General features: G+C 36.1%; 5 protein-coding genes across 10 annotated transcripts in view; all 5 read left to right on the top strand.

Moving 5' to 3' along the window:
* Positions 1-10231, top strand: part of LOC127876487 (methylcrotonoyl-CoA carboxylase beta chain, mitochondrial-like) — a 42505-nt gene extending 32274 nt beyond the window's left edge. Inside the window, exons 13-17 of the mRNA XM_052421800.1 lie at positions 741-807; positions 1233-1389; positions 4632-4746; positions 8189-8274; positions 9009-10231. Of these exons, the coding sequence (XP_052277760.1) occupies positions 741-807; positions 1233-1389; positions 4632-4746; positions 8189-8274; positions 9009-9126 (543 nt within the window). The 3' untranslated portion in view covers positions 9127-10231. The remainder of the gene's footprint in view (positions 1-740; positions 808-1232; positions 1390-4631; positions 4747-8188; positions 8275-9008) is intronic.
* Positions 10232-25632: 15401 nt separating this feature from the next.
* On the top strand, positions 25633-33578 carry LOC127877013 (uncharacterized). Of its 6 annotated transcripts, XM_052422590.1 has the most exons (4): positions 26332-26475; positions 26675-26894; positions 28282-28987; positions 33563-33578. In XM_052422590.1, exons 1-3 carry the CDS (start codon positions 26440-26442, stop codon positions 28977-28979), a joined length of 954 nt encoding a protein of 317 aa, XP_052278550.1. In that variant the 5' UTR covers positions 26332-26439; the 3' UTR covers positions 28980-28987; positions 33563-33578. The 6 variants fall into 6 exon arrangements, with proteins under 6 accessions (XP_052278553.1, XP_052278554.1, XP_052278550.1 ...); XM_052422593.1 differs by lacking the exons at positions 26332-26475; positions 33563-33578 and adding an exon at positions 25633-25723 and having other exon boundaries at positions 28282-30869; XM_052422594.1 differs by lacking the exon at positions 33563-33578 and having other exon boundaries at positions 26329-26475; positions 26688-26894; positions 28282-30869.
* Positions 31983-37773, top strand: LOC127877011 (N-methyl-L-tryptophan oxidase-like). The gene is made up of 6 exons (XM_052422586.1): positions 31983-32341; positions 33558-33699; positions 34160-34658; positions 35666-35784; positions 36426-36569; positions 37182-37773. Exons 1-6 carry the CDS (start codon positions 32231-32233, stop codon positions 37439-37441), a joined length of 1275 nt encoding a protein of 424 aa, XP_052278546.1. The 5' UTR covers positions 31983-32230; the 3' UTR covers positions 37442-37773.
* Positions 37774-41846: 4073 nt separating this feature from the next.
* LOC127877015 (uncharacterized) lies at positions 41847-48181 on the top strand. Its single transcript, XM_052422595.1, has 4 exons — positions 41847-41984; positions 42696-43173; positions 44184-44302; positions 45919-48181. The coding sequence occupies exons 2-4, from the start codon at positions 42995-42997 to the stop codon at positions 46182-46184; spliced, it is 564 nt and encodes a 187-aa protein (XP_052278555.1). The 5' UTR covers positions 41847-41984; positions 42696-42994; the 3' UTR covers positions 46185-48181.
* A 424-nt stretch (positions 48182-48605) lies between these two features.
* On the top strand, positions 48606-53068 carry LOC127877012 (uncharacterized). Its single transcript, XM_052422588.1, is given in 7 exon segments — positions 48606-49285; positions 49628-49769; positions 50449-50947; positions 51391-51509; positions 52101-52244; positions 52556-52617; positions 52619-53068. Coding segments are annotated over 7 exon segments (1272 nt in total). The 5' UTR covers positions 48606-49174; the 3' UTR covers positions 52814-53068.
* Positions 53069-72089: the final 19021 nt, after the last annotated feature.

Raw genomic sequence — 72089 nt, 5'->3', positions numbered from 1 at the left:
TGCCATTGAATATTTGTAAAAAAAATATTAAATTTCAACAGATTTTTAATTGTTTGCTTTTTACCTAAAGGCACTAGAGGTGGAAACCAAAGAGGAACAGAGACCAATGTTTTTTTGCTCTATTATTTTCCCTTGTTGCGTTTTGTTCAATATAAATTATAACTGTTAACTAGCCATATAGTTGTGTTCAAAGACTAAGCATTTTAGTTTTTTAAGAGCTTTTTAGTAAGTTTTTTTATGCTGACTGAATGGGTAATTTCAGTATTAAAATTATTTTATCTGTTGTTATTTTTATGCCCCCGGTAGGGTGGCATATAGCAGTTGAACTGTCCGTCAGTCAGTATGTCAGTATGTGTGTATGTCAGTCTGTCCATCCGTCCGAAAAAAAAACTTTAACGTTTGCCATACCTTTTGCATTATTGAGGATAGAAACTTGATATTTGGCATGCATGTGTATCTCATGAAGCTGCACATTTTGAGTGGTGGAAGTTCAAGGTCAAGGTCATCCTTCAAGGCTAAAGGTCAACAAAAAAAAACAAAAAAACATTCAAAGCGGCGTTCTCATGAAGCTGCACATTTTGAGTGGTGGAAGTTCAAGGTTAAAGTCATCCTTCAAGGTCAAAGGTCCAAAAAAAAAAATTATTTCAAAGTGGCAAAATAGGGGGCATTGTGTTTCTGACGAACACATCTCTAGTTTGTCATATTTTTTACAACTGCTGTCGGGATCTTGTATTTTACAGGCAACCCATTTTATAGAGTTATGTTGTCAAAGGAACATTCCACTGCTGTTCCTGCAAAATATAACAGGTTTGTGTGTGCAGTATCTTGCTGTAATCTTGTGAAAGGAAATGATTAAGATTTACAATAAATAGTAAAGTGAAAAATGACAGATCTTTTTTTGATACTCTGAATTATTACTTATAAATTAAGACTAAGCCTTGCATTCATTAAATCCATATTGTGAACTAAATTATTTTCCTTATTTTAAAAATTTAAATAAAAATGTTCTTACTTTTTTCTGTGTACTTAACATAACATTGCTATTAAGCCTGTGGGGTATGTCTAAGTTTATTATCTCCTTCTACACCTGAGACATCATTTAACGAGGACCTGAACTGTGTCCCTTTACCTTATATGAGGACCTTTCAGAATAGAAATTCATGGATTGGAGTCACAAATCTGAAAGACAGCATCTATATTTTTCACATATGGACATTCTTTTTCTCTCCCAGGGTTCATGGTAGGCCGTGAGGCAGAGGCAGGTGGAATTGCGAAGCATGGGGCCAAGATGGTTACGGCGGTGGCATGTGCCAAGGTTCCAAAGCTGACTGTGATCATTGGGGGCTCGTATGGGGCTGGCAACTATGGGATGTGTGGCAGAGCTTACAGGTCTGTATGTGGCAGGGCTTACAGGTCTGTATGGGGTAGGCAACTATCGGGATGTGTGGCAGGGCTTACAGATTAGTGGTTTAACCCTTTCACACAAGAAAGTGAAAACGGCTATATACAACCAGCATAAAACCAGAGCAGTCTTCGAATAACTTACAGTCTGTAAGGGTTTTATGCTATTTGTTGCTCATCAGTAATTTAGGGTTGAAAATTTGGAAATATAGGCTTTAAAATTTGAATATAGTATAGTTGAATAAAGTAAGAAAGCTCTTCAATTAAATTTGATTTTCAAAGGGACTACCAACAAGTCATAATATGTATCTAAGCGGTCAAGGTTTAAGAGGAAAAATGGTTGCTTTAAAAAAAATATTTAAAAAAAATAGGTAAGAAAAGTTGGAAAATTTTGTGTATGGCTTCTAAGCAAATCTTGCTTTATAGGTTAAATTGTCTTGGCATATTTATGTCAATGCCTTTTGTTAATTTAAGTGATGTTTTAAGTAGTAAATGAATCAATATCAATCATAAAGGTTGATACATGTGTGGATTATACTGATTATTATAATTATATAACAAATTATATAAAATAATAATGTTTTGAGCCATAAGTAAAATGTAATGTTTGTTCAATTATCTGGAGGCTTGTATTCTAATAATATAACAAGATAAGTATTGATGCAAAGCATCAAAGGGCATCAGGAATTTCAGTGTTAAAGGCACTCAATGAAGTTACATGAAATGATTTTTTTTCTAATGTAAATATTAATATATTGGCCGAGTATTTTAAACAAAATAGAAAAAGATACTGGTATAACCATTATCTATAATTTTGTGTTATAACCCCCAAATAACCATTATTTATTATGTTGTGTTATAACCCCAAATAACCATTATCTATGATTTTGTGTTGTAACCCCCATATACGTCATAGTTCATTTTATTTACATTGGTTTCCTTTTTTTACTGGCATCCGTGTGCAGTTTTCATTAATGGAACAGAACTGTGTAGGTTTTAAAAAATCTGCTTCATCTTGTAAGCGTAATTTCATATTTTTCTCAACTTCAAGGGGAGATGATTCTGAACTTATTCTTACATTGCTCATTTACGATAGGGGTTGAGTACACATTGATATGAAAACACTGTAAAAGTTTGAAAAAAAAATGAATGAAAACTGTAAATTGCATAAAGAAGCTGCATTTCACAATACTTTGAAATTCAGTAAAAGATCAAAATAGATTTATTGCTTTGATATTCATCATTTTCAATACGGTTCGAGTAATACTGATATAAAAACACTTAACAAGTTTGAAAAGATTCAGACGAAAGTTGTGAAATCTTTTAAACAAGTGGAAATTGTTTATTTTGTAAAATATAATAGAAATAAATTCTGGACTTATTGTCCCGATGTTTCTCATTTAAAATGAGGGTAAAAATGCTCATTGATATGAAGACACTGTAAGTTGGAAAGAATCTGATGAAAAATGTTGACATAATCACCTAACCAAGCAGTTTTTCACTTTTATTTTTAAATTCAAAGAGACATAATTCTGGACTTATGGTCCAATATTGCTCATATAGAGTTTGGGTTGGGTCCTCATTGATAAAAAAAAAAATGTGCAAGTTTGGGAACAATCGGATGAAAATTTTGGACTTCGAACAAAGATTTCAACATTTCTCAAATTCTAAGGAAGATAACTATTGATGTAATGGTCGGATAATGCTAAAGGGCCCATACCACCTGGATAGTGATACATGTCGCGCTTCGCGCTCTATATGTGGTTCTTTTAAAAAAACAACTCCGAGGAGTGCTTGACTCTAGGGAAACGGGTTGCTGGGACACAGCTCCTCCTTGATAAGCGGCTTCTTCCTTTATCGCAACTCATTGTTACAATCAATAATACGTGTCGCGCTTCGCGCTGTATATGTGGTAGGGATAGTACTTAGGGCCTATGATAGACAACCATAAAAATACATGGATAATAGATGTGTTGTTTGCATTTATTTGTTAATATAAAAACACATGTATTTTTATTACAATTTATGCATTTCTGGAACATGTACAAGATATTTAAGTGATGTAAGAAATTTTAATTAACGTTGTCACCACGCGGCATCCATTAATTTTATTAAAAATTTCCAATTGTAGTTAAATGGATTTTAAAATGTCTTCATAAAATAAAGCTTTATTATATCTATTAACCTGACATAAAAAACAATTGTCAGCCGCCAAACTGTTCCGTTCGTGCCGGAATCCAGGATTGAACCGGGGGCCTTTAGATGATTGTTGCATAAATAAATTCAGTCTAACGCTCTCCCAACTGAAATATTCCGGCTGACATCATTTATGTACTGCTATTTGGTGAAGTTGTGTATAGCGATCTTTTTTATATGTCTATTAATAAACTAATACATTGTACGTTTTCGTACCACTACGCCTTCCAATAAACTTGCTTGTGGGATAGGTCGTCAAATATCATATTACATTGATTCTCCACTAAATAAGCAAATTAGAAAAAACACAAAATAAATATATTTTGATTATGTTTTGTTTTTATACAAAACCAGAAAGTTTCGCGTATTTGCCCAGCCCCTGTGATCTTTCCCCTGTGATCAGTTGTGGATCAGTTATTAATTACAACAATTAGCTTTGCATTCTTGGCAATAAATATTGTCATAAATGTAATTGGCACAAATGCAGTACTAATTTACACTTATTTACAAAAAAAATCACCACTATGCAAGATATTCTTAAAACAAAAATATACATTGATCTGTAAAATAACTTCTCCTCCCATAAGCGAAAAAAAATTGCATTACATACTAGTCGCCGCTCTCTAAAGCGACGCCAATAAATATATATTAACATCTTTTAATAACAAATTTGTCTGATGTTTTGTTTAACCAGAACCATTACTAACTGAAAATATGCACAGAACATTCTAGTCTCTATAGTCTTAAACGTTGTTGTTTGAATGACTCCATGAGCCTTTATCTGGGAATATTGGGCTATATGCATATTGTAAATTGTCGTCCCAGATTGGCCTGTGCAGTCATCACAGGCTAATCAGGGATAACTCATTGCGCCTAAACTAGAATCTTGTTTATAAGAGACTTCCTTAAAACTTAAAATTTCATAAAAGCAGAAAGTTTGTCCCTGATTCTGAACAGGCCAATTTGGGGCGACACTTTACGCATAAGAATTAAATCGGTTTTCCCAGAAAGCGGCTCAATTCTTCTTCTTTCAGTCCCCGGTTCCTGTACATGTGGCCCAATGCACGCATCTCTGTGATGGGTGGGGAGCAGGCTGCCAATGTGCTGGCACAGATAACCCGTGAACAGCGAACCAGGGAGGGCAAGGAGGTAGGAAATGGCTCTCCCATGTAGTACATTTTAGCCACGCTCTGGCAAAACGGGTGCATGAACAAAAGTGTGGTCCCAGATTAGCCTGTGTAATCAGCACAGGTTTATCAGTGAAAACCCTTTCTACACTTATGGGGGGGGGGTTTGTTTAAAAAAAGTCTTTTCTTAGCAATTATCCAGTTAAGGCCTAAATTCGTGTTCATGATTAGCATGCACAGGCAAATCTTTGGCAACACTTTATGCGCATGCATTAAGTCCCAATTTTACATTTATAATGGTTAAATATTGACTTATTTTCCGGAATAATTAAAAAAAATCCCATGGAGTGCAGCCACTTATCTAAATATTGACTTTTTATGATAACGGGTGAATAAAAAAGATCACTTGTATTCTACTTAAACAGACATCTTTTCTCATGTGTTTTTTTTTTTGCTTAAAAATGTGTTAATTGGTAGATTTAATGATTTGCAAACTTTTCTAATATGGAAGCTGTAAATTTATTAGTCCTAAACCAGTATCACTGAACTGAGGCAAATATCTAGAATCACAAAGGTGCATGGTTGCTGCCCAAAAGGGGCCTAGTGGCAAGCAAAACTATTCCAGTGGCATTATCTTAGTATGCAATAAATCTAGGGAATTGCTTAGTTAAATGCTTGTATTTTATGTTTTCCACAGATTTTCACAGCCTTTGTGTTTAACAACCTAAGAGGGCAGGAGTGGATAACCAAAACAGAGCACGGAACAGCTCCCTCCTATTTTTTGCATTTTTATTTGTTGTACAGTACAGCTCACGCAAAACAAACATATTCCGCGATCCGCGGAGTCAGACGCTAGCTTGTGTTCGCGGAGTCGACTCGGAATCGACTATCTGGTCGCCGAGTGGCCGCGTCTGTCCGCCGAGGCACTCCGCATCTCGTCTCCGCGACTCGCCTCGGCATGATGCCGAGTACTTTGTTGATGATGTCGAGTCATTCGGCGGACAATCGTATTCATTATAATTTACAATGTACATGTACCTCGGATAGAAATGGACTCCGAGTTTCGCATCATAAAATTTATTACATGGAGCGTTACTACGTTGCGAAACAATTCACTACATAATATATTGACAATAAGGTTTTGCATCATCTGTCCAAATTTTCTCTATTAACTGTTTCTTAACCATTTCCCTGATAAATGCGTTTAATCCCGAGCCTATCTTTTACCACATACATTGAATTTTCCCGTCTCTATCCATTACCCGCTAGTCTCGTGTATTCCACTTTCAAATGCAAATTCTGATTAATACTGACGAGAAAAGTGCTCAAGAAAACTCATTAACACAGACATCCAACATTTTTCTAAAATATCAAATGAATTTCGGCATATGTTTCTAATAAAGATTTGATGAAATAGGTGTCCAATCGGGACAAGGGTAACACAAATAAATACATGTATATGCCCATGATATTTTCATGTCCAGTGTTTATCTTAAACAAAAAGCGCGCGAAAATAGGCGTGGGTGAATTTATTGATACACAAAACTACGTAGCGTAGACAACATTGTAAAACTTCGTAGTGAATTTCCATTTGAGTACCGGGGTATCTCGCAAATGATTTTGACATTTTCCTGAATAAAATTGAAGTCAAAAACGCTGTATCATTTTCATATTTAAGTTCGTTCAATATTGCAACAATTACTTATTGTATCTGATTGCACACAAAGTGCCGTGTAAAGTTAATATTCTTTTACAACAACCAATAAACAGCGTCATTTATATTTAGATTTTATGCAACATGTATAAGTCATTTTCTGAAAATTGGGAGAAAGGAAAAGCGATTTTTCGAAAATAAACCAACGTTTTTTTTTCATTTAATTTGTCATAATTATTTATATTTTGTTTTGTCTGTGTATGTTTGATTGGTTCTCATTTGTTTTAAGCAAATCTTATGGAAAAAATATCGTAATGGTAACTGCCCCGTTTCCGAGATTATATACGAGAATTACTTCGATATGTTTACTGATAAATTATGGTTTTGACAGACGACACGTGCTTATCTAAAGTGTGTGTTTTTGTAATACACGGGATATTGGATTATCGGTGCTTGATTGAGCAATAAAACAGACGCAGTCGGCGGTTTTCAGAAGGCCTTTTGTACTGACCAACATAATAATAAATAGTGCACGTGCTTATCTAACATTAAGGGATAAAACACACGGGGGACTAGACACTTTGTGCTTGTTTGGGCCATAACCGGTGGTTATTTTCAGTAGCACACGTGTCCAGAAACTAATGAGTTCGGGTTATAAAGCACTGAGATTATGATCTGAAAACTGCATGGAGTCTGAAATGAAACAAAATGCCGACAAATCAAATGATTAACCGCCTAATGTTTCAGTATAAAAAAAATGCCGACAAATCAAAAGATTAACCGCCTAATGTTTCAGTATAAAATTCGATATTTTAAGGCGGGGTTCTCACTGCATTTCCTTTTGCATTCGCATACGCTTGTATTACTTGTTATATCCTCGTATTATTTACACAGATTTATTAAAATAACCATGAAAATGCTCACGCTTTTCAGGCAGATAACGTGATATTACACAAGTCATCTTTATTTTTGCGCAATTTCTATGAGAACAGCAGATTTTCAAGTGTATTTAATTGTCACAATAATGATACTGTTTTGCGTCGCAATATTATTTTGGTAGTTTTATTTATGCCGAGTTTAATGTTTCTATATATTGCCCGATAATTTCGATTATTAAATTTATATAAAGATGCAACATGTACTTGGCCATTTCTGAAAATCGGGACGAAGTGAAAGTAATCATTTTTAAATATAAACGAATATAAGTTTTTATCAAAATTGTCAACATTATTTATATTTGTTTTCTATGTGTATAGTTGTTTGGTTCTCATATGTATTTTCGCAAAACTTATGATACTCAATATGTTATTTTCGATGTTTAAAGCAAATCTTGTTTCCGAGATCACGTTCGGGATTAAACTGTGTAAGGTTCATTGATATGGTTATAATGGCCTACAAAATCATTATGTATGAAGTTCCGTATGCAGAGAAGCTGACCAAAGGTTTACACAATCACGCAGAAGTAAATATATCAACGTATTATTTGTATCTGTTTCTAATAATCGTTTATGTAAAAAATATTTAACATGTGTTATAGTATATAATAAATATTTGTATTTTTTTGGCGAACCGCCGCGTGTAAAGACGCGGCGTGATGCCGCGGATCGATGCCGAGGCAGGAACAGACGCGGCGTAACTCCGCGAATTATCGCGGAGTGCCTCGGCATGATGCCGAGGGAATACTCGTTCTGGATGCGGAGTAATTTCGAAAACAAAAGAGTGTGTCCGCGGCGTAGCCGCTGATTTTGTTGGTTTTGCGTGAGCTGTACTGTATTTATTTTAACAATATTCATGGTTGCCATGGTTTCAGTGGACAGATGAGGAAGAGAAAGCGCTTAAAGATCCAGTGATCCGTAGATTTGAGGCGGAGGGGAGTCCGTACTTCTCTAGTGCAAGGTTAGCATGCTGTAATCAAAGTTAATTCCTGATGAAAGTGATAGGATTATATTGGAATGGGACTAGAATCTGAGGGAGGGGGGGGGATTATAAAAAATTGTGGTATGCTCATGTCGGTTTGTTGTCTGTTGGTTTTATGATGGATTATATTGGTCTATTTATCCAACATTTTCATCAGATCTCCACCAAATGAAATAAAAATATTTAGGCTAGGTTAAATTGTCAGCTAATAAACCTTGTATGTTGTCCATTAAAGGGCTCAAGATTCTGTTTCACATTCTTCATGCCAGTTTTCATCAAGTGCAAATATGTTTGTTATAATGCACGCATGTCCAAGTAGTAGTAGTAGTAGTTGAAGTAGTAAGTAATAACTGGCATGCAGCAATAGTTCAGACGTTACTTGGTTAAATAAAGGTATTGTTGGAAGTTGTGTTGATTATGGTAGCAGCAGCAAACTCAAAATTGATAACTTGTATTATGAAAGACATAAATATTCTGACCCTGCTCTGAGAAAATGTGGCTTAATTTATATGTGCGTAAATTCCCATCCAAGATAAGCCTGTGACAGGCTCATCAGGGCCAACACTTTCTGCTTTTATGATATTTTTTATTTAAAGCCAGTCTCATCATACACAGGCTAATCTGAGATGAGACTTAACGCACATACATTAAACCCTGTTTTCCCAGAGCACGGCTTAGTTGCTTTAAACCAATACCATTTGCTGTCTTTTCAGACTCTGGGATGACGGTGTTATAGACCCAGCAGACACCAGAAATATTCTCGGACTATCATTGTCGGCAGCCCTTAACCCAGAGAAACAGAAGACGCAGTTTGGTGTGTTCCGAATGTGATATATTGGTTGACATGTATGGGAATAACTGGGGCTATCAGGGCTTTGTGGTTAATAGCGTGTTAGATAAATTATCTCTGGTTGGCCAAATTTGTAACTTTCTCACTAGATTGTTGTTTTACAGCTATTTGTGGTTGAACAATTTGGCTACTTGGTAACTAAATGATTCTATGACTGAGGAACAAAACTAATTGTGGTAACACACATTGGTTTCTTCCTAACTTAAACTACAACATCATTGCAACAAAGGATGCTGTGTTCAGAATAAGACCACACTTGTCTGAACATCTGAACGTTTTTCTACAACTACTGATAAGTAGAATTTATGTTTTGTCTTGATCTGTAGTAATCATGCTAGTGATTACAAATATGGTACAATTTATGCATTTCTGGAACAAATTAGATGTAGCATCTGATGAAAGTTTTAGATGGAAGTTTTATGATAATAAATGTCCTACAAAATTTATTACATAAAGTAAATTTTTTTTCGTTTTTCTTGGAATGAAAAGATATGTAGACATAATATGAAGTATTGCAACATAACTCAACACAAATGGTTATTTGCTTACACTATATATCCACTGCCATGCCAGTCATTGTTATTCTTTTATTTTAATTGTGAAAAAGTTGAATGGCATTCATAGAAATGCGATGGACTATATATTGCTGTGCATAAGAATGTTTTATTGTGCTGTTGACAGTATAGTACATCTAGCTCATTGCTTTAGTGTTTGTTTTATTGATGGCAGCAATCACTAATTTTTGTATAAATGTTTTTACACAAAGCAGTGACATTATCAAGCTTTGATTGTGTGAAAACGATGATTTTTGTATTGATTAAATACTCAACTGCAGAATTGTTAAGAAAGCTGAATTTTATGTCATACTGAAAAATCAGACTGATCAAAATGATTATTTATATGGCACTGTGTATGGGTAATATGTTTTATTGTTGTGGATCGCTTCCGACAATCCTAATTGATAAAATACATATTTTACGCAAACATCGCTCTGTTGTGTGTAGAAGTCTATATATGCTATATTTAAACTTAAAAACACAACTTTCAAGGGATGAGTTATTTGTAAATAAACAACTTGCTATAATATGGTACTTTTTGTTGTAAGTGCCATAAAGGGCCTCGAACTTGTTTATTAGTCAGCATAAACAGATACTGCATAGCCATAAGTTAGGGAGATCCATGATTTAAAGAATGTCATTGCATGTACTCTACTACCAGTTTTAACAAAGTTTTGAATTATACCAATAAGTTAAATTATACCAATAAGTTGAATGCTATCGCTTTTGTCAATCTATTCTCCTAATTGAGAATACTTTGAGGGTTTTTTATGTCCCCAAAATTTAGTCGTCAAGTTTCCAAATTGTTCTCCGCCCGTCTTTTTGCATTTTTTGCTTTCCGAACTCTTACTCAATCAATCTTTCATCTGATGGTCTTAGTTACACTTTTCTTAAAATGTCCATAAGCATAAAATGGAGTCCAAGTTCAATAACCTGGCAAATCTCGCCAAATAATTACAGACGGGGCTATAAATAACTTTTGGGGTATATTGGGTAAATCACCCCCTGTTTTTGACAACAATTGGGATTTTGTAAATTCAATAGAGTTTTAGCTAAAAAATTTCACACCCTACTTTTGAGCTTAATTGGTTTTTTCACCCTTGGTTTTTTAACTCAATTGGGTAATTTGGGGAATTACATATATAATATTATAAAAAGCTACTAAGGTTACTATATTATTCATACTCATGGAATTTAAAAAGGTACCTGTACATAGCAACAAGTAATTACTGAATTTCTTATCAAAGTGCATTCATTTTTGCGTTGAATAAGACCAAGTTCGTGAAAATCGCTGCACAATTGATGAAGTTATGGCTGTTCAAAGCGATGCACCCGTTTTCGGGTCATTTTTAGTTGAATTCCTTGAAAATGAAAGTAGAAATCGGACGGGTCTACGAATAACAACAATAATACCCCAAAGATTGATAACCACTGGAAAAGACTGCCTTCTTTTCTTCATAGGAACTATCCGATACATTTTTGTACCGAAAAATAACCAGTCTAAAAAAACGCCCGGTGTTCGTAAGAATTGCGTTTTGTGACGCAAGGTTTTTTACTGGAATTACGTTATTAAATTTGTATTTGCGTTTTTGTACGCTTTATTATGCCCCCCTTCCAAGAAGAGGGGGTATATTGTTTTGCACATGTCGGTCGGTCGGTCTGTCGGTCCGTCCACCAGATGGTTTCCAGATGATAACTCAAGAACGCTTGGGCCTAGCATCATGAAACTTAATAGGAACATTGATCATGATTCGCAGATGACCCCTATTGATTTTGAGGTCACTAGGTCAAAGGTCAAGGTCACTGTGACCCGAAATAGTAAAATGGTTTCGGATGATAATTCAAGAACGCTTATGCCTAGGATCATGAAACTTGATAGGTAGATTGATCATCACTCGCAGATGACCCCTATTGATTTTCAGGTCACTAGGTCAAAGGTCGAGGTCACGGTGACTAGAAATAGTAAAATGGTTTCCAGATGATAACTCAAGAATGCTAATGCCTAGGATCATGAAACTTGATAGGTACATTGATCATGACTCGCAGATGACCCCTATTGATTTTGAGGTCACTAGGTCAAAGGTCAAGGTCACGGTGACCTGAAATAGTAAAATGGTTTCCGGATGATATCTCAAGAACGCTTGGGCCTAGGATCATGAAACTTGATAGATAGATTGATCATGACTCGCAGATGACCCCTATTGATTTTCAGGTCACTAGGTCAAAGGTCAAGGTCACGGTGACCCGAAAAAGTAAAATGGTTTCCGGATGATAACTCGAGAACGCTTATGCCTAGGATCATGAAACGTGATAGGTAGATTGACCATGACTCGCAGATGACCCCTTTTGATTTTCAGGTCACTAGGTCAAAGGTCAAGGTCACGGTGACCCGAAATAGTAAAATGGTTTCCGGATGATAACTCAAGAACGCTTATGCCTAGGATCATGAAACTTGATAGGTAGATTGATCATGACTCACAGATGACCCTTATTGATGTTCAGGTCACAAGGTCAAGGTCACGGTGACACGAAATAGTAAAATCGTTTCCGGATGATAACTCAAGAACGCTTATGCCTAGGATAATGAAACTTGATAGGTAGTGTGATCATGACTGGCAGATGACCCCTATTGATTTTCAGGTCACTAGGTCAAAGGTCAAGGTCACAGTGACCCGAAATAGTAAAATGGTTTCCGGATGATAACTCAAGTTCGCTTATGCCTAGGATCATGAAACTACATAGGTACATTGATCATGACTGGCAGATGACCCCTATTGATTTTCAGGTCACTAGGTCAAAGGTCAAGGTCACGGTGACCCGAAATAGTAAAATGGTTTCCGGATGATAACTCGAGAACGCTTATGCCTAGGATCATGAAACGTGATAGGTAGATTGACCATGACTCGCAGATGACCCCTTTTGATTTTCAGGTCACTAGGTCAAAGGTCAAGGTCACGGTGACCCGAAATAGTAAAATGGTTTCCGGATGATAACTCAAGAACGCTTATGCCTAGGATCATGAAACTTGATAGGTAGATTGATCATGACTCACAGATGACCCCTATTGATGTTCAGGTCACAAGGTCAAGGTCACGGTGACACGAAATAGTAAAATCGTTTCCGGATGATAACTCAAGAACGCTTATGCCTAGGATAATGAAACTTGATAGGTAGTGTGATCATGACTGGCAGATGACCCCTATTGATTTTCAGGTCACTAGGTCAAAGGTCAAGGTCACAGTGACCCGAAATAGTAAAATGGTTTCCGGATGATAACTCAAGTTCGCTTATGCCTAGGATCATGAAACTACATAGGTACATTGATCATGACTGGCAGATGACCCCTATTGATTTTCAGGTCAAAGGTCAAGGTCAAGGTGACCCGAAATAGTAAAATGGTTTCTGGATGATAAATCAAGAATGCTTATGCCTAGGCTTGATAGGTAGATTGATCATGACTCGCAGATGACCCCTATTGATTTTGAGGTCACTCGGTCAAAGGTCAAGGTCACGGTGACCTGAAATAGTAAAATGGTTTCCGGATGATAACTCAAGAACGCTTATGCCTAGGATCATGAAACTTGATAGGTACATTGATCATGACTCGCAGATGACCCCTATTGATTTTCAGGTCACTAGGTCAAAGGTCAAGGTAACAGTGACCCGAAATAGTAAAATGGTTTCCCGATGATAACTCAAGAAAGCTTATGGGTAGGATCATGAAACTTCATAGGTACATTGATCATGACTCGCAGATGACCCCTATTGATTTTCAGGTCACTAGGTCAAAGGTCAAGGTCACAGTGACAAAAAAACATATTTACAAAATGGCTGTCACTACAACTGATAGCCCATATGAGGGGCATGCATGTTTTACAAACAACCCTTGTTTTGAATTGAATTACGTTTTTGGTTATTGTATAGCGTAATAACGCAAGTACGTTGGTTATCTATAGCCCTGTTACAGATAACACGGTACGTGATCAAAATGTGTCAGCTTTGTACCCCTAGAATATTGGGGTGCCCCTCCAACATTCAAAACATTCCAGGATAATTTTTATTTGAGAAACACGCATCAAATCGTATTCAAACATGCAATCTAAAAATATCACAATTGGCTGCGAGTGACCAATACAGTGGCGTTCGTGACGGATCACTTGACAGCAAAAAGAACTATAGAATACGTGTTTTATAGGTCTTTGCTTGACAGTGAAAATCGAGCACAAAAAGCTGGAGTTCTTAGCATGCATCCTATCTTTTAAAGTAAATTAAATTTGACAAAAAAAGTCTCGCTTCGGGAAAACGTGACTTAATGCTTGTGCGTAACCTGTCGTCCAAGATCAGCTTGCGCCGTCAGCACAGTTGACAATTTCCGCTTATGGAGTCTTCTTTTTCTCATCGAAACCCCAGTTAAGGAGGAAAGCGATGTCTCTCATCAGCTTGTGTCACTGGATAGGCTAATTTTGGACGACACTTTACGCACATGCGTCAAGCCCACTTTCCATGAGCTAGGTTCAATAGTTTCAGGTGGTCTCAAACTTCTGACCATTGGTTCACAAATAACTCGACGCATTTGCTATATATGCCATTCATATCGGAAAGGGACCGTACTAGAAAACGGACATTTCAAGGCAAACAAGCTCTCATTAATCAAAGAAGCATGCATTCAAGTACAGAAAGCAACAGTTCCTAGTATTCAATCATGAAGTATTCGACGCATTGTTGAGAAGATTTGACGCGCACGAAATGCGAGATTGGTTTAACCGAATCATCCAACCTCGTGAACTGAAGAAATAAAAATAATTATATAAGGGTATCGACTGTAAGGTAAACGAAATAGTAATTATTATATAAACATGCTATCAACTCACTGTTGAATATACCAGAACTATTGCCCATTTTACATATGCGATGTGAATATATATAGCATTCTTAGTATGGAATGCAGTAAGTAAAATGGCTTATAGTTTTGGTATATTCATAAGTGTGTTGATAGCATGTTTATATAATTTTCACCGTCAAATGTTAATATTTTAGTAATTTGTTATCCCAAAATATGCAGCGGTTATTGGTTTACGTGAAACAACTGTTTACAGTTTGCATTACCTTCCATGTCTAACTTGGGGAAAATCTATCGGCATACAATCTCCCCACTGCATAATCGCCATGTCAAAAGTTGGCATATTCACCGTCGCCGAATAACTTTGTATAGTTGGTCGTCATTGTTCAACCTCCGCGCAGAGATTTGACTGGAAACAGCATTGCTGGATCAAATCCATGCCTCCATAACTAACCACGTGATGATAGCCGAGCAACGTGGTACAATAATGTTCCCGCTTTTATTTTCATTTTTTTAATTTAGATAAAAAGTACTATAAACTTAAAATTATACTCTATTTTGTATTTTCAAAATATAAAGGAAAAATTTCGTTTTTTTTCCTAATACAATACTTAAACAAAAACAATCCTAACACATCTGGTCAAATGTTCTTATGATGGCAGAGATTGTATGTAAGAGCATGGGTTCGTATTCACCTATACATCGGCATTAATTGAACGCTTCATCATAAAGCATGACAGTGGTTATCTACATGAAAAACGATAGCGTACAGTATCGCTAGTTCTCAGATCGGCAACATTTCGGTATTCGTTCAGAGACACATGGGCAATCTTTGCAGCATGTTCTGCAATATAGCCACCACAGGTGGTTAGCGTCTGGCTATGATATTAATTAGTAAAAACATCATTTTGAATGAATAAATAATCAAATTATAACGAAAAACCAACTTCTCTAAAAGAAATCACTATCAAATATATATACAGTACAGTCAACGCGTTTTCCCAAAAAAACTCGCTCCCTCCGCGGGGCTTTTGTCTGCTAGCGACTGCTTCCGCGGCGGGGAAGGCAATGTGTACTCGCTAAAACGATCGGAAAAAATCCGCCGAGTTAGCTTATACCCGCGACTTTAGCATAGTTGGTAAATGCAGACAATTTCCGTTCTTATCAGGACACTGCCGCGCAACACCGCGGTAGTAGTGTGCTACTGGGGAAGAGGACAACGATAACGAGCCAGCCGTGCACACTGTGCATGCCAAAAAATAAAAACATTGTAATTAAAAATTGTTTAAATACTGTGGCTAATACAAATGAAGATACTTGTATAGAAAATAAATATATGTTTTAATTCACAAAATTTCACAGGTACGTCTACAATATGAACGAATAAACTGGTTTCATACATGTTCCGACTCTATCCATTACCCTATAATCCAGTATATCGCGATTTCAATGTTCAAAACCAAAATAAGACCAGTATTGACGCTAATGTGTTTTAGAATTTTATAAACACAAAGTCCGACATTTTACGCAAGCGCATATATGCAAAGTGATTTTTTGAATGGGATAATTCCCATGTAACATGCGCTAATCAGGTGACACGATGTGCGAGCATCAGCACTGTTCACATTTGGTTATAACGACCAATCAATGCGTGACTTCAATTAAATTTATTATTCGTATTTTTTTCTATTGTTTCAATGGCAATACTTTTTCATCGTGTGCATGGATTCCGATGTATGTTGTTTTTTTTCATTCTAAAATACTACAAATACTGAGTTGCACGTCTATATTTAGTTACGGCACAGGGTCTGATTTAACAGGCATGCTGTCCACGCGTGGAACTTCTCTGTCAGCAACAATTTCGCGCTATTATTAAAATACGGATTTTACATGGCATATTGAATGGTGAATATGCATACAAAGGGACTAAATAATATAAGGGGCCGTCCATAAAGTATGTCACGCTTTTTTTACCATTTTTACCCCCCCCCCCCCCCCCTGTCACAAACTGTCACAAAATCTTGGACCCCCACCTCCTAAAGTACGTCACAAACTCACACTTTCGAACATATTTTTTTTTAAATTAATACCGATTTCAAATTTAATCTAAAACACAATTCACTATCAAACCGTATTAAAATTTCACTTAAAAGAACGTTCTCTTTACAGGCTTTTATGACTGTAGGGTTGTTACGGTGGGCAGTATGAAAATTAATCCAAGTGTTAACCTCTAATTAAAACAAATTATCATTTAGATTTTCTTTCAACCCATTACTAACTTAAAAATGGAACAGTCGAATAAATTTTTTCGTTATTTATAAATGAAATCTGCGTGGAGGTTGTGCCTATTGAATAAGCCGTCCCAGCCAAGGTGCCTATTAAAAATTCGAACAACACATTCAGGAGATGCGCAATTCGTCTTATTTTGACATTAAACTAATTCAAATGTTTCACATTTTTTGGAAAATTATTTTTAAATTCTACTTAAGAAATAATAAATAAGACATTTTTTTAATAAATGTGTGACATCACACATGGCCTGACCCCCCCCCTCCCCAATGTCACAAACTGTCACACTTTCTTATGCCCCCTCCCCCCCCCCCCCCCACCTGCTTGACATACTTTATGGACGGCCCCTAATCCCGTGGCTGAAGACAAATTGTGTTATTCAGTTCTATAAATGGACATGATGAAATATACTTGTACTTGTACGCGTCGGCTTATCAATTTGCCGATCGTTAACCTCGGAGTCCCCAATAATGCAAACTCCGCGTATCGCGAGACGTTCTTAATCTCGAGTCCCTCCATCTTCCTCCATAAGCGTGCCCGCGGAGTAGCGAGTTAAATTCGGGAAAACGCGTGGACTGTACTGTATAGCTCAAAAGACCCGACATCAGGGTGCATTGCTTTTAACAGCCATAATTTCATCAATTGTGCAGCGATTTGCATGAACTCGGTCGTATTCAACGCAGAAATGTACTTAATTTCTGGAAATGTACATATCTTGTTATATTTTTTAAAATGCTGGGTAAAATTTTAAGAAATAACACGAGTTCATGGAAGCCCTGCACAATTGAAGAAGTTATGGCTGTACAAAGCGATGCACCCCGTTTTCGGGTCATTTTGAGTTGAATACCTTTTTATATATATTTGATAGTGAACTTGTTTGTTGTTTTTTCAGAGAAGTTGATTTTTCGTTATAAATTGAGTATTTCTCATTCAAAATGATGTTTTACTTACTAATATCATGGCCACGCGCTAACCACTTGTGGTAACCACAACCGTTCAGCACGATCATTAACATATCATATTCTGCCGTTCCGCGTACCATCGGGCTTATTCGAAACATGACGAACATGACTACATACACGACCAAGGACCAACCATTCATCCCGAATGGTCCCCGAATGTAGCATTTTTATCGTTAGTCCATACACAAAGCATCGGGTATTTAGTGGACAACAGCCTTACCAGTAAGCCAGTATCAATACTCTAGCTGGATCAGCAGACGATATACGACAACGTTTACTTTTAACATCGCGAAAAATAAGCACTTCTTGATTATTATAAATTGTCAATGTGCGTGCCAAATTTCAGATCGATCTTTCGAGTAGAAATGCTTGAGAATGCATTTTATAATAACGCCTGGTAAGCCATCTGGCTTTCGCGGTCGGAGCTTTGATTTATAAAGGGCGTTCAGGAATAAAAAGACTACCCTAGATAATAACAATCAAAATACTGAAATATTGGTACAAGCTTTCTCGAAAAAGAAGAAAACAACTATTAAAACGTGTTTTGGTGTTCTTTAGCACAAATTGTTGCGATTTGAGATGCTCAAGACGAGTTTTTGTACGATTTTTTTTATTTTCCTCAGAAAACGCAGTTTTTTTCTTAAAAACTCGCAATGCTCTTTAAAGTCGTGAAACAAACGTTTGTGACGGGTCCTAATTTAGGTCATAATATACTAATAAGTTTCCTTACATAATTCAATGAAAAAGCGATATCTTCAAGCGAAAATATATGATACATTTTGCACATAGAGACCCCCATAACCATATCTTTTCTTAAAGGCCATTCTAAGCGGAATCGATCTGTGCAATAAAAAGATATGTCGTGTACGAACCAAGAAAGAACTTGACAAAAGTCAAAATCGACTGTTTTTGCAACTTTTTTTCCGGCCGTTTTCTAGTGGAATGTAACCTTTTTCATTGCAATGTTTTACCAGAGACGTAGATAACAAAATTGGTTCCAGTTGGTTGAAAAACATTGGGACCAGGGGGTGGGGAATTTTTCTTTATATGGCTATATATGGCTATTAAAAAACCTTTTTAACACTCTAGAGGTCACATTTATTGTCCCGTCTTCATGAAACTTGGTGAAACAATGTGTCCCAATGATATCTCGGACAAGTTTGAAAATGGTTCCGGTCGGTTTAAAAACATGGCCAGGCGGCGGAGCATTTTTCCTTATATGGCTATGGTAAAAACATGTCAACACTCTTAGTCAGATTTACAGTCCAATGTCCATGATGAAAAATTCTTATGTGATTATGATTTTTCTTCAGAAACATTAATACCCTGCCTCATACGATAATGGCTCTTATGCTTACATGTTTGTTGTCTGCATACCTGCAGAATATTAGCTGTTTTCTTCCAATATGTTATTTGTAATATCAACAACTTGCTTAATATGTGTTATGATTTATAAATTGCTTATTTTTTGTTATGCCCGGTGTATTGATATTTGTTCATGAATTATGAAGTTTTGATGAGATATCATTTAACTGTAAAAACTATGCATTCTTTTATTGCACAGACAAAATTGTTACTAGTTACAGAGGTTTATGAAGAGACTGTATCACATAAATGGTTGCATAGACTCCTCTGTAGAAGCCGGGACACACTTAATCATAATGTACATGGGAGGACATACTATTCAAGTTTAGATGATGCTTTTTTTACAACACACGGAATCCATAATATGTTATTTTCATTAACTTTTGCATTCTGGGCACTCATACACAACTGACTGAGTAATGTCCTGAACAAATTCACTACCACAATATTCATCATAATCGGTATATCTAGAAGCAAATCCAGATTCAAATCCTCGTCATCCCATGACACAAAATCCGTCTAAGACATTGTGCTAATATCGGAGAATGGCTGAGTATACGGGGCTGAAGATTTCTATACATATACTCAATGTGGAAATGTTATAATTCGTAAAATCGTGCATTGAATTAAGCGGTAATTAAAGAGAACAATGAACACAAACAGTCGATTAGAACAGACCAAGAATAGATGCTCTCCATAAGAAGAAAAATTTGTTCATATCTTTATTCAAATGTTACTACAGGTAAATGGCATTCGGATTTATCAAATTTAAACACTGCAGTTAAAATGAAAAATAAAAATCTAATAAAACAACCAATTATTAGTTGTTTGTCGTAAGATTCTGATCGCTTCTTAATTGAATTTATTTTATTTCAAAGGCCATTTTTAAATACTGGTAATCAGGGTTTTTAGATGGTCGCTTTAGAGACCGTCTAAAGTGCTTAGTGTAAAATTCAGGTCGGTACGGCCTAGGTATGATTAGCCCAATTCCCGCTTACTACGCGCGAAGAAAGAGTTATATAATTTATGCAAAAGGTTTGAGTTGAAATAAGGTTTGGAATTTTGGTTTCTTAAATAACTTAATTCAAAACACAAGTTTAATTATAGTGTTTTTTACTTTTTAGTCGCATATTTACCGCATTATAATGTGTGTTATAATAGGCAAACCATTCATTAGTAAAATTCAATCTGCCTTCGCACATAGAAGGAATGGGTCAATTAGGTGCTGCGTTTCCTTTGCTTGCTTCAGTTAGAGGTCAATTCTTTACGTAATAGCAATCACAAGGCCCCGGCTTCAAAGAAATTGCGGAGCGTTCTTACATAATAAAAGTCGTAGTCGCATGGTATTTGCGTTTAGCGTCCTATTTGGTCACGTGGTTCTTTTTCGCGGGTGTTTTGACATTCATGATATGAGGCTATTAATAGATGCGCCTGTCGATAAACAAAGGAAAGTTTACGGGCGATAACAACGCAATAGGTTACGCTCTCACATACAACTCAATGACGTAGTACAGGTCGTAAATTGAGAGATTCGGGAAAAAGTTGACGCTTATTTCTCAATTAATAAAACGTTGAACATAAGTTCAACAATAACTTCAGCGATACGATAGACAAAAAATGTTTCATAATCGCTAAACCCGAATATAACAAACAATTTATAATAATAATACGAATGATCTGTTTCATAACCTCGTTCATGCTACTACAGCGGGTATTTCTGGAAAACGTTCTTTGGTTCTCAACAGATAGTGGCGATCTTTTATATTTACGGGTGCTAGCAACGCAATAGTAGAAGGTTAGTAGAAGGTTTAGCTTGTTTATATTCACAGTTCTCAATACATAGACAGTTGGATATAAGTTCATCAATTACTACAGGCATACTATAGGCAACCTCGAAAATGCTTTATAATCGCTAAAACCGAAAACAACTAAATATATTATATTAAATATATTTATAACAATAAATGTCTTTTAAAAATGTAGTCGGCGTATACGCTGACTTTGAAATAAAGATAGCAATTTACTTTTCTAAATAATTAAATACAATTAAACAAAAGTTAAAGTATTGTGTTGTGTTTTTCACTTGTAAGCTGCATATTCACCGCATGAAATGTGTGTTAGCATTGTCAAACCACACATTAGTGTGAGTAAATAAAAAATATACTACGGGAAAGCACTTCATATGTGTCCTCATATGCCTTGTTATGAGTATCTTTCTTCACTATCGAAATATATCGTATGTTTATATTTGATTTAAACGCAGTTTTCTTTCGACACATTTAAATCACACGTCAATAGCGCCGTCATGCGAAAATGGGTCTTATGCGTTTCGGCAAGCGTTTGTTAAACCCAACATGTGCTCTTGCGCAGTCAGGCCATAGGCAATGCTGTTCGCTATAAAATCACTCAATATGTTATGTTTCTCCTTACCAGAAGGAGAGATAGCTGAGTGGGCTATTTATATGATGGGCGCATATGGAATAAGACGCATTTTCGCATGACGCTGGTCATTACAAATCTCATTGCGAATTGAAAATGCCACATTTAAGAACAATGCTTTTTGATACAAAATTGAATTCAAAATAGCACACTTGTTAATAATGGCAGCCTATCCACACATTAAGGAATGATTTCCAGACGTGCTGACCAAGTACGGCAAACATTGTGGTATGATAATTAAACGATTTTCTCTTATCGTGACACTATACTATTTCGCTAATGATTGTTTTCTCATCTTGGAGACGAAAGTGAAATTCTGCGAGATGGATTGTAACGCGTAATTGTACTAGGGCCACAATTAGTGTCGTTTGAGAGAGTAGTCCGGAATTCCTTACACTGAACAGTGCTACATCCTTTGAAATGAGCACATACGCAGTGATGTAGCAAAAATTCAGAGGTTGTATCTCGAATCAGCTTATTAAATATTCGAAAATATTCATGCGTGTCTGTTGGCGTTATGTAAAAGTCACTTAGATGAAAACTGAAACAGCTTCGCCTAAAAGCGCATTAGTGCTCTATACCTATGTTTATGTTAGCGTTGTTGACACCGTGTGAACTGCTCGGGTAACAAGTAAAGCATAAACAGCAATGTTTATATACTTTTATTCCTCCATATACAAGATACGAAGATTATTGTATATTTTGAATTTGTATATGGTGTCAAAAATCAAAAGTTGTGTACACGGAACTTTCATTATGAATTTATATTCTTGGTGAGATAGTCATTTGATATTAGAAAAAAATATTCCTTTAATATGATGGTGACTGCAAATTTTCTTTATATGAAGTTCTCATTACCATTTTCATCATACTTTCTATGCTTTCAGAACTTCCAAAAAGCATGCTGTTTTTATGTTGTGTTAGTTATTTCTATGAAATAATAAGGATGATAAAAAGTGCACACAAAACTCGACCCGTGCGCTATGACACACACTTTATAAAGTTGAATGGCGTGTGTTTATTTCAAACTTGCGATTGATTTTGAAAAATGAATTGCGTGTTTAATTATGCAATAGCGAACATCTTCAGTGCCTTCAGCGCTTTGATTCTCGATCACCGCCACACGTGGAGTCCAAATGCAAGTTATTTGAAACTGACAATAAATGTCCGAAAGAAAATTCGGCCTGGTTCCGTGTTCACTTACTTAATCTTATACATAAAAATAAACAAAATACTTGACACAAGAAAGCAAAATAATTAATATGAATACATAAACAGTCTAAAAGGGGCGCAACGGAATTATGGAAAGGACACGTGAAGAACATGTACTTTGACCATATATTTATAGAATATATACGTATAAGGAATATGCACCAAATCCAAGTGGTAAATTTGAACCGAGCAACATGTTTTCATCACGCGAAACATTGTTTTGATAAGATAATTTGAGCAAATTTATTTTATATTCACACCGCGCGTAACAAAGGTATTGGTTCGACACGACTATGTACGTTAACTATAAAATATAATGCATAAGCACAAACTCCAGGTGGACAACTAGACCTTCAAGCGAGCGACATTGCTGTTGCAACCGACACGTCGTCCTGATATGTTTATCATTTGCGTCAATCGAAATCCAATCATGTACGTCAACGTTTTGATTTTGGACCGGGAATTTACCCCACACAACGGAGAGGGGTAGCACTACATTCCCTTCATGAGTTATCATGACATGAGAAGAAACAATTAAAACAATAAATTCGTTGAATTAATACCCCCTTCCAAACAAATTGTATTAATGTATTATAGCAGAACTACAAGAAAATATAGAAAAGAAGGGCTTAACATTTTCTTTACTATGTTTTACTCATTTGCATCTGTAAGGGGTTTGCAGCTGATAGTACAGTTTAAATACGTGTAGTATCGTCTTCATTAATCATTATCATTTAAAGCATTGTAGCAAGTTTCATGACTGTGGCTAATATGGTATTGGAGAAACAGCTCAAGACTGAAAAACAAGCCTTTATAAAAAGGGTATTTTCAGGTCAAGACAGGCCATAACTCATGTATTTACTTCGCAATTTAACGAACATTATCCTCTTATCCGCATATTACACTCATATAAAGTAAGTTGATGCTACCGACACACAAGTGTGCGTATTTTGTTATTTTCGGGAAAAAAAGGACAAAAACTCGTTATTTTCAATTGGGTTGGGACGACATTTGACATGCACCATACCCTTGTCCATATATACACTCTTACAAAATTTCAATACAATCGCCCTTAGTCATTCCAAGATATGTCTCCGGACACAAAAGTGTTCCTTACGCACGGAAGGACAACGCGAAAACAATATCCCTCCGCCTATGGATAAAATCCCCCACCTCGCTTGCGCTAGTCGAAGGTAAATGCCACGTGCATTAGCAAAATCATGGCGACTGGTCTGTCCAGTAACGATCTTTGTTGGTAGTGCAGGGTGCAGGAGAAGCCAATGTCTTTCCAGAGTCTTGTATTTGTGACCGTTGAGATAAGTACCTTTATCACTTGTTCTCTTTTTTACCAGGGATATTTAATCTGTGACTTGACATACGCGCAAATGTGTTTTTAAAACTTTGAAGTCACCCTGGTCTAACATTTACTAGCTCATATAAATAAAAGCTTAGACTCACTACAGCCATCGTACGTTGTGATAATCGTATGGCAAGAATGAACAGAATAAGAGCAAATCAGTGGGAAGGAACAAAACCCCAAAACACCAATAGGATATATCGTTTTCATAACTGAGTTTATGTTCAAAAGTCTTTGAATTGATATCTTCCACGCGAAATAAATTTTGTTCGGGTGCAAATCCTGTGTTTTATTGTAAAATAATAAAACCATAGGACGTATTTAAGCAAAATTTGTAACATTTGACCTAAGCTTTTGACCTTGTCCGATCACTTTAAAGACTTGAGCATTGTCTGTTACACACTGCGAGATCAATGAAAACAAATGTACATGTACAAAGTAATAACATAATCCAATTGATGCATGTTTAAATAATCGCTATCGTCGGATACCGATTGCTGCTGGTTGAGAGTATAGTAATGAATAGACCGGGGTGTCCGACGATAAGTAATCGCTAAATTGTGAATAAGTCATTAAAAACACTTCACAATAAATGAGAAAAATTGTAGAAAGTTATTGAGAATCCCTTGATGTATAGTCATGCCATGTCTATGTTATGAATAATTCATCAAATTTGTGATCTTTGACCTCAATGTATGATCCTGACCTTACCTTTTGAATTATTTGACTATTATTATTAAGAATGAGTGTGGTAAGTTGCATGGCAGTGGCAAAAGAAAGATATTAAAGTAAAAAAATGTCCTGATCCGGGTTTCATTCCACAAGTAAACGACCAAAATGTAGTCGCTGTTGTTTCGTGTCAATTACTTTCTTTCAAACCACATGACACATATTTTTTTCTGCTTAAATATATTCAGCTTAGAATGCAATGTTAGGTATGGATGATGTATCTATGGACAAAAAGATGCATTTATATTTCGGTCATAGTTTGGCTTTTACATTGAATTCCATAAGAATATGTATTAGTTTATCGTGACCTGTAAGCATTTAATCTATTTCAATGCATGAAATACTTGAAACTTCTTTGTTTTTTGTTTTCAATTTTGATTTTTTTTTTTCATTTGTCTACAATAAAAAAAAAGATTTTAAACATTTATTATGTGTAAATCTGAAAAAAAGCGGCTCAAGAGGCGAGTGTTTTGATTGGCTGGTTAGAAAATGTGTACGTCGAAGTACAAATATGTACGTCGAAGTACAAATTGTACTTCGACGTACAAATATATACTTCGAAGTGTATTTCATATTTGTACGTCGAAGTACAATTTATGTTCTTCGACGTACATATTGTACATATTGTACGTCGAAGTATTTCTCTTTTACCTAGTAGGTCTTGTTGACTTTCGACACAAATGGTACACCATATTTCGGAAGATACGATTACTGTTAATCAGGCAGTGCGCATGCGCGGAAAATCCAGATTGTAAACAATAACAATCAATTAGGCTACCTGATTCATTGATTGTGGCTTAAACTTTAGAGGGACCTTTTCACGTTTTGGTAAAAAAAACAAAATTTGAAAAATGTTTCAAATTCGCAGATTTTCGTTGAAATTATGATATTTGTGAGGAAACTGTAATACTAAACATTTAACATGCTTTAAATTATCCATTATATGCAATTTATGGCGATTTAAAATCCTGACAATTATAACTCGTTGCAACGCGAAACGATTGAATAATTTGGAGAGTTCTGTTGTTGTCGTTATATTTTATGACAATAAGAGGATTGCTTTTATTAAGTGTTAACTGCATCACTCATTGTTTGAGCACGGATGGCCGAGTGGTCTATGTGTTAATCTTTTACTATGTATACATGTAGGTAAAGCAATAGTTCAGAGCTTAGCAGTTCGATGTCTTGTCATGATATAACAAAAACTTGTTATGGCTCTACGGTAATGACTAATAGTAATAACATTCGTTTAAAAAGGTCAGTTTTAATTGAATGTAGAACATAGGACTATCTGCTTTAGTTTACATTCGCATTAAGCACATATAGATCCCCGATATCAATTCAGTACGACGTTATAGTAAAACGGGACACATGTTATCTTTACCCGTGAAACTAAAGATAACACTGTGTTCAAATGTAGTTCATTTGGGTCAGATGAATTTTGCTATGTTCTTAAATACACATTGCCTGATTTTAGTACTTTATTTTCGAACATTTACCAACCACATTAATCAAATTAAACATTAAATCCGTGTAATAAGTGAATGCACGAAAACCGATTCGCTTGGTTTCATACGCAGGTGGTTAGCGTGTGGCTATGATATTAATTAGTGAAAACATCAATTTGAATGATAAATAATCATATATTTCGTCATAATATGATTATTTATCATTTAAAATGATGTTTTCACTAATTAATATCATAGCCACACGCTAACTACCCGTGGTTTCATATGAACATACATGTTTGCGCAATCAGCGGTAGATTCATATTAACAGCACAATAATCCAGAGGAAATCCGAATGTCAGGCGACAACGTCGAGTGTTTCCGACCCGGTGATATCAGTATCCGGGCCCATCGTCCCGGGGAGGAGCGGGTCATGCTGGAAATGTGGACCAGGCAGGGCGGGGACGTGTCGAGGTACGACTACAATGCCTACATGGCCATCGATCCAAATAACCTGCTGGTGGCAGTGGACTCAGTCGGCGAAATATTAGGTACGTGAACTGAATTAGTTTAAACCAGTTATTTTAGCTCGATTGCACCGAAAGCTTGTCTCTTATTGAAACGCTCTCGAGTCCGTTTCCTGTGTAGAACCAGTAATTGTTGTCCTTGGGGGAGATCTAAAGAACGCTCCCACAATTGGGATCAAACCCGTGACCTCACGGTCGCCATATCCATTACGCCACGTACTGTGACCTTGATTGAACTACCAGAAAATAAAGAAGATTTTAAGCACATCATTAGAGAATGTTTTGCATACAATGTTTTAATATTTGTACAAAAAATAGTCCATGTTAAGAATTGAAGATTGTTACAAAAAGGGTACGTAAAATTACGTTTAACGGTAGTGGGTACATGTTTTATATACATGTATGTTGAATCTATGTTTAGATGCATTAGACATGTAGTGTGTATGTTTTTTGTGACATATGTCTGTAAACCAGTCGGATAGTTATTTCTTGCGGACCGATTTGTTGGACGTTGATGAAATGTTCGTATTTACTAGCTTTAAAGATGTGTCAATGCTATGATTACGCAATCTCCACGCAGAGTTGTCGTTCCTTGCTCTCACATACAACTCTGCATAAGGCTCAGCACGCCATTTTGTCTACCAAATAGCTAAAACCGAACAAACGCATACAATGTATATTTGAGTGGATATTTAAGATCGCATGCATTTAATTAAGAAAAATGACTTTTAAATGTACGATAAATCGTGCAAAAACTTGTGAGTTTTAATGCAACTCTTTGGAACTATTTTATTGCGCATTTACACAGATGTAATCATTCCACGCACTTCACAAATGTAAACAATTGTACATATTTTTTATTGAGTGACGTTAGGCATTGCTTCGACGTATTTATGTATGTTGGTTTCTTAACATAAAAAAACATATCAGTTTTATAATAATTAATTAAGACTGATATGAGATATTATGGTATGAGATGGTTTTCTTTAATACAGTTAATGCAATGTAACCGTCGTGCAAGAGATTGTTTAGTATACTGTAACCTCAATGATGAACGCTTGGAATGATCATGACATGAATGAGACGCTTTCAAAACAATAGTCCGTTCTGAGCCCAACACAGAGGTGAATGTAATGTGACCGTCGTGCAAGAGATTGATGATTACGCATGATTTGTGTCATGGAATAATTTGAAATACGCTTATGAAAAACCCACAGCTACAACAAACACGTACATGAACATTTACTACGTACATGAACATTTACTGTTGTTGCAAATAAATAGATAATTCGTATTCAGTTTACAGGTACACTGTATCTCCTCCGCACTACACCACATATGTATGCAAATGTATTTTAAAAGTCATTGACTAGGCGTGAATTGCGGTCATTGCACATTTTCTATGCCACAGGTTTTGGCGGAGTGTATCATCACGACGCAGATACCGTTTATGTCGCACACTTTATTGTGCGCGAAGATCTGCGTAAGAAAGGCATTGGAAAACAAATCTGGCAGGCTATGATGACGAGATGTGGAGAGAGAAACATCGCATTGGACGGGGCAAAAGCGATGGTGGAATTCTACAGAAATCAGGGTTTCGTTTACAGCACTACAAGGGTGATTTTGTACTTGTTTGTGATACCAGAAACTATAGAAGTACAAATACCGTCAGACATTGACATGAGACCTCTGGAAGAAGACATGTGGCCGGAACTGCTAGAATACGACAAACAGGTGTATGTCAACTTCGACAGAGCACGCGTTCTAAGGGCATGGTACTCGCTGGATGACATAACGGTAATGGTCGCGTATCAAGGAGAACGAATTGTCGGTTACGGCGGTATACATAGGAAAACTGATACAATGTTTGGTGTTCGTAACGTCTTGGCTGACGACGAACACGTCGCTGAACTCATAACGCGAATACTGTTGCAAGGCGTTCCAAAAGACTCCACGGTCTATGCGTGGATGGTGGAAGGAAAGCCAATCCCTGACTTCCTGCTGAGGACTGCACAGCGATCTCAACGGCATTGCGAGAGGATGTACAACAAACGCTGCATTGACGTAAATCGGGACAAGATTTGGATAGCTTCTGCGCAAATCCTCTGATTTACATTGTAAAAGACTCACGAGTTTTTATGAAAACGCAAGATAAGAATAATATTTTTTTAGTAAATTGCTATTAGAAGACATCAACGTTGTAATATATTATCTATAATTTAAGTATAGGGTCAATATTGTTTTAATGTAGCTAAGTATTATTATTCAGCATTCCATTGTAAACAGGAAGTTCCGGATAAATGGAACTGAGATGCAAATAAAAACTCATTATATTCCTCTATTAATACATTTGAAGAAACTTGTGCCACTGTGGCGACGTCTTCTTCTACTTAAGTCTCTGACTGCATTACAACTACACTGAAATTTTATTTTTGTAAATCCTTGTTAAAGAGGTTCATACTGAAACAACGAAATGCACGTTTTTTATCCCGCTTATTGAAGCGTTATCACGGTACCACATTTCAAAGTTATGTGCTCTGTGGTTAATTAAAATGCTTTTGGAAGTTATTGTAATATTTAAGTCCACAACACCTGTTAGGTCACATATTTACTCCAATAAAATAATTTAGTACAGACTTGGTAGAGGACCACGATTCGACGTAACATCACACATACCAAACCGTCTGGATGTTACGGCTTTTGGTGCGAAAACTTAAAGTTTTCACTGAACTGCACTTTAAAAGTTGCGAGTTAAACGGTTTTCGACGTAATAAAAGAAAAACCTGATACTTTAGAACGGACAGACAGACAAACAGACGGGGCGATTACTAAATTTACAATACTGGGATACATCACACAAATGTCAAGGCCTTGAACAGTAAAAGTTTTTGGTATATGTAGTTTTTTTCATATCGCTTGTGTGCATAAAAGTTTTTTATGATAACATCAGTAACAACAAGACTATTACAAAGCAATTAAAGTCCCCTAGTGGTGAAACTCCACCATTTTTAGCAATATTTTTAATTTATTTGATGCCATAGCAAACAGAATTCTTGACATAGGAACAAACTGAAATGTGCATTATCTCCATATTGCCATCTGTCCATGTTTCATGAAAAATATGTAGAACTTTTGAAGTTATCGCAGGATCCAGAGTGTGACAGATTGGCAGATTGACAGACACATGGAGCGCTAACCATAAGTTCCCTCCGGTTGCACCGGTAGGAGACTTACAAAATTAGTTCCAGTACGAACGCTATCAAGCGTATTGAGAATGCACTGTCCAAAAACCCAAAATGCATAAGAGTTGAATACAGGGGAGGGGGGTGCATTTCATACAGGGATAGTAACGTTTTATTGACAATTAGTGTGAATGAAAAATAAAACATGGTCCCTGAATGAAACTTAAGAATAATTACCAACGTATTTATATTGACGATTAAATATTAAGCTGACCGAAATGTGTAGATTTATTGTTAAATATTTGCGTACACTAGGTAAAATATACAACACATCATGACGTTTAATTGAAGGAATTTGTCAGTAAAGTTCAGCTCCAATGTGGAAACTGAAATAAGTATGTATTTTTCCATTCATATTTACCTAAAATATCTTACATTAAAGATATCTGATATTACACACCAAAGTTTAAATTAATAATGAAAATGAAACATTGTTTGAGTTTTAATTTTTTGTTGATATTGACAGAGACCTAGATCTACGTGTCTGATATTGATTGAACAAATTTTGAATTTTTTAGATCAATGTACTGTATCAAAGCAGAGTTCATAAAATGAGTGCCGGTAAGGCAACAAAGCAGTTTCAAAAACATAGGTGTACAAGTAAATATTCAATTCACAATAAAATGCAGACACATTTACAAATTATATAATCAAAATATGCACAGAATAAACAACCAAACAATTTGTTATATACACATATATATTTATTATTCACATGTTTGTACAGAGTTTTGATAAAAAGTAAACATGCATTAAACTATTGTTGTTTTAATCCATTTATTGGTAGCATATATTTCAGTCTTAACGTTCATTTTCATTCAAAGAGAACTCTTTGTGATAAATTTCGACTAAGAAATAGAAGATTTGCCTCCCTTGCAATGTGTTTGTTCTTTCCCCCTTAAAATGTTGGCTTTACAGCATGCACTGAGAATGCCAAATGTCACGTGAAAACACATCACTATCACAACACAACAACAAATGCACCAATAAATAGTACTCATTGTAATATTCCTCCATATACAAGATACGAAGATTATTGTATATTTTGAATTTGTATATGGTGTCAAAAATCTAAAGTTTTGTACACGGAACTTTCATTATGAATTTATATTCTTGGTGAGATAGTCTTTTGATATTAGAAAAAATATTCCTTTAATATGATGGTGACTGCAAATTTTCTTTACATTAAGTTCTCATTACCATTTTCATTTTACTTTCTATGCTTTCAGAACTTCCAAAAAGCATGCTGTTTTTATTTTGTCTTAGTTATTTCTATGAAATAATAAGGATGATAAAAAGTGCACACAAAACTCGACCCGTGCGCTATGACACACACTTTATAAAGTTGAATGGCGTGTGTTCATTTCAAACTTGCGATAGATTTTGAAAAATGAATTGCGTGTTAAATTATGCAATAGCGAACATCTTCAGTGCCTTCAGCGCTTTGATTTTCAAACTGGAGGCGAATTAAATCGCTAAATACAACAATGCGGTATGTGATTTATTTTAATTGACACATTACAATTGTGTGATTATACCGCATATATTCTCATTTTAATAATACATAACAGTTTATTTGTTTGTTTCAAATCGCACAAACTGAAAAGCGAAAGCGTGTTTCAAAAATGTTGATACGCGTGTTAACTACCGTGGCAACCGACAAACAGTTGAGCGCTTATCTTGCCGAAACCCGCGACGTGCGAGAGTTTGCCGATATTTGGCGAGCTGCTTATCTCTGTTATCTACGTCTCTGGTTTTACTATAATCTCCAAGTTTAACATATTTCAGGGATTAAGTAGTGAACACCTTTTCATGTCCTACCAGTATCTCCAAAAGATATAGCCAGAACAATAGTTTACAGTGTAAAACATGCCTTCGAGTCAACTATGATACTTTTAAGAGAGTACAGCGATTATTTATTATACTGTAACCTTTATTGCTTAAATCATATCTGGGTTATAATCTAGGACATGATCACGCAGCAATGCGCACTGTTTACATCTATATTAACATAACGTTAGCACATAGCGTGTTTATATTTGGAATATGTAGGTTATCATATCTAAAGTGTCGTACATTTTATCACCATTTAACGGTCTGAACACGGGACTAGGTGCCATGTTCGACCTGTGCATTGTGGGGGCGGGTATGATAGGGTCCGCGGCTGCCAGACACGCCTCGTTGATCCCTGGGGTCAAACTCTGCCTGGTGGGACCCTCGGAACCGCAGGTGGGTGGAGAATTTTTAATTAATGGTTATTCCTCACTGTTTAATTCTTCTGCATGTGTGGCTGGGAGGGAGTGTGTGAAAACAGCCCCAAGAAAAAATGACCATAGGTTAAAACGGTCTCAACAATTACTTTAAAGCTCTCCAAACAGTATTTGTTTGCTCCCTCTATATGTGAAATAAATATTGCGTTATTCTAAACTTCATATTGTTTCTTACGTTTTTTAATTGCTAGTGGGTCAGTCCGCATGTCTTTTATGATAATTAGTTGGATCTCGCTAGTGTAACGATCATCTACCGCTCATATTTTGAACCGAGAAATACATGCTAGTTTTGCCTTTCATTCAAGGTGATTATGTATGCATGTCCTATTGTCGTAACTTTTATAGTTTTCCTTCTCATTTTTATTACGAGCATCGATACTAACGTACCAAATCGAGTACTTAAAATCGTCGAAATCAACGTTCATTCAAATACGCTACGCTTTTTGATTGCGGTGGGAGATTAGGCTAGTACTATTTTGTAGCCATGAATAATATATGACAATTCGCATTAGTTTCCTTGTTAAATTCAAAACGAAAATTCGACGAAGCGAATGGCGCGTTTTCAAAACATTTACAATACATGTGCAAGAGTTGGTCGCTTTATAATATTTAACGTTATGCGATCGCTGTTTTCACATTTACCTCTCCCCGCTCAAATTCCGTTGCTTAACAGATTTCATTCGAGACGAAGAGTATTTAAGCGGGAAGTGTCATTTCATTTGCGGGTTCGCATGTGCGCGCGGGCCGGGGTTGGCTCGGTCGGCGGGGTGCGACTGAGGGCAGGCGGCGGGTTCTGCAAACATGAGACTGAGACAAGACGCAATTACCTTTCACGACTGACTTACGCGAACAGTTTGACTAACCTCTCTACTTCCGCTCCAGACAAATACACAACCATCACATGCAATATGCTCACCATAACCCACCACAGCTCACCATCATAGCAATCACACTTTTAGCTTCTTAATTACTACGCATACATAATCCAAAGTTAATATGAATATTCCCTCATGGCTCCCTTATCTTTCGGCATCAAAATGACTAATCTGACGAGCAACAGTTGTACATGACTAATTAATGTGCTAATTAAGAGATATCAAGTCCTTACTAAACTTTTAGTATAGGTTGTGTATCAGTAACACTGTGTTGTTTTAAGAGATAATTATTATCACTAGAACAGGGCGAGTGTGGATCACGGTATTTTTGGTGCCTGGTACGATGAAGGGCGGATCACGCGGTGCTCAGACCCGGACCCTGTGTGGGCGAAGCTGGCTCAGGAATCCATCAAGCGCTATAGGGATATCGAGCGGGCCTCCGGTATGTATCGATGTAATATATATGGCTTAAAATTACTATGAGAATTTATTGGTTTGTAGTGTAATCGGATGGGTTTTTATTGGAATGGTTTTGTAATTCCTTAATACTATTAATAAACGACATTCTACAATGCTCTGGAATTCGACAGTAATGTAGTTCTCCTTTTAAATCATATACATTATTTCAACTGTCTCTTACATCGGATCACCATCTTTCCCCCATGAATTGTGAAGGATGTGAAAATGTACTCCATGATGTTCGTAGAATGTCTTTCTCAACTTCAGCATAGATATTTTAAGATGATACTGGTCCCGAGCATGCGAGCTTAGCTCACAGTTTACTGATAAGATGACAAAAAAGAAATATATTTACTGTTTATGACAGAGTTTCTATGTTATAGTTATGAGAACTTTATGGAGAAAAATAACGAAAACGAGATGCATTATTTGAATATCTCCAGGGATCGCTTTCTATTCTGAGGTGGGAGCACTCATGGTTGGCAAGACCGATACCTCATACATCACCAGCGTATTAAAAGTCGCCGATGAAGAGAACATTCCAGCTAAACGTCTCAACAGCGCTGAGTTGCGGCAACAATTTTCCATATTTGAGTTCAACAGTTCCGACATCGGACTTTTCGAGAATCAAAACGCTGGACACATAAGTCCTCGAAAACTTGTTCACGCACAGAAGATGCTCGCTATGAATCATGGGTGCAGATACATTGATGACGTAGTCACCAAAATACACAGAACTGTTTGTAAAAGCGGGGACTACGTCATGAGTGTTGAGACAAAAGGCGGAGATAAGGCGATAGTGTGTAAGAAGGTTTTATTGGCCACGGGTGCGTTTACAGAGCTCAATGCGTTACTCCCCGATGTAAAGGTTGACCAGGTGCTGTGTCCACTCACGGTGTCCTTGGTCGAGGTCAGCAAAGAGCATGCGGAGCAACAGCTCAAGTATAACTAATAACACGTTTGTACTTTAGAGCAGCGTTCTGAGGAAACAGGTCTTAATGCATGTTGGTAAAGTGTCGTCTCAGATTAGCCTGTGCATTCAATACAGGCAAATGTGCGACGACACTTTTCACCTAAACAGGATTTTCGCAGTGAAACGACTTACTTTAAACGAAAAATACCATTAAAGCGGAAACTGTCTTCCCAAATTAGTCTGTGCGGAATGTACAGGCTAATCTAGGACGGTACTTTAAGCGGTTGCATTACGCCCAATTTTTCCAAGAACGATGCTCTTAAGATCTTCGTTGATAAAGATTTACTTATGATTAATTAATAATAATTATGTGTCGTTGTTTACAATAAACGATCGATTCATGCATTCGATAACTTCCTCTATATTATACGTAAAATGTTTAATTATTGTTTGCATTTTTTTTGCTTTCGTTAATTTTCTAATCGGTTACACTGAATGTACTTCGACTGAAGTTGAATTTGGATAAACTATGGTATCTAAATAAGCGGTCCGCAATTCTCTTATTCTTATGCTCTGATTAAAAAATGTTGACACCTTGCCACTTTGTAATAGAGTTGATGTATCTTGCGTCCGAATACTCTCAATATTGCTCCGAACACAAAAAGTGCGAATTGTTTCCAGGAAACGGACTTGAGAGTGGCTCTTTAAACATAAAACTGTCCGTGCAATCCCGCTAAAATAGCATTTAAGTATTGTTTAAACGAGACACGTTTTGAGAAAAATGGGCTTCGTGTATGTGCTTAAAGTGTCTTCTCATATTAGCCTATGCAGTCTGCACAGGCTTGTATGGACGACACTAAACGTTAAAACTACATTTTCACTAAAAAAGAGTCTTCCTTTAAAAAATCACAATTAAATAAGAAATTGTTATCCCTTAATAGCTTTTTTCCGACTGCACAGGCTAATCGGAAATGAGACGCATATGAATAGAAGCCCAGATTTCCCAGAAAAAAATGAATTGTTAATCTTTCTAAAGGTGCATGCCATGCGTGATCTACCGCGGTGACGGCCACCATTCCTGGCACAAAGTCAACCCCAATTACAAGAACCGGGATGTTGGGTTCTACATGCTTCCACCCATCAAGTATCCGGATGGTAGGTATAAGAGATTGACTATTTTTCACTATTTAAGTTAACCTGAACACGTCGTTCTCGGTGAGCTATTAGAATAAGGTGGCCTCTTCTGCGTCGTTCGTCTGCCGTCAACAATTCGATCATGTTCGCGATTGAGACACAAATAATAGTAAAGCTTTACACGAATGTCTCAGTAGTACACATTAGGACTGCAAATACGCGAGTATTTAGCAGTTGTTTTGAAGACAATCAGTGTGGAAGAAAAAGAAGCAGACATTGCCCTTTCGTTCAGACATATTAATTTATGTCTTCCTATCTTGACCATATTTCCACAATTAATTAGTCACAGAAATGCATCAGCAGAATCAAACAATGGATTATGCTGGGAACCATAAATGGTGATAATGGCAGTTATAGATATTGCATAGAGACTTTATTTGTCATGCAATCCTGAACAACTTTTTGACTTGCTAAGAGAAAACTTGAAAACAACTTGACATTGTAATCTTATATTCAATTTAAGTTTAGATTTCCCTTATGAGATTTGGGAACAAATACCACGGAAACTTGATTTAACAGCATGAAACATTGAACGATAAACGACAAAAGGGTACCAATGCAAAGCATTCGTTTTCAAAATTTCTTGTATACTTTTCTTCTAGAACGCTATTATATAAAAATGGGCTATGATCACGGCACGGCTCTAAAACGTCTGGAGGGACCGGAAGACGTGAAAGATTGGTTTCTGAACGGCAACCATCAACTGGCCGAACAAACCGCTGCACTGGTCAAATCTCTTTTCAAAGGTAAACTAACATACCAACATAATTCGTCCGCTTTTGTAGTGGCTGACAGACTCTATTGCGTTTAAATGGGGGATCTTTCCCCTTGGCTTTCGGTGCATTTGAGTGATAGAAACTTATGACAATCATGATATTAAATAGCGAATTAATTACATTGGTTTAGTAATTTAAAGTATAATAGAAACTATACAAATTCACTAAATATTACATATTGTTTTTGGCCTGTCTGTCATTCACTCATTCATTGTGTATGTCCCAAAACTGTAACCTTTGTTAATGTTTTGCGATAACTTTTGCAATATTGAAGATAGCAACTTATTATTTGGCATGCATGTGCATCTCATGGAGCTTCACATTTTGAGTGGTGAAAGGTCAAGGTCATTTTTCAAGGTCAAAGGTCAAATATATGGCTTCAAAGCGGCGCAATAGGGGGCATTGTGTTTCTGACAAACACATCTCTTGTTTAGGTTCTAATCTCGTCATTAAACTACATCATTAATTAAGAGATTCAACGAATCCATTATCTGATAATAATAATATGACATTACAATTTGTAGTATATGGTTATTTCATTGTAATAAACATGCCCGCATCTTTTTCTCCCTCTAAATGCAGGTGTCTCGATGTCACGCTGGCATGGTGATAGCTGCGTCGCAGAAGAAACGCCAACAAACCGCCCTTACATCGACATGGTACATGGCCAACTGGGCGTAGCTATTGGCGCGAACGGCTATGCTGCAAAAAGCAGCGACGAGATTGGTCGAATGGCGGCAATGATGCTGTTACGCGAATGGGACTCACCCATACCACGCGACTTGTTTAAACTAAAAACGATAACATCTGGAAAACCAACTATAACAAAGTCGATGATTTAAATTCTTTATATTCGGAGTTAATGAGGATTTGAATGAAAAATGTTGAATGAATGCTGATATTGCACACTTAATGGCAATAGCAATTTTTTATTTAATGCATTGCTGTTTTATGTGGGGAAAGATCAGTTATTTACAACTGGTAATTCAAGGTTTTCACTCGTATATAGCTATATTAAATTATCACTCGTCAATGAAAATCGATAATCTACCAAATCCAATCAACATCCTCTATGTGTATACATGTGATGTGATTTGGATGTGATATGTATGAATGCTTTCATAATTCGTTTTCGTCACCAGTATAAAGACAATAATAACAGAATACAAATTAAGGCGCTTTGTTGGGTAATGGGAGATGCAATTGAAAGCGCCGAACTGTTATATATTACACATTTGTAGTCGCACCATAAAATCAACCATGCATCAAGGGCGTCGGAAGCAAATTGACATTGGGCGGCGGAGGGGTTGGGTATGGGAGGGGGTATCCCCCTCCCGTTGGTGGGGGTCCGGAGCCTCCCCCGGATTATTTTTTTTCAAATTTTAGCATCAAATGGCGCATTCTGGTGCGTTTTTATGCCTGATACCTGACCGTATACAAGTCTATTGCAGGCATATTCTGAATGACAAAAGTTAAAACAAACAGACAATCGATGGAGAAGTGATCTCTATATGTCGCTTTTTGTACTTTGTATCAGGCGACACAACGATAAGGATCATGTGGGTTAAAATAACGTTCTTCGGTTTTTTTTCCCCGCAATTCCGTTTTGGAAAGTTGAAATTCGTCGGTTTGGAGTAGACATATTGAAAGTACACAAAAAAGTGGTAAAAAACATAAGTTTTTTCGAATTATCGATTTACCTCGAGTTGTTTCAATTAATTCAGGTATCTTGAGGTATCTTTAATTTTGTGATTATTAAGGACTATTGGATATCGGCACATTTGTTTCATGTCATACTTTCCTTTGTATTACTAAAAAGAAGCAAAGGCTTAGATCATACCAACAATTAAAGATTCCCAGGTTTAATTACTCAAGAATAAAGGGATTATCGTTTTAAAAGATCAATTAACAACATAATTGACACGTACACTACCGCGGGCGGATGATGGCAAACAACAATACACGTGTCATAACCGCGAAAGCGTGATTACCTTGCTTCGTGGTAAAGATATGTTCAAATATACGGGTATTGAAATGGAAAAATAAAATAAAAAAGGTCTTTGCCGAAATGTCCTTTTTGCCGAAAATATTGGGGCGGCTGCCGCCCCTGCCGCCCCAGCTCCGACGCCTCTGTGCATAATAGAATTTAGTATAGCATATTAATGAGGCGAGCTTCTCCAACACAAGATAATGCAAATGTGTGCACTGTAACCAAAAGTTCAACTATCTTCAAACAGAAGATAGACAATTACTCTTAGAAAAAAAGGTTTTGAAATCTAGCTACATTGCACGCACGTGCAATAGTTCGGTGTTTCTCCAGCTGGTCCAGCTCAAGCGTCACCTTGTTTATGATTAACCCATTTATGACTACTGGACTCTCCCATCCTTTTTAATTGGATCAATTTATTTCCAAAATTAGGGATGTCTAGTATATTTATTTCTATATTTAGAATATTTCTTACAGAAACTCCTTTAAGCAAACAGCGCATTCCCAGATGAGACGCCGCATCATGCGGCGTCTCATCTGGGTCTACGCTGTTTATCAAGGTCTTTTTTCTAGACGCTAGGCATAAATGGGTTAATGGGTTTGATTGATTATTTCCAAGAGGATAGCCACTGCTAAGTGAGGAAGTTCCATCATTTGTACAAGAAAGAGTATGGTGCATTTGCTTGCCCTTAAGTAGCAAAACTTCGGAGATTTATGTATGTTGGTGTGGGGTGTGTGAATGTAAGTAGCAAAACGTCGCGTATTTATGTATGTTGGTGTGGGGTGTGTGAATGTTTCGAATGAGATCAAAATGAGACCATAACAATAATGTTGCAAGAATTAAAAATCAACTGTTTTGCAATATTAAGCAATTGTGAATGCTTTTGAAAATTTGAACGAACATAATGGTATACGTTCGATTTTGTGTGTCAGAAGGAGGCTAATTTATTCATATTATCACCACACTTTTCATCATCACCATGATTATATCAACACTTTGGCAAAACACCTGTACAAATGCTTTAATTGTTGGGTTTCTATGATATTACTTTGGTAATACTGTATATAAGGTATGTACTGCATGTTTGCAAATCGCAGTTGATACCATCAAACATAAGCATGTTACAAACAAACGTAATGTCCTAAACTTTACAGATACGATAAATATGACTATGATATTAATGATGCCATGATGGTGACGATATTGTTGTTGTTGTTGTTGAAGCAGATGATGGTGAGGATGAGTATGAGTTGAGAATGATGATTGCAAAAAACAACAACAACAACGCACTTTGCTAAGACATTTTGCTAACACTAAAGCACAGAGTTTAAAGTAACTGACACGACATTTTACCATACAGAGTTTACAAAATGCTCTGATAAATAAATGTCGTCACTAACCTCAACCCTGTTTAAATATCAAACTTACATGTACATGTACATATATGTCAGGTGAAATTATAACTTGCTTAAACTGATTACGTTAAAGTGCGCTCCTAAAGTTATCACATTTCAACGGACAGGACTGAAGATGTCTGACCTGTGCATATTGGGGCGGGGATGATGGGGTCGGCGGCGGCCAGACACGCCTCGCTGATTTCGGGGGTCAAACTCTGTCTTGTAGGACCTTCGGCACCGCAGGTGGGTGGAGAATTCTTTATACGTTCTGCAATATTTGTGTCTCTTGTTTTATAGAGATGAAATTAGCCCATGAGACTCATATTTATGCTCCCCTTCGAAGAAGAGGGTGTATATTGTTTTTTCATGTCGGTCCGTATGTCCGTCCACCAGATGGTTTCCGGATGATAACTCAAGAACGCTTAGGCCTAGGATCATGAAACTTCATAGGTGCATTTATCATGACTCGCAGATGACCCCTATTGATTTTCAGGTCACTTGGTCAAAGGTCACGGTGACCTGAAATAGTAAAATGGTTTCCGGATGATAACTCAAGAACGCTTAGGCCTAGGATCATGAAGCTTCATAGGTACATTGATCATGACTCGCAGATGACCCCTATTGATTTTGAGGTCACTAGGTCCAAGGGCACGGTGACCCGAAAAAGTTAAATGGTTTCCGGATGATTACTCAAGAACGCTTATGCCTAGGATCATGAAACTTCATAGGTACATTGATCATGACCCGCAGATGACCCCTATTGATTTTCCGGTCACTAGGTAAAAGGTCACGGTGACCCGAAATAGTAAAATGGTTTCCGGATGATAACTCAAGAACGCTTATGCCTAGGAACATGAAACTTCATAGATACATTGATCATGACTCGCAGATGACCCCTATTGGTTTTCAGGTCACTTAGGTCAAATGTCAAGGTCACGGTGACCCGAAATAGTAAAATGGTTTCCGGATGATAACTCAAGAACGCTTATGCCTAGGATCATGAAACTTCATAGGTACATTGATCATGACTCGCAGATGACCCCTATTGATTTTCAGGTCACTTTGATAAAGGTCAAGGTCACGGTGACCCAAAATAGCAAAATGGTTTCCGGATGATAACTCATAAACGCTTATGCCTAGGATCATGAAACTTCATAGGTACATTGATCATGACTCGCAGATGACCCCTATTGATTTTCAGGTCACTAGGTCAAAGGTCAAGGTCACGGTGCCTCAACTTAAAAAAATGGTTTCCGGATGATAACTCAAGAACGCTTACGCCAAGGATCATGAAACTTCATAGGTACATTGATCATGACTCGCAGAAGACCACTATTGACTTTCAGGTCACTAGGTCAAAGGTCACGGTGACTTGACACAGTAAAATGGTTTCCGGATGATAACACAAGAAAGCTTACGCCTAGGATCATGAAACTTCATAGGTACATTGATCATGACTTGCAGATGACCCATATTGATTTTCAGGTCACTAGGTCAAAAGTCACAGTGCCAAAAAACGTATTCACACAATGGCTGCCACTACAACTGACAGCCCATATGGGGGGCGTGCATGTTTTACAAACAGCCCTTGTTATTATTGTTAATATTATTATCATAAATTATTATTATTGTTGCTGTTGTTCTAATTATTAGTATTATAAAAGGTAGAATCTAGTAGTAAGAAGACACTTGTGGGATACTGATATAGAGAACATTATTGATTGTTAAGAAATTGGAGATACTTGATGCTAATTATGAGATGCAATTAGTTAATATCACTTCGTATAGCAATAACTCTTGATCAATACATGTATATTGCTTGTATTGTTATGAGTTATATACATGCCTAATTAACTAGGACAAGGTTTTTGTGGATCACGGTAAATACGGCGCCCACTACGATGGAGGGCGAATCGCGCGGTGTTCCGACCCGGACCCTCTGTGGGCGACGCTGACTCGGGAATCTATCAAGCGCTATAGGGACATTGAACAAGCCTCAGGTGCATAATACATGTATATTCAATTAGACTATTTTGTATCGATCTAACCATCGATATAAAGCGAAATATATGCACACTTATGAAAATATTGATTTTTAAGGAGAGCCATTTATTTGATATAACATTATACGTTTGTCATCACATTATATGCCTTGTTACCATAGATGAATTACGTATGGTGAAATTTTAATCGTATTATGCTATTTTGATAAAACGACGTTTTCATCGTCAAATGAAGTCGCGTCCTTGCGAAACGTTTAAGATACATACGCATGAGTTCGCAAATGTAGGATTGTGTCTGAAAAATAAAACAATGACAATTTACAACGAAGGACTTCTTGAAGACCGAGTAACAAATAATACCTGAAATCGTTTATTGAATAAAAATACAACTTGTATCAGATCCTATGTATAAGTTTTTAAGTGAAAAAAATATTTCAGCGTATTAGCTTTTTATTTGCTTTATCACTTATTTGAATGAAGATTTTGAATTAGATGATACTCTGACCCAACTAAAACGTTTTGTCAAGTGAAAACCGCTGTTTGTAAAGCTTGTATTTTTGTCGTCTGCTTAAATGTATTTATGTGAGTGTTGTAGATAAATTGGTTCTTTTCGATGGCGCATTGAGCATAACAGTTAAGTTACTGTTAATGCAACAGATGATACAATAATATTATTAATTATTTTTTGGAATCTCTTTTTATTCTGAGGTGGGAGCACTTATGGTCGGCAAGACCGATACACCTGACATTGCCAGCGTATTCGATGTTGCCAAGGATCAGAACATTACAGCCAAGCGCCTGAACAGCGCGGAGTTGCAAGGACAATTTCCTTACTTACTGTTCAATAGTTCTGACGAAGGGCTTTCCGAGTATAAGAACGCCGGACATATAAAGCCGCGAAAACTTGTCCATGCGCAGAAGATGCTCGCAATAAAAACGGGTGCACATACATTGATGACGTAGTCACCAAAGTACACAGGTCTGTTGCTAAGAACGGGGACTACGTCATGAATGTTGAGACAAAAGGCGGGGATAGGGCGATAGTGTGTAAGAAGGTGTTATTGGCCACGGGTGCGTTAACAGAGCTCAATGCGTTACTGCCCGGTATACTGATTGACCAGATGCTGCGTCCACTCACGGTGTCCTTGGTCGAGGTCAGCAAAGAGCACGCGGAGCAACAGCTTAAGTATGACAAATAACATGTTTGTCTTTTGGAGCAGCGTTCTGAGAAAACAGGTCTTTATGCGTGTTGGTAGTGTCGTCCCAGATTAGCCTGTGCATTTAACAGAGGCAAATGTGGGACGACACTTTTCGCCTACACAGGATTTTCGCAGAGAAGAGACTTGCTTTAAACGAAAAATACCATAAAAGCGGAAACGGTCGTTTCTGATTAGCCTGTGCGACTGTACAGGCTAATCTAGGACGGTACTTTAAGCGGGTGCAATACACCCTATTTTCATAGAACGAAGCTCTTACGATCTTCGCTGTTTACGATTTACTTATAATGAACTTTCAATCGCAATAACTATGTGTCGTTGATTACAATAAACGTTCGATTCATGCATTCGATAACTACCTCTATATAATTCGTAAAAATGTTTTATTATTGTTTGCATTTTTTTGCTGTCGTTTATTTTCAAATAGGGTACACTTAATGCACTTCGACTGAAGTTTAATATGAATAAACTATAGTATCTAAAAAAGCATTCCGCAATTCCCTTACTCTTCTGCGGTGATTAAAAAATGTTAATACGTTGCCACTGTGTACTGGAGTTGATGTATCTTTCGTCCGAATACTCTCAGTATTGTTCCAAACACAAATAGTGCGAGTTTTTTCCAGGAAACCAACTTGAGAGTGACTCTTTAAACATAAAAACTGTCTCTGCAGTCCCGCTAAAATAAAGTTTAGGTATAGTTTAAACGAGCCACGTTGTGAGAAAACTGGGCATCATGTATGTGCGTAAAATGTAGCACCAGATTAGCCTTTGCAGTTTGCACAGGCTAATATGGACAACACTTAACTTTTAAATTACCTGTTCACTAAAAAGTGTCTTCCTTAAAAATACAATTAAATCGGAAAGTGTAGTCCCTTATTAGCCTTTTCCGACTGCACAGGCTAATCGGGAATGAGACGCATATGAATAGAAGCCTGTAGTTCCCAGAACACGCCTCAAATGAATTGTTCATCATCTAAAGGTGCATGCCGTGCGTGATCTACCGCGGTGACGGCCACCATTCCTGGCACAAAGTCAACCCCAATTACAAGAACCGGAATGTTGGGTTCTACATGCTTCCACCCATCAAGTACCCGGATGGTAGGTATAAGAGATTGACTATTTTTGTCTATTTAAGTTCACCTGAACACATCGTTCTCGGTGAGCTATTAGAATGAGATGGCCTCTTCTGCGTCGTCCGTCTGCCGTCAATAATTCGATCATGTTCGCGATTAAGACACAAATGATAGTAAAGCTTTACTTGAATGTCTCAGTAGTACACATTTGGACTGCAAATATTCGAGTATTTAGCAGTTGTTTTGAAGATAATCAGTGTGGAAGAAAAAGAAGCAGACATTGCCCTTTCGTTCATACATATTAATTTGTCTTCCTATCTTGACCAAATTTCCACTATTAATTAGTCACAGAAATGCATCAGTAGAATCAAACAATGGATTATGCTGGGAACCAAAAAGGTGATAATGGCAATTACAGATGTTGCATAGAGACTTTATTTGTTATATAATCCTGAACTTATTTTATATTCAATTTAATTTTAGATTTGCCTTACGAGATTTGTGAACAAATACCATGGAAACTTGATTTAACAGCATGAAACATTGAACGATAAACAACAAAATAGTACAAATGCAAAGCATTCGTTTTCAAAATTTCGTGTAGACTTTTAAAATGGGCTATGATAACGGCACGGCTCAACATCCACAACGTCTGGTTACACCGGAAATCATGAACGATTGATTTCTGAACGGCAGACTTCAACTGGCCGAACAAACCGCTGCACTGGTCAAGTCTCTTTTTAAAGGTTAATGAACATACCAATATAATTCTTCCGTTTTTGTAGTGGCTGACAGACTATGTTGCGTTTAAATTGGTGGATCTTTATTTACTTCTACATTGTATTTTCAATTCCCCTTGGCTTTCCGATGCATTTGGAAGATAGCAACTTATGACAATCATGCTATACATTAGCGAAATGATTACATTGGTTTAGTAATTTAAAGGGATCTTTTCACGTTTTGGTAAATTGACAAAATTGACAAAAGTTGTTTCAGATTCGCAAATTTTCGTTTTAGATATGATATTTGTGATGAAACAGTAATACTGAACATTTACCGTGGTCTAATATAGCCATTATATGCATCTTTTGACGATTTATAAACCTGAAAATTATAAAGCGTTGCAACGCGAAACGACTGAATAATTTGGAGAGTTCTGTTGTTGTCGTTTAATTTTGTGAAACTACGAAGATTGCTTATATAAAGTATAAAATACGTCTGTCATACATACTTAGCAGGATGGCCGAGCAGTCTAATTGGTTTTTACTCCAGGACTCCGGGGGTCACTGGTTCGAGCCCTGATGCGGTCTTTTGTTTTCCTTTTATTAATTGTATTCTTGATTTTTTACTGGAGCTTTTTAGATCCAATGTTTACATTTATCAATATAAAGCATTTAATGACAAACTTCAAAACATGCCAAAATCTGTGAAAAGGCCCCTTTAAAGTTTAATAGCAAAATATATGCATACACTAACTATTACATATTCTTTAGGTTTTAATCTCGTCATTAAACTACATCATTAATAAAGAGATTCACCAAATCCATTCTCTGATAATAATTATATGACATCACACTTTGTATTATATGGTTATTTCATTGTAATAAACATTCACGCATCTTTTTCTCCCCCTAAATGCAGGTGTCACGATGTCACGCTGGCATGGTGATAGCTGCTTCGAAGAAGAAACGCCAAAAATCCGCCCTTACATCGACATGGTACACGGCCAGCTGGGGGTAGCTATTGGCGGAAACGACGATGCTGCAAAAAGCAGCGACGAGATCGGTCGAATGGCGGCAATGATGATGTTACGCGAATGGGACTCACCCATATCAGGCACCTTTTTCGGCGTAAGCTGTATTAAGCCAGATTTTCACCCTGACTTGACCTTTGTAAGTGTCCAATAATATTCAAATAAAATTTCCCGCGGCTAGGTACGAATGAATACACTTCATTTATTCCATTGGCTGATTTGAGTATAACACCAGAACATTGGAAACATATCCGCGTCTTTGTAACACTGTTTTACTGCATGAAACAATTTTATCTCTAATGAAAAGGCTCAATAGATAGAACAGTTTTACAATCAATTTTCGACATAAATACAGTTTGTGCGTTCACCTTGTCTTTTCAGAGAATTACCAGAAAAAAAAAGTTTATACTAAAGGCTATATTCTCATATTTAGTACTTACTTGCTTTGCATTTCAACCCGCGAGGTTTCGGGTCAATTCGCGGCCAGTGTGTGAAAGTCAGAGTTTATATACAGTTCATCACCGGAGTTCGCAGAAGGGGTTGCGATCTTTTCATTGAAGGAAAAAATTGGAATCTATGCTATTTTTGTCTGATGGAGTAAATAGTTCGTTTAGTCGCTTTGTCGATATATCGATATTTTAGGCACAGCTGTTGCCTTGGTCGTGTACAGTTGGCGTAAACAAGCCGTCGTTTCAGCAGCAGAATTGTTACCTAACTTTAATGCATTGCATTTCAATCCGCAAGGTATCAAGGTCAGTTTGCGGTCAGTTGCAGAAATCTTTATATAAACGCCGTCTCGTAAACTTTGTGCACTTGAAGTCTGTTTTGATCAGAAAGATACTAAATAAAGATATTCGGCGATATTATTGTGGTATGTCAATCATCGATTTTTAATATGTTTTCAACATTTGCAAGATAAGGACCAATTTTGATAAAATTAATTAGAAATATTTATCCATTTAGACCAGTTTATTAAGCATGAGCACAATAATTCACTATACTATAATTATGCAATTAAATAAGATTCGAGTATTGCCGGCTGACCTATATGCACTCGTTTATTTTCATGCTTCTTGTGTTATTCTATTCTGTAAATATAGATATCTGAGTAATAATATCACATAAAGCAAAATAAGCCACGAAATCTGGCGCAACACCCCGTAATTGATTTGCTTATGATGTAGCTAAGAACTGCGCAGAAAAAAAGGCATCCGCTACTTTTTATCTCATAGAGATAACTTTTGATCGTTCATAAACATCGACCACAATCAACGCCGTATATCTTTTTTAAAGATATTTTTTGTTTAAACTGAAAACGATACCATCTGAAAACCAACAATAACAAAGTCGATGATTTAAATTCTTAACATTCGGAGTTTATGAGGATTTGATTGAAAAATGTTGAATGAATGCTGATATTGCACACTTTATGGCAATAACATTTTGTATTTAATGCATTTCTGTTTAATGTAGGCAAAGATCAGTTATTTAAAACTGGTAATTCAAGGTTTTCACTTGTAGCTACTTGATCACTCGTCAATGAAAATTGATAATCTACCAAAACCAACAAACATACTCTATGTGTATACATGTGATGTGATTTGGATGTGATATGTATGCATGCGTTCATAATTCGTTTTCGTCACCAGTATAAAGACAATAATAACATAATACAAATTGATGCTCGATAAGGCGCTTTGTCTGGTAATGGGAATGCATTTGAAAGCGCCGAACGGTTATTTATATATATATTTATAGTATAAAGCACCATAAAATCAAACATGCATAATTTAGTACAGCATATTAATGAGGTAAGCTTCTCCAACACAAGAAAATGCAAATGTATGCACTGTTACCAAAAGATTAGCATTCTTCAAACAGAAGATAGATTACTCTTAGAAAAAAGCTTTGACATCTAGCTACTATGCACACAAGTGCATTTACTTGCCCTTAGGTAGCAAAACGTCGGAGATTTATGCATTTTGGTGTGGGGTGTGTATGTTTCGAATGAGATTTTGAAAGATTGGTTCGAATTAGATCAAAATGTATATAACGCATAAAATGTTCAACAGATAAAGCATTATGGCGAATGCAGCCATAATGCAACCATCATGTTGCAAAAATTAAAAATAAACTGTTTTCCAATATTAAGCAATTGTGAATGATTTTTAAACGTTTTGAACGAACATACTGTAATGCGCTCGATGTTTAAGGGTCAGAAGGAGGCTAATGTATTCACATGAGTCGTGTTCTGAGAAAACTGGGCTTAATGCTTGTGCGTAAAGTGTCGTCCCAGATTAGCCTGTGCAGTCCGCCCGTTGTATTTTTTGTATATGCTATAATATATTTTACACGATATATCGCCCTTGATAGGTAGCCCAAAAGGCGATATATCGTGTTAAATATATCGTGCGTCGCTGCGACTGTCGCGCAAACTATCGTGCGTCACGGCGACTGTAGAGAAAAACATCGTACGTCGCCGCGACTGTCGCGCAAATTATCGTGCGTTGCCGCGACTGTCGCGGAAAATACCGTACATCGCTTCGTGTGTCGTGTCTCGCGTTCAAAGGGCGACACTAGACACACGAAGCGATACACGATATTTTGCGCGACAGTCGCGGCGACGCACGATATTTTATTATTCACATATCGCCCATATTATCCGAATCTCTCGTATCGCGGTCTTATTTCAGACCGCGACACTAGAAACACGAAGCGATACTCGATATTTTGCAATTAAATGCAATATCCTAAACAATACAGATGCGATAAATATGACGATGAAAATAATGATGCCATGATGGTGATGATATTGTTGTTGTTGTTGTTGTTGGAGCAGATGATGATGATGAGGAGCATGAGTTGAGGATTATATGATTGCAAATAAACAACAGTGCTCTTTGCTAAGACGTTTGGCTAACACTAAAGCGCAGAGCTAAAAATAACTGACACGACATTTTAACATACACAGTTTACAAAACGCTCTGATAAACAAATGTCGTCACTTACCGCAACCCTGTTTAAATATCAAGTACATAATGTACGTATATGTCAGGTGAAATGATAACTTGCTTATACTGGTTATGTCAAAGCGCTCTAGTATAGTTATCACATTTCAACGGATGGTTCACTGGACTGACGACTATGTTTGACCTGTGCATAGTTGGGGCGGGGATGATGGGGTCCGCGGCGGCCAGACACGCCTCGCTGATTTCGGGGATCAAACTTTGTCTTGTGGGACCTTCGGAACCGCAGGTGGGTGGATAATTTTCAATACGTTCTGAAATGCGTGTGTCTCTTGTTTTATAGATTTAAAATTAGCACATGAGACTCTTATTTATTATTGTTATTATTATTATTAGTTATTATCATTATTATTGTTACTGTTGTTGTCATTATCATTATAAAAGGTAGAATCTAGAAGTAAGAAGATACTGGTGGAATACTGATATAGAGAACGTTATTAATTGTTAAGAAATGGGAGATACTTTGCGCTTATTATGAGATGCAATTAGTTAATATCACTTCGTATAGCATACCTCTTGATCAATATATTGCTTGTGTTGTTATAAGTTATATGCTGGCCTAATTCACCAGGACAAGGCTAGTGTGGATCACGGTATTTTCGGCGCCCACTACGATGAAGGGCGGATCACGCGGTGTTCCGACCCGGACCCTGTGTGGGCTACACTAGCTCAGGAATCTATCAAGCGCTATAGGGACATTGAACGAGCCTCAGGTGCATAACACATGTATATTCAATTGGACTATTTTGTATTGATCTAACCAGCGATATAAATCGAAATATATGCACACTTATGAAAATATTGGTATTTTATTTGATATAACATTATACGTTTGTCATCACATTATATGCCTTGTTACCATCTATAGATGAATTACGTATGGTGAAATTTTAATCGCATTATGTTATTTTGATAAAACGACGTTTCAGCGTCAAATGACGTCGCGTCCGTGCAAAACGTGTAAGGTACATAAGCATGATTTCGTAAATGTAGGACTGTTTTCTGAAAAATAATAAAACAATGACAATGTACAACGTAGGACTTCTTGAAGACCGATTAAAATATAATACCTGAAATCGTTTATTGAATGAAAATACAACTTTTCTCAGATCCTATGTTGAGAAAGAAAAAGAAAACATTCCAGCGTGTTAGCTTTTTAATATGCATGATCGCTTATAATTTGAATTAAGTTTTTTTACGCAGATCATACTCTGACCCAACTAAAAGTTTTGTCTATGCAAAGTTTTCGTTTGTAACGCGTTTTTATTTGTAACGTCTGCTACATGTATTTATATTAGTGTTAAAGATTAATGGGTTCTTTGACGGCGTCTGAACATTATGGTTTAGTTACTGTTAATGCAACAGATAAAAAAGTAAATTTATTATTTTCAGGAATCTCTTTTTATTCTGAGGTGGGAGCACTTATGGTCGGCAAGACTGATACACCTTACATTGCCAACGTATTCGATGTTGCCAAGGAACAGAACATTCCAACCAAGCGCCTGAACAGCGCGGAGTTGCAGGAACATTTTCCTTACATAAAGTTCAATAGTTCTGACGGAGGGCTTTTCGAGTATCAGAACGCCGGACATATAAGCCCGCGAAAACTTGTCCATGCGCAGAAGATGCTCGCAATGAAAAACGGGTGCACATACATTGATGACGTAGTCACCAAAGTACACATGTCTGTTGCTAAGAACGGGGATTACGTCATGAATGTTGAGACAAAGGGCGGAGATAAGGCGATAGTATGTAAGAAGGTGTTATTGGCCACGGGCGCGTTTACAGAGCTCAATGCGTTACTGCCCGGTATAAAGGTTGACCAGGTGCTGTGTCCACTCACGGTGTCCTTGGTCGAGGTCAGCAAAGAGCAAGCGGAGCAGCAACTCAAGTATGACCAAACACAATTCTGAATGGCTGAGATGTTCAGGTTAAATTGTAATTATGTAGAGTAAAGGCTAACGAATGTAAAAAAATATGTTCACAACTATTAAATTCATTTTCAATATGTAATACACGCATCATGCATTGGTTAAAATCACAAATTCGTCAATTCTGTTTCACTCAGTAGACCGTATATATCATAACAAAAATATGATGACATGTAAGTATATATTATAAATATTTGTGTCTGTTTGTCTTATGATGAGTTATAATCTCATCGAAGTTTTTATAATGCACTTTTTTGTTATCAGATTGACAGTTCAATATACAGATAAAAGTAATGATTTAATTTAAATCAACATAATTTAACATAACCTATGTGCATTTACTTTCAAAACGTTTTATCTGAAACAATGTCTAACTCTATATCGAATACCGTTTGTTTTGAAGGTCAATGCCTTCGGTGATCTATCGAGGTGACGGTCACGCCTCCTGGCACAGGGACTTCCCTAGATACGAGGACAACGGGGTGGGCTACTACATGCTTCCGCCTATAAAGTACCCGGATGGTATGCAAAAGTGTTTCCCTCAAAAAAGATCAACAGTTATTTATCTATCACATTATTATTTTTCTTTTCAGATAAGATATCTTATTATGGCACTTGGTCCATCTTTTCAATTGTTGTTCAAAATTTCTATTTCATATTAGTTTTTTTACTGGTAGTGTATAAAATTGACAATTAACGTCATTGAAAAAGTAAGCAAGCTATATTACATGTATCTCGTTTTATCGTGCTATATTAAGAATTCAATTTCTTTTTTTACCAGATAAATGCCATAGGAGTAAAAAAGACGTAGTTTATGTATATGCTTGATTTAACAAGTTTTGTTCTTATTAACTATATTGTAGAATTTAACATAAGTATGAAAACATGTTGATAAATATATTATACTTTGGTAGGGGCTAGTTTAAGTTTCTGAGTTCAATCTTCTAAATGTTCAGATATTGCCACAAATCAACAACTGCATGTATATCTATGAGTTGAAAATACATCCCATTCAATGCTTAGCACAAATACTGTCAATTACTGTCACTGGCAATTGTCAACTGTCAATGCTTATGTCTAAGCATTATTTATAAATTTATGCTATACAACTAGGACGTTACTACATAAAGTTGGGGCATTTTCACGGTACGGTCCTAAGACGTCTCCAAGGGTCGGGAGAGGTGAAGGAGTGGTTTCTGAATGGAGATCATCAACTGGCCGAGCAAACCGCCGCACTGATCAAATCGCTCTTTAAAGGTGCGTTAGTTGACCCTTATACTCGTTTTTATTGCGTTACTGTAGAGTTTTTATTATCGATAAAATCCATTTCTCGTTTGCTCTTTGTTAAAGATGAAAAATCATATTTTAAATAGGCACCAGCGTTAGAATTGTAGTGTAAAGTGATCCCATTTTACAAAACGTGTACGTTAGTTTATCTCAAAAACAGTTATCACAACAAGCTTCATCGCATCATGTTTATTTTCTCAGACACCATAGATATTAAATTACGTCACAGTTTGTATTTAACGGCATTGTGCGAGTTTTATGTGTGTTTTCTTTTGTTTAAGATGTTCCGATGTCACGTTGGCATGGTGACAGCTGTGTTGTCGTGGAAACGCCAACAAACCGTACCCTACATAGACATGGTACATGCCCAGCTGGGGGTGGCAATTGGCGGGAACGGCTATGCTGCAAAAAGCAGCGACGAGATCGGTCGTATTGCGGCAATGATGATGTTACGCGAATGGGATTCACCCATACCACGCGACGTTTTTCAATTAAAAACGATAACTGGAAAACCAACTATCACAAAGTCGAGGATATGAATGTGAGCATATACTTTGAACGATTCTGATATGACAAATATTGAATGAAAGTTTTTAGTGCACATCATACTCGTTCAGGAAAACAATATGTTCAAAAATCAAAGTGTAAATGTATTATATCATTATGAGTTGTGAAATAGCAAGGGAACTGTTCCATTATTCAGATGCATAGATACCGGCTATAGGTACTTTTCATACTTTTGATTATTCTTACTTTTGATTATTCTTAAAATAAATGCAGTCTCGTGTACACAATAGTTGTTATTCGGAACTCTCCAGTCTGGGTCACCACCAAACAACAAAAACCTTACTATCCTCAGTCCATTCGTAGTACTAGAACTAATATATTGTTCCATATCAGTTGGATATTGATATGTCTATTGATATAGCTCTAGTGTGATGCTTTTCTTTACTCTAACCTGGAAAGTAAAGAAAATTATTCGCTAAAGACCAAGACCTTAAGATTAGAAGGCACATCATTAACGAGCTTTATCATACATGACTTGTATTTGCTATATCTATAAAGCATTAAATAAAACAAGAACATGAATATTGTTTTTCAGAAAAATATTGCATATGTCAAGCCGTTTGTAAAGGTTCCTTCATTACCATACAGCTGACAAAGTCTGTTTTTATGTATTTTAAGGAAGTTAGCTACTTGACCCATTCTTATAGGCGGCTGTACATCTGAACGGTGTATTTAGACTTTAATCCTGTATTAAAGGGGCCTTTTCACAGATTTTGGCATTTTTTAACTTATTCATTAAATGCTTTATATTGATAAATGTAAACATTGGATCGTAAAAGCTCCAGTAAAAAATCAAGAATAAAATTAAAAAAAGGAAAAGAACATTGCCCGAACCAGGTTTCGAACCAGTGACCCCTGGAGTCCTGCCAGAGTCCTGAAGTAAAAACGCTTTAGCCTACTGAGCTATTCCGCCGTATACACAAGTTGAACGTATTTTATACCTTATATAAGCAATCTTCGTAGTTTCACAAAATTTAACGACAAAAACAGAACTCTCCAAATTATTCATTCGTTTCGCGTTGCAACGCTTTATAATTTTTAGGTTTTAAAATCGTCAAAAGATGCATATAATGGCTCTATTAGACCATGGTAAATGTTCAGTATTACTGTTTCCTCACAAATATCATAACTAAAACGAAAATTTGCGAATCTGAAACAACTTTTTTCAATTTTGTCAATTTACCAAAGCGTGAAAAGATCCCTTTAAACGTCTGACATACATGTAAATCAGTGTGAGATTTGTTATGTGTAATTATTAATAGTAATAATAGTTATAACAACAAATGCTTGAATTTTGACATTTCCTAAAAGAAACACTTATGTCGTTTAAAAACTTATTATCCACTACTGAATGGGAAGATATCGACTTTACTGGTCATTACTGTATTAATGACAATGTCTGTACCTCCCGCGCGCGCTCAGAAATCGGAAAAACCCACAGCGCGCGAGTTCCGAATTAAATCTATTGCAAGGGCGACGCACACAATCTGTCATTCATGTGAAAAAAGAAAAACAAACTGATACCAACACACAAAATCAACATGGCGAGATTTAAGCAGCGACTAAATTATGATATTTCATCAAAACAGCAGACACCGCATGTTTTAGACATCAAGTTTGTAAAACATGGTAACCGGCAAAGATTATGTTAAAACACAACGACTGATCATAACACATTAATACGTTTAGATTAAAATATGATCCATAATGCCTAGTAAAAAATATTAATTCTACCACGGCACGTTACTTGTTTTCTATATACAAAGAAGGAAAACTACTGTTGGTTATTACCCCGATATACCAACGGTTGTTTAAAGTGACGTCACGTTGATTGTCCGCACACATTTTATGAATGAAGACGACGTCATTTGATTGTAATTGTTGTGGTGACGTCACGTATTCGCGGAAAAGTGGAGGACGTTCGGTTAATATAATTTTCATTTATAACCTTTAAATCGCGGATAACTTATTAATGAAATCGTGTTAGAATCGAAATAATCGACGGGTCACCGTTTGTTATTGCGGTAATAACCAACGGTATGTCGTTCTGATGCTTGTTATCAAACCACTCGGGCTACGCCCTCGTGGTTTAATTCCTACGCATCGGAACTCCATACCGTTGGTTATTACCGCAATAACCAACGGTGACCCGTCGATTATTTCTTAATTAGTCCCCTACCGGTGAAACCGAATGGGGCCTTATGGTTTGCGCTCTGTGAGTCTGTTTGTCTGTCTGTCACTCTTTCCTGGATTCTGCGATAACTTTAAAAGTTCATCATATTTGTTGATGAAACTTGACACATGGACAGATTGCAATATGGAGATTATGCACGTCATTTCATTTTGTTACAACGTCCAGAATTCTGGTTGCTATGGCAACAAATAGACTAGAATTATTGCTGAAAATGGTGGATCCTGCGATAACTTTAAAAGTTCTTCATATTTTTTCATAAAACTTGAAACATGGATAGATTGCAATATGGAGATTAAGCACGTCATTTCATTTTGTTCCTACGTCAAGAATAATGGTTGATATGGCAACAAATAGACCAGAAATATTGCTGAAAATGGCGGAGTTTCACCGGTAGGGGACTTAAATTGCTTGGGAATAGTCTTGTTTATTAAATAAATCTTACACACAAGTTTTAATTTTAAGATATCAATACATTACAAACTAGAAATAGCGCGGCAGAGGCCGACGCGTATCCCCACGCCGCATGTTTGACCCAGGGTTGGTAATGGGGCCATGGATAGTTGAGATTAACTGTATTGTCATAAGACAAGCTCAATATCAATTTGAAGTGAATCGGTGTAGAAATGAAGAAGTTATAGTAAAAGGCAATTTTGGGTGGGTGTGGCCTATGTGGGCGGGGCGCCTCAGGGTTGGTAATGGGGCCATGCATAGTTGAGATTGACTGTATTGTCATTAGAGAAGTTCAGTATCAATTAGAAGTAAATCGGTGTAGAAATGAAGAAATTATAGTAAAAGGCAATTTTGGTGGGTGTGGCCTCTGTGGGCGGGGCGCCCCAGGGTTGGTAATGGGGCCATGCATAGTTGAGATTGACCGTATTGTCATAAGAGAAGTTCAGTATCAATTTGAAGTGAATCCGTGTAGAAATGAAGACATTTTAGTAAAAAGCAATTTTGGGTGGGTGTGCCCTATGTTGGCGGGGCGCCCCATGGTTGGTAATGGGGCCATGGATAGTTGAGATTGACCGTATTGTCATAAGAGAAGTTCAGTATCAATTTGAAGTGAATCCGTGTAGAAATGAAGAAATTATAGTAAAAGGCAATTTTGGGTGGGTGTGGTTATGTGGGCGGGGCGCCCCATGGTTGGTAATGGGGCCATGCATAGTTGAGATTTACCGTATTGTAATAAGAGAGGTTTAGTATCAATTTGAAGTGAATCGGTAAAGAAATGAAGAAATTTTAGTAAAAGGCAATTTTGGGTGGGTGTGGTCTATGTTGGCGGGGCGCCCCAGGGTTGGTAATGGGGCCATGCATAGTTGAGATTGACCGTATTGTCATAAGAGAGGTTAAGTATCAATTTGAAGTAAATCGGTGTAGAAATGAAGAAGTTAATGTAAAATAACATAAAAAATGAGTGAAAATCTCTGACCCGGCCCCACCCCAACCCCCATAACTTTTGACCCAGGGGTCAGATCAAAATTCCAAATAGTGCAGGGTCGCACATATGCTCATAGCTACCATGTGTGTAAGTTTCAAGGTTCTAGTGCTAATAGTGTAGGAGGAGATAGTGGCCAGGACGGACGGACAGACGGCGGAGATAACCACAATATCCCCACGCTTTTCAAAAAGCGTGGGGATAATTACGTTGATATTCACATACTTAAACAAATATAAATAACATTCGCAAGATCGCTGATGCAACACAACGACAAATATCACAATGCCTTAACTCATTTCTACATAATGCTTGATTTGCACAACGCAAGCCAGCGCATATGTATTTTCGGGACCTCTAACGATAACGCATATTAAATTCGTATGCTCGACTCCCTACTGTCCGCGATAAAGTAATCGATAATTTTGTCATTCACTGTTGGTGACACAATTAATATGAGATCAGTGAAAAACAGCAACTTAAAAAACAACACTGATGCTTTCAAGTTCCATTCAATCGTTCAGTGGCTGCAACATGAATATATCTACCTGCACATGCTTAACAGATTCACGTGTGACAGAAAAAATGTTTGTACCAAGGACCTGCTTGCACTATCAAGCTAGCTTCAAAGCACGTACAGTGAAGTGAAATTGATATTCTCTTTTATTGTATTTGAACTTAAGAATTTATAAACATTAAAATTTGTTAAAAGCGTTGAAATGAATCAATTGTACAGAGAAATTGACTTGACGCAACACATGAATAATACTGTGAACACGATAAAAGTCTAAAACAAAATGACGTCTGTACCAAATGTAAAAGGACTTGCAATGGCGAACACACAGTGCACAATTGGAAAAACAGGACCATACTAGATATGTTTCTTACAGATGTCTGCTTATTAATATAAGAGTATCTATCCAAAGAGAGATATTTAAATTGACCATATAGACCAAAGAAGATAATCGATTTGCTGATGCTAGTAATTTCCCTACTTATCAACGTGAGCTATTGACAGTCACGCTAATATAATTTTGCGTTATCCGAGGGCTGAGAACATCTCATAGACATATGTGTCAGGCCGGAATGTATTGCAAATTAATATAGAAATATGTTAAAAAATTACAGAAGTAACTGGTTATGTGGAATACTGAATAATGCTTTTAAGCTTAAAAACTACCTTACCTCCTATTTAGCAACTCGATTTGAAGTGATGTATTTCTTTGTTCTGTATTTGCTGAGGACTACAAGATACTTTATATACATGTCATTTAACCGAAAGCATGTCAGTATTGGCATGTCAGTATCAGCAATTTTAATGCGGCTTGTTTAAAATAGAAGTAGTCATCGCCCTTTTCTTAAAGTACAATTTCCCACAAGATCCATTAAGGCGCGTCACATGGTAGATAATTACATCCCTTCCGTTATAACCTAATGCACAAATACGCGCTTCAAAACTTGTCATGTCTGGATAATAGCACGGTACATTTGATAGATATTCACCAGCTAATTGCAGCTGGGACGCTTCGGTTCGGTCGGCTGATTATTTAAAATGACCAAAGCCGGACAGCAACAATTGTGGAAATTTACATCTGAGCGACCGGTGCAGATGGAAATACGTATTACACTGTCCATTCCATTATGCTTGTATATCATGTATTGCTTCCAATTTTCGAACACTTTTATATTAAACCGAATTTCGTTGGTTTGTTGATTGAATGCCTTTGGTGTATAATTAATGCACGTTTTATCGAGTTCGATCGTGGGGAGATATATATAAATGAAGAAGCGACATTTTACAACATCAGTTTATAGTTACCACTAACTTAAGTTCACTGCATATTTATCAACAATCTTAAGCACCTGTTTATATGTGTTTCAAAATTATTGAATAGAAAAAATACACTTGCTTCTGTAGTTATATTCTTTTTTTAAATGTGCTATTTCATCTCATCAACAATAATACATTATTAACGTATTAATTACTTATTAATCTTTATGCTTACAGATTCCTACAAGTCCAACTGTAAAGCAACGAATATCTCGTGCAGCATTCAAATTATAATGTTCATTAAGTAAAATTATAGTTATGTATGTCACATAATTTTAAATCTTTATTTTAATTTGATCTGTTTAATATCAAAACTTTGTTTATTCGATTTCTATGGTAGAATTAATTTACTTAACAAGCATGCTAATCCTACTACTTTACATTTAATAAATCATGACTTGACGCTTCATATGTAAACCATATTTGTTCGGAAGGTTACCCAAAATGATTTGGATAAGAGGATCGAAAATTCTTACTAAATTATTAACGTTTTCATTGAAATTATTTTTACAAATGCATTTTTTTGCAAATATTGGCGCCTTGCAAGGTTTTTAATAAAAACTGGGAAAAAGAAAAGAAAATTATTGTTTTCAGCATCATGATACAATGGATGTATATCCACAAAACTAGCGAAATCGATAGAAAATCTTTGTCGTAAGCATCATGCAGACATGTTCTAGTCCCTCCAAATAATTATGCGGAAAATGAGAAAATCATAGTTTTGCAACGTGTATATAAGTTACTTGTCTTTTTAAAACTGGTTTCAGTAGGTAAATTCCGAGTATTCAGCATGAATAAAATTGCAGAGGTTGTCTTCGTTTCCCCGAAGAGGTAATGCGTTTGTCATTCCAAAAGTATTGCGCACTATTGTGGTATCTAATTGAAAATAACAGTTTCTTGAATAGAATATTACACGTAAAAATGTCTTATGGAAGAATACAATTACAAGCTCGTTTTATTGTATGAGTTTTGCGATATAAAATCGTCGCGAAATGACACAAATAATTGCTAGATGTAAATTATTTAACGTTTCAGAGTTTCTCTTTTTATTAAATATTGTTCACTCTTTTAATATTTTGACAAAAAATTAATACGCAATTAAAAATATCCCACTAAGCTATAAAGGGATTTTTTTGCCTCTGAATTATTTTTATTTCAAGTTTATTATTCGAGCATCTTAAGATCTCTCTCAGAAAAGGCCCACAATATACAAACAGATTGGCCAAAGCATAGGATTCGAGCTTCAGATGGTCATCTTATGTTAACATATTAGGTCCATTTTCATGAATGAGGCACATTCACAGTTAAAACATTTGATCATCGACCACTCCTTGGAGTTCATGTACTATTAAATTTTGCCACTTCCCGCGCTTAAGTAAGGAAACAATTTTAGTAATTGGATGATCACTCATTTATCACTAGAGTGCGACAATCTAGATGATGATCCGGAAGTAGCATTGTTGAATGGGCTATATATTGAAATTAAATGTATTCATTAAATATTCATTGAATAAAATGCTATAGTGCACATCATACTCGTTCAGGAAACAATATGTACACATATCAACGTGTAAATGTAATACACCATACTTGAGTTGTGAAATAGCGAGGCAACTGTTCCGTTATTAAGTTGCATAGATACCGGATATAGGTAATTTTCATACTTTTGATTTTATTTGAATAAGATAAAGGTCTCAAGAGAACTGACGTTTGTACCAATGTTAAAAGGACTAGCAATGACAAACACACAGTGCATTATTGGAAAAAGGACCATACTAGAAATTTCGTTAAAGATGTCTGATTATTATGATAAGAGTATCTATCAAAAGAGAGATCTTTAAATTGACCATATATACCAAACAAGATAATTGAATTGCTGATGCTACTAATTTCCCGACTTATCAACCAGAGCTATTGACAGGAACGCCACGATAATATTGCGTTATCCGACGGCTGAGAACAGCTCATAGACAGATGTGTCTGGCCGGAATTTATTGCAAATTAATATAGAAATAAGTAATACAATTACAGAAGTAACTGGTTATGTGGTAAACTGAATAAATGCTAAAGCTGCGTTGCCTCGTATTAAGCAAGTCTTTTTAAAATAAGATTTCTTTTATATGCTATCCGCTAAGGAATATAATATACATAATATATATAATATCTATGTCATCAAATCGAAAACATGTTAGTTTTGGCAAGTCTGTAGTGCCAATTTAAATGCGGCTTCTTTTAAATAGAAGTGGTCCTCGCCCATTAGTAAAAGTACCATTTCCCACAAGATCCATTTAAGCGCGTCACCATGTCCCTTCCTTTAAAACCTTATGCCCCAATACGTGCTTCAGAACTTGTCATGTCTGGTTTATAGCACGGTACATTTATTAGATATTCACCAGCTAATTGCAGCTGGGACGCGTCGGTTCGGTCGACTGAGCATTTAAAATGGCCAAAGCCGGACAGCAACAATTGTGGAAATTAACATGTGAGCGACCGGTGCAGATGGAAATATATAATACACTCCCCTATCCATTCTGCTTGTAAATCATGTCTTGCTGCCAATTTTCGAGCACTTTTATATTAAACCGATCTACGTTGCTTTGCTGATGGAATGTCTTCGGTGTATAATACATGCACGTATTGAGGTGGATCGCGGAGAGCTATATATAAGTAAAGAAGTCACATGTTACAACATCAGTTAAAAGTTACCACTAACGTAAAATTCACTGCATATTTATCAAAAATCATAAATATATTAAGTACTAGTTTATATGTATTTCAAAGGTATAGAAAAAAATACACCTGCTTCTGTAGTAATATTCTCTTTTTGAAATTATGCTTTTTCATCTCATCAACAATAATACATTATTAACTTATTAATTACTAATATATCTATATTTTACACATTCCTGCAAGTTAGTTTAAACCTATTTATTTTAGCTCGATTGCATCGAAAGCCTAAGGCTTATATAAACGCTCTCGAGTCCGTTTCCTGGGCCTAGAACCAGTACTTGGTGTCTTTGGGGGAGATTAAAGAATGCTCCCAAGGTAGGGATCGAACCCATGACCTCCCGGTCGCAAGGCGGACACCATATCAATTATACCAAGGCGAGTTCCTGCAAGTTCAACTGTCAAGTTACGAAAAGCTCGTTTACAAGCAATAATGTAAATGAAATAAAATCATAGTAATGCATGTCATTTAATTTTAATTCGTCATTTTAATTTTATCTATTTAATAGCAATACTTTTTTATATTCGATTTATATGTTAGAATTAATTTACTTAACAAGCCTGCTAATCCTATGACTTTAAATAAAAAAATCATGAGTTGACGCTACGTATGTAAACCCTATTTGTTCGGAAGGTTATCTAAAATGTTTCGGATAAAAGGCTCGAACATTCTTACCAAACCATTAACGTTTTCATAAAGAATACTTTTACAAACGCATTTTTCCAAATATTGGCGACTTGCAAGGTTTTTAATAAAACTGGGAAAAGAAAAGAAAATTATTGTTTTCAGCATCATGATAAATGGATATATATCCACAAAACTAGCGAAATCGATAGAAAATCTTAGTCGTAAGCATCATGTTTACATGTCCTTGTCCCTCCAAATATGCCGAAAATGATAGAAACCATGGTTTTGCAACGTGTATATAATTTACTTGTCTCTCCAAAACTGGGTTCAGTAGGTAAATTGCGAGTTTTCAGCACGAACGCAAATACAGAGATTTTCTTTGTTTCCCGCAGAGGTGATGCGTTTGTCATTCCAAATGTCTTGCGCACTATTGTGGTATCTAATTGAAAATAACAGTTTCTTGAATAGAATATTGCACGTAAATGTCGTATGAAAGAATACAATTACAAGCTCGTTTTCTTGTATTAGTTTTGCAATATAAAAGCGTCGCGAAATGACACAAATAACTGCTAGATGTAAATTATGTCATGTTTCAGAGTGTCCTTTTTATTAAATATTCATCAATCTTTTAAATATGTTCACACAAAATAAGTACGCAATTAAAAATATCTCACTAAGCCATACAGAGAATTTTTTTATATTAGTTTTGCCACTTAAATATTTTAATTTCAATTTCATTATTCAAGCAAATTCTAAAGATCTCTCTCAGAAAATGCCCACAATATACAAACAGATTGGCCAAAGCATAGGATTCGAGCTTCAGATGGTCATCTAATGTGAACATATTAGGTCCATTTTCATGAATAGGAAACATTCACAATCTCTAGTAAAAACACTTGACTATTGACCACTCCTTGGAGTTCATGTAATATTTGCGACTTCCCGCGCTAATATAATGCAACAATTTTAGTAATTGGACGATCACTTATTCTTCAATAGAGTGCGACAATCTAGGTGATGACCCGGAAGTAGCATTGTTAAATGGGCTATATATTGAAATTAAATGTTTCCATCATACTGCTCGAAGCAAATAATTGGGAAGAGTTAGTAAACACTTGTGTCAATGTCAGTCTCATATGGTGCTTGGATATATGAGTTCCCTTAGACACTTTAATAGAGGATGTTCGAGTTATTAGTTCGATGAATGCATTTATAAGAGTCACGTTCAATTAAACAATATAATCGCTAATGAAAAGTTAAAATTACACATTCTCACGCTAATTGAAACAATTTAACTTTGAAATTCCAAACGAAGCAATAAAACAGAACTGTAACATTTATAACTTGGTGTATGGTATATTTTGCATTAAATGCCAAAAGATGGTATACGTCGGAGAGACAAGCAGATCATTAAAGGAACGTGCCAAAGAACACGAGGCTGACGTGAGGCTACGAAGAAATAAACCAATCTCAGAACATTTCAATGGTGCGGGCCACAGAGTGCAGGATATGGGTGTATCAGTGTCACAAATAAGAGACAGTTCCCATTATTACAGACTTATTAAAGAATTGGAATTCATAACGAAGTTTCAAACGCAATCACCAAATGGACTAAATACAAAAAATCAACTTGATGTCCTGCTACGGGAAACTATCTTGTAAAAAATATATGTGAAAAACATTTTATATTAATCATCAACATAAATGAATGTAAAAATAATAGTACTTTATGCAATTTATCTTGTCCATAATGTGTATATGATATATAGAATAGCAAGTATATATGATTATTGAATCAAATATCATTATAATATTTTACATAGATATGGATTGAAATAATTAGTCATTAAATAAGTTTACCCTATTTAATTTATGATAATAAGTTTAGGTAGATTATAATTACATATGATGATGATTGTTTTATGTAAAATATCAATTTCTTAAATATATAAAGCACACATTAAACATAAGATTAAGACACAATATGTAAGTGTTTAACGTCATTTCATTTTTGGCGAATTTTTGCATTTTTTGGCGCCATTTTATATACCGCCATTTATGACGTCATCAGTGTACAACGTCATTTGACGTTTAAAAACATTTTTCTTTGTTATTTAAATTGTGCAGTCAAAAGACGTAAAAATGTAGTTAACATATTATTTCCATTGTTTTGATAAAGGCATTATGCCGAAACGTCAATTAAAGGAGTATAATCAGAGTGAAACAATTTAGTTTAAACAATTAAGATGAATTGCAGTATGCAATAGCAATGTCAATTGGATGCCTTCATTAATATATCACATACAACGAAACAAGAGTTAAATTACAATTGTCTAAGGCCGGAACGTTTTGTAAGCATTGCTAATGGTACGATTACAAGCAATAGCCTACACGCAAGGCATGCTTTTATTAGACGAACCGGAATCGCAATGTATGTTTAAGCTGTCTAAGCACGATGAACTGCTGTCCACATATGGATATTTACAGAGACTATACAACATGATTTTCTGTTGCTCCAAAGTTCTCATCCCATTCAACCGGACGCAATGTATTGACAGGTCCGCCCTTATGATGTTGATCTACCAGAGGGTGAGAGCAGTTCAATGGTCGATGGATCTTGCTAAAGCTAATTGCAAATAAAGATGATATTATTTTATCCGACAGTTAAATTGTTATGCAAATCGAAAATCGTATAGAGGTTCTAAGAATTTGTAATAGTTCATGATTGAGAAAACAATCAAGAGATGTTGTTATTTTGCTGTGATGCAGTTCAATACAACTATGCAACGTCTGGTAAAATCATTCACACTGTATTTTTTAGGCGTTGGTTCAACATATCCTGGTTTCTTCGATCATCATATTAATGATATAAGATAAATGCCATTGATGTAGTCGAGAACCAATCCAGAAGACAATTCGAGAACATAACTTATAAGTTTTATTTTCTGAAAATGATCCCTAATCTGCGGTAATCGTTAATCAAGATGTCAAGGTTGGTTCTTGCACATATGATATCAAATCAAAGTGTTTCTATTTAAATGAAACATAAAATTACGAGAGGAATCTGATGATCATTGGACGCTAACCTGAGAAACCCAATTGTACGAGGCTGTGTTTGACGACCGGGCCATAATTCGAACAAATCTTGCAGTGCAAGTCTATGTTTAATATTTAACATCACCACATGGGTGTAGCCTATCTTGACCACAGGTGCATATTAAAAAACTAACAAACGAATCGTTATCTGACGTTACAAACAAATATTTTATCATTGTGCGTTGTCCTTTCTGAGAATAAAATGTTTGCAAACAAAATCAATATATAACAAGAAATATCTTTAAAAAAGATATACGGCGTTGATTGTGGTCGATGTTTATGAACGATCAAAAGTTATCTCCATGAGATAAAAGTAGCGGATGCCTTTTTTCTGCGCAGTTCTTAGCTACATCACAAGCAAATCAATTACGGGGTGTTGCGCCAGATTTCGTGGCTTATTTTGCTTTATGTGATATTATTACTCAGATATCTATATTTACATAATAGAAAAACACAATAAACATGAAAATAAACGAGTGCATATAGGTCAGCCGGCAATACTCCAATCTTATTTAATTGCATAATTATAGTATAGTGAATTATTGTGCTCATGCTTAATAAACTGGTCTAAATGGATAAATATTTCTAATAAATTTTATCAAAATTGGTCCTTATCATGCAAATGTTAAAAATCGATGATTGACATACCACAATAATATCGCCGAATATCTTTATTTAGTATCTTTCTGATCACAACAGATTTCAAGTGCACAAAGTTTACGAGACGGCGTTTATATAAAGATTTCTGCAACTGACCGCAAACTGACCTTGATACCTTGCGGATTGGAATGCAATGAATTAAAGTTAGGTAACAATTCTGCTGCTGAAACGACGGCTTGTTTACGCCAACTGTACACGACCAAGGCAACAGCTGTGCCTAAAATATTGATATATCGACAAAGCGACTAAACGAACTATTTACTCCATCAGACAAAAATAGCATAGATTCCAATATTTTCCTTCAATGAAAAGATCGCAACCCCTTCTGCGAACTCCGGTGATGAACTGTATATAAACTCTGACTTTCACACACTGGCCGCGAATTGACCCGAAACCTCGCGGGTTGAAATGCAATGCAAGTAAGTACTAAATATGAAAATATAGCCTTTAGTATAAACGCTTTTGCGCTGGTAATTCTCTGAAAATAAAAGGTGAACGCACAAACTGTATTTATGTCGAAAATTGATTGCAAAACTGTTCTATCTATTGAGCCTTTTCATTAGAGATAAAATTGTTTCATGCAGTAAAACAGTGTTACACAGACGCGGATATGTTTCCATTGTTCTGGTGTTATACTCAAATCAGCCAATGGAATAAATGAAGTGTATTCATTTGTACCTAGCCGCGGGAAATTTTATTTGAATATTATTGGACACTTACAAAGGTCAAGTCAGGGTGAAAAGCTGGCTTAATACAGCTTACGCCGAAAAAAGAGACACCTAGTGCGTGACCATTTGTGACCGCAGGACAAAATTTGAAAAACATTTTGTAGAACACTACTCTCTGAGGTAACATATTTAATATCACAATTATGACCTTGATTCAAAGAAGATTTCGAATTTTGATTTTGCTTATATTCATATTTAACGTGTAACCTACCTCAAATATATAATATATAGAGGATCATAAGATATTGCTACATTGCAATTATGAAAGTCATAGGATTTCTGGTTTAAGCCATGACGATTTAAAAATGTTAACCCTTTATATGTCGATTTAGAAATAATGACTCCTGGACCTACGCCAGTGTTGAATCCCAGGACCATAATTTGAACAAAATCTGTTAAGGACCTTGGAATGATGCTTTATTCAAAATTGGAAAGCCATGGGCTTTGTAGTTTCAGATGAAGTTTTGCATTAGAAGATTATGTTTGGCTTTCATAAATTCTGTGTGACTGTATACATTGCAGAACATGATGTCGTTTAAAATATCAGTTAGTCATTTTGAACGAAAATTACAGTCTTATAAATGAAAAAGTTTTTAATACACACTCTACACTGAACTATATTTAAAGTAAGGGGTAGTTTGCAAATTATTTTACTCATCAAAAGATCTGCAGCTATTAAATATAAAAAAAAACTTGTTTCAAGAGGGACCAATTTAGTTTTCACTATATACGTGCAGTATTGAAACACTTGTATAAAACGTGTTTGCTTTCAAAACGAACTAGCAATTATATCACTGATAATAAAAGGCAAGCAATGACGAACACACAGAGCACGCTTTAGAAATGTTCGTTCATGAGATCTAACACAAAAAGAGATTCAGTCCATAGAGACGTATTTGAATAGACTAAAGAGGATTATTTAGACGAAACAGGATAATTGATTCACTGGCACGCCACGATAATGTTGCGATATTATAAGAAGGATAACATTTCTTTGACTGATGCGTTCGTCCGAATTCCATTTCATATAAAACGAGCAATGATTGTGGATTGCGAATGAAAAAATTCCTTATGCAAATAAAATTGATGAACGTTCATCCGCGCTTTTGAAATGATAAAAACCATAAGTAAAAATAATCATAAAAACACGAAGCATTCTATCTATCTGAAATATCTTTCTTTGACAAAAAAAGAAAAACAACCCTATTTCTTGATTTAAAATAAAGAAGTCATTTATTATTAACCGGCTATTCCGGAAATGTATTCACCTTACTTCAAACAGTTAATACATATACGTAAACTTTTAAGTTATGTTATCATATGTACATGCACATATGTAATATATACGCTTTTGGAAACATCTTTTAAAATGTTTAATATCGCTTTACATCGCTTTAAATTATTAGGTTCATAAATATTACTATTACAAAATATAATAATCATATTAGTTCATGACCGAAAGGAAAAAAGTACTGCTGTCACAAGTGTTGTTGTAATAACGTTCCTTGATATACATTAACGCAAAGATATTGCTACCTTTTTACATTCTTCTGATTAATAAATGCGCATTTCATTGACTTAACCATTTATGATTTTTTTCCTGAATTTACGCGCCTAAGTGCTTTTTTTTTTTTCAAAAAAAATTCGAAAAATACCTTTCACCGTCGAATACTTTCGTTAATTCATGAAATAAATAGGTATGAAATGTGCAATACATAAGCATTGTAATGCCGCTGTTATTAATGTGGATTCGATAATAGATCTTCCATAGTTTTTAGCTCAACCGCTCCGTATATTCATTTACATAATGATGCTTTGAAATAAAGTGCAATTATCACAATGATTATAAATGCTGCTCACCACACATGTCGCGGTTTCGAATAACATGATTATACCGTTTAATATAAACGTAAAATAACATATTGCAAGTGTACTATAACGTCTTATTTCAATCTCCACATTTAAATCTATCTGTATTCTTTTTCTGTTTTTCACAAATTGCATCCCGCTAAAGCGGGTCATGTTTATTCCGTATTTTATGTCATTTCAGTAACTGAGGCATGTCCTACGCGAATCACCGGTGTATGAGGAAATGGGTATTATACTTAATTTCATGACCAATCTCTACACAAGTAGCCGGGCCGGGGATCGAGCCAGAGAACCTAGGATTTGCGTTCAGATCTCCATCAACTGAGCAAGCATAGTTCCACATGATTTCCATTACAGGTACCTGTTATATAGAACTATATCCGGTAACCAGATCAGATCAGATCACACGGTATCCGCATTTTCTTGATGCTCGAGAACGCGGACATATTCGAACACACCAGGCGCTCTTCGTTCAAGTTCTAGGTGCAGTACAATAAAACAATAAAAATGCGCGTGTACATGTATCGTTTGGTTGACAAATGTTCACTGTGGATACATAATTATTATGATGACAAAAACGCCACGACCCAACCATATTACAAATGCAAATTCAATACTAAGTAATAAAACTATTATACTTTGTTACACAAACTCATTGGTGTATGCATTTCATGTTAAGCATGGTCTAATCTGTAGCGGTTTCAAACTCTAAAACGCATACTTTTGACGAAATGTTATTTCATAGGCATATCGTATTACGTTCCGTACTGCTTAATTTTTTATCACAAGGCCATGTGAAATATCCGGCCTATGTTATTATCACCAAGAGAATCCGAATATCCAAGAAATAAGTTGAACTTCTTGTGTTTTTTTTTATGAATTCCGTTTGACAATTAACACCTCGCATGGAAGACGATTGCTCCACCCACTTAATCATATGGCCTAGCGGTTAAAAACCTCGATATTCCGCATGATTTTGATAAAATGCTTTCACAGTGGCAAATGATTCTTGTGTCATTTATAAAATTATGCAAATGCAACCACTAATGGTTTTTTCAATATAACATAAGCTATCTATAATGGGAATTTCGGTTCGTTGAACAGCTGTAAGACGTAGCGTGGGTACAGAAATCCCCGATGTTACCAATGCTACAATTGTATTTCCTTATGTAATTTGCATAAATATTAACAAAACATTGGCTTCTCATGTATCTGAAAAGAAAGATAACTTGGCTGTAGGCAAGTTAAACACGCTTTCCGACGCCGACACCGAAATATACCATAATACCATATTATTATATATAACATTGACATAAATATTTTGAAAAAAGTTAATAGGACATTTATCAATCATAAAAGTTGAAAATGCAAAAAACAACAACAGATTGGTCTTTTTATGAAATCAAGTAACGTTCTAGACCTGGTATTTCGGTCAGGTTACATAATGAACCTGCCAATAGCAGGCGCTCGCGCGGGTACCGACAACTCAAACATTACCAGGTGTAATTTTGGTACCAGCAATTACATAAAAACGCATCTACGATTGCATTTATCGATGATGTTAATGAAAATATTTTCATAACGTTGTTTTCACTTCTGACACAAAACAGCGATTCATAATGGGGATAGCGGTAAGTTACGGGTAGCGGGTATCGAAATCCCCGATGTTACTTCATATACCCATTAAACAAATAATGTTTTCCATGTTTGGCTACTATGACATTTATCAATCGTTATAATGGAAAATGATACACAAACAATAAGTTTGGCTATTTTATTAAATAAAGTAACATTCCATCAATATGATTTCGGTAATTCTGCACATTGAAGCTGCCACTCACACATGTATAGATCTCGTTTTGGCTTTGGAAATGGTATAAATTTACCTCCTAAATTTAATCATTCTGAATGCCGATTGTCTGAATAACATTAACCCAATTGACATTAACCATGTGTTATTTACGAGTTTTCGTAGAAAAAAGTCCTTGAAAAGCTATGTGAATAATGTAAACATTGACATTCAGCTTGTTGAGATAAAGGCGGACAGCAATCAGGCTCCCAGATATATTAATCGCTAATTGTTTAATCGGTTTTATTGGTATTTAGTTTTTGTGTGATTGACAGGTGGATAGATGTTGATTTTACGTGATTTATTTAACATGGAACAAATGCCAATAAAATGGTTTTGTTTCTATTCAATTATTTTAAGTTCTACACTTTCTTTTCTAATCTGAAGGTGAGCATAATAAGTAAGCGCATTGTTTTACTTTTATCACTCGTTCCTGCTACACGCAATCAATGACCGTTGGAGCTGAAAAAAGTGTTACTTACAACGCGATTCAATTATGCAAATGACAACATAATTCATGTTTATTGACTTGATTTGATAAATCAAAGTGAAAAGGCAGCTCAAACTTTCGACCTTGAGTTTTAAGTTAAAGCTACTCATGCATACTGCACATCGTCTCAATGACCAAAACAATGTAGTCAAGTTTCAAAAAAAAAAATTGGTATGAAAGATATGGACCGGACAAGACAATAAAGGCTTTAACGTTTGATCTTGAAGTATTACATCTACCTTGAGCTTGTATAATTTATTCACGCATTCTGCACATTTCTCAAGGGTTAGGATTGAAGCAAAGTGACCATAAACATTTTTCACTTGGTGTACATGGTAGACAAGTTCCATGAAAATACTACAATAGGCGTAGGAGAGATAGACCGGTCACGAAAATGAGAGGATCAAATTTTGACCTTAAAGTACAACCTCGACCTTGATTAGATGTGATTGCCTGGCTTTTTTTGCACATCATTTTAATGACCTTAATATTTCAGCCATGTTTAATAAATAATGTCACAAAGGGTTAAGTAGATATGGAACGACAGTAGAAGCTCAAACATTTGACCTTCAAGTCCGACTTTGCTTGACCTTGCGCCGGATAGACTTACTAATGTATACGGCATATTGCCTTTTTGCCCTTAACATGCGAGACAAGTTTCGTGACAAACCGTCAAAGGTTAAAGACGATATTTAGCGGACACAAAATATTTAAGGATATACTGACTTAATAAAAGACGGATGGAAGGAGGGACGAACGGTAATTCCATAAAACCCCGGTAGGAGATTAAAAAGAGACTTTATAAAACATCATGTTATGCATACAAAGCATGCTGACGGATACCAATTTAACAACTAATACAGATAGCATTCAATTATTAAAGTGGCCTTATAATAGACTGCAAATATGATTCCAAACATCGTTTATGTTAAGAGAAATATTTGAAGTGATTTTATTGTTTTAAATCGAAAGGTGATTGTGGTTTATGATGCAGGGTATTTAACATAGACGTACACAATCGGATCTGGGTCAGCGATATGCCGACTTCTATTTTCAATCGTTAAGAGGCGTCGTACACCGGTCTGGAGGCCCGATCATAGGTCCGCAGGAGACGATAGAGCAGACTCTGCTCCTGCGTCATTTCCGACGCGCGGACGCCATTCAACCGGGATTCACAGTATGATAGACTATCATCCTGGCATGCTGAATGGGGAGCAGAAATTTCTTAGCTAATTGTGTTCAGTTCTCAGGACTTATGTTGTTGTCGACGGTAGAATGTAATTGACACTCTGCTTAATTTTAATATTTGTTAAATGTGTCTGCTGTATTATCCAATCATCGCAGTGTGGCGTTTTTGTGTTTATCAATTTCAAAGCAAAGAGCATGTGTACTTGATTTGTTATTTTCAAAGCGTAGCTGGTAAAATGTTTGAGTTTAAATTAATACAAAATAGTTGTAATTGCTATGGCTCTAAGCTCCACATACGTGAATCAGCCTCGTCCCGTGAAGTTAAAATCTTAAAGGGGCATTTTCACCTATTTTGGCATATTTTGAAGTTTGTCTTTAAATGCTTTAAATTGATATATGTAAACATTTGATCTAACAAGCTCCAATAAAAAATCAATAATAAAATTTAAAAACAAAACCCTCAGCAGGACTCGAACCACTGACCCCTGGAGTCCTGGAGTCCTTGAGTAAAAAGTCTACGCAATAGACCACTCGGCCATCCTTCCTTATACAAGGA

This window comes from Dreissena polymorpha, chromosome 4, assembly GCF_020536995.1.
Source record: "Dreissena polymorpha isolate Duluth1 chromosome 4, UMN_Dpol_1.0, whole genome shotgun sequence".
Taxonomy (NCBI): domain Eukaryota; kingdom Metazoa; phylum Mollusca; class Bivalvia; order Myida; family Dreissenidae; genus Dreissena; species Dreissena polymorpha.
The sequence above is the reverse complement of the archived record's forward strand: the minus strand, read 5'-3'. Positions and strand labels throughout refer to the sequence as shown.

Coding starts and splice junctions, on each gene's coding strand:
- LOC127877011 (XM_052422586.1), top strand. CDS start 32,231: ATGTTCGACCTGTGCATTGTGGGGGCGGGTATGATAGGGTCCGCGGCT. Junction 33,700..34,159: donor GGATATCGAGCGGGCCTCCG/GTATGTATCGAT, acceptor GAATATCTCCAG/GGATCGCTTTCTATTCTGAG. Junction 35,785..36,425: donor ACCCATCAAGTATCCGGATG/GTAGGTATAAGA, acceptor CTTTTCTTCTAG/AACGCTATTATATAAAAATG.
- LOC127877013 (XM_052422590.1), top strand. CDS start 26,440: ATGCACGAAAACCGATTCGCTTGGTTTCATACGCAG. Junction 26,476..26,674: donor TCGCTTGGTTTCATACGCAG/GTGGTTAGCGTG, acceptor TCATATTAACAG/CACAATAATCCAGAGGAAAT. Junction 26,895..28,281: donor CTCAGTCGGCGAAATATTAG/GTACGTGAACTG, acceptor TCTATGCCACAG/GTTTTGGCGGAGTGTATCAT.
- LOC127877015 (XM_052422595.1), top strand. CDS start 42,995: ATGAATGTTGAGACAAAAGGCGGGGATAGGGCGATAGTGTGTAAGAAG. Junction 43,174..44,183: donor CACGCGGAGCAACAGCTTAA/GTATGACAAATA, acceptor CATCATCTAAAG/GTGCATGCCGTGCGTGATCT. Junction 44,303..45,918: donor ACCCATCAAGTACCCGGATG/GTAGGTATAAGA, acceptor CCCTAAATGCAG/GTGTCACGATGTCACGCTGG.